Source organism: Cyprinodon tularosa, unplaced genomic scaffold (assembly GCF_016077235.1).
Source record: "Cyprinodon tularosa strain WSP-4 unplaced genomic scaffold, ASM1607723v1 ctg813, whole genome shotgun sequence".
NCBI lineage: Eukaryota > Metazoa > Chordata > Actinopteri > Cyprinodontiformes > Cyprinodontidae > Cyprinodon > Cyprinodon tularosa.
The window spans coordinates 269,369-339,240 of record NW_024039578.1 but is presented as its reverse complement, the minus strand read 5'-3'; the positions used below and the strand labels follow the sequence as shown (position 1 = coordinate 339,240).

Here is a 69,872-nt window from a genome sequence, read left to right as displayed (position 1 = left end):
GGTATTAGAAGAGGTTTGTCGTGTTGCCATCGGGTAAGGGAACAGTCTTGTAGCATAGTTTGCAAATGTTGTCTGCTCCTTGTTGGACTTGTTAAATCCAAAATGTAACCAAATCACAGATGTGCCCCCTCTTTTTGGTAAAATTTCTTTATCTTGGGTTGCCTGCGTAGCTGTCTCTGTTTGTTGCGACCACAGGTTTAATACTTCAGCCTCCTGCGTCTCCAACTCTCATGAGTTAAGTAACGTAAAGCATGTCGCAAACCCGCGTGTGAGTCAAAAACCCGTAAAGAGGCGTCATGTTGCAAAAACCACAGGATGCCGCTTCTTTGTGGATTAAAAAAAAAAATCTTGTTTATCACTTATAAGCTGTGTGTAGGCTACATGGCTACACTAATACGATTGTAGTAGTCTACCATGGGAAATATTTGCATGAATACGAGATACAATTGTGTTAGAAACGATAGAAACGATAGAATAGAATTAGCACGATAGACACTTTTCTATCGTCCGTACGATATGTATCGTCTTATCGCCCAACCCTACTCACATGTATGAATATGCTTAAAGTTCAAACAGCTTTTATCTCTAAAAATATTATTTTTTCCGATACCTACAGTTGTGCTCTTTTTTGTCTACATACAGGGACTGGGAAAGAGTCCCAAGCCCCACACCAATAGAGAAATGACTGATTCAACTCCAAAAAGGTGAAGGGGAGAAGAATTATATAAGATGTTTTTGTCCATGAACATCAGTGTATCTGCTTGGACAAAACAAAGATGGGAGGCAGAGACGGGCAAAAGTATTTCTGATGATATATGGGAACAAGTGTGGAATTAAGCACATGGAGTTAGAAGCTCAAATAGATGGCGGGAATATAAATGAAAATTATCAGCAGATATTTCAGGACGTAGGAGCTAAGATGAATCCTAAAGTACCAGGTTTGCGTTGGAGAAACTGTTAATCTTACAACAAGTTTTGGTCATGCCCCAAATTGCCAAACTTTTGGGATGATGGACAAGAGGCTATAAACCAGATGTCTTCAGGAGGTTATCACCAAGGATGTAACGGTTGCAATACTTTATATTATTCCTTTTGAACTGCAAGGACCCAAAACAACTCCTGATTCCTAAGGGGCGGACCCGTTCCTCTGCTTCAATTTGCAGGTTTTCTAAGCCTAAACAGGTTTTGGGCTACTATATAAAGCTTCAAACTCAAAGCTAATTCTGCTATTTTGAACTGAAAAAGCTTCCTGGATGGGAAGTGAAACGTCTTTAAAACTTGGAAACAAAGTCTATTGGATTGTTTTTTAACATTTTTGGAATGACTATGACCTGGATGACTAGGAATCTTCACCAGCGTATCACCTGTGCAGCTTTAGCTCCTCCTCCTCAGTCAAGGCCAACCTTCAGACTGTCAGAGGTACGAACAGAGGCACGCTGCTGTGGATCTGCGGCTCGCGGCGGCTGCAGAAGGGGAACGGGGCACCGCCTATTCACTGACACCCTTAACTCACTTCTGCAACCGCACACATCAAATGTCGCTTGCGTCCGGTCATGAACCAGTTTTGCTGGTATGCTTCTGCACGGTCGGTCTGGAAGGACCGAATCCAGAAGAACGACCACAGCGACAGCCGCAAAGGCATACCACAGAGAAAGATTTGACGTCTGCAGAGGCTACGCGTCAGAAGCATAAATTAGCCTTTAGAAAGGGGTGCATTCCAGCTGATGGCCTGACAACTAGACGTGGCGTGTCGCCCAGAGTGTCCCTGATGCTGCAGTCCCAGAGAAGATGCAGGAATCTGATTCTGGTCTGATTCAGATCAGGCAGGAACAGTCCAGGGATCCAGGAGTTCTTCGCATGTTCAGAGGTTCCAACCCAAACTGGAAGCAGAGGGATCCAGGCTTCCAGTAATCCTCAAAGCGTGAAGGCAGGTTCGGATTCAGACCGGTCCAGAAGCGTGCCAAAACGGAGACGCACAGATGCAGACAGGCAGGCTCAGTGGTTGAGGGAAGCAGAGACAAGACGTGGTACCAGGATTCCAGCAGGACTTTAAACTGGTCTCCTCTTAGGAGCCAGGCTTATGCGAATAAAACCGACCCTCTCCATGTTCCCAGCCAAAACCCCCGAGAGACCAGGAAACGATCAATGATCTGGCCCAGATTGCTCATGATGAACCAAATATGAAGGAACAGACGCAGGTGAATGAGATGAGTGCTAATTAGAAAACAGGGCAGTTAGGCAGGTGAGTGAAATGAACTATTAAGGTGACGGTCAGGGCAGATGGTGACACAGACTGGATTCCCAGCTCTGTTCCAGTCCCACTTTGAATCAAATGTTTGTTTTTTCCCAAGTCGGATCCTGGACTTTTATTTCCACAGTTCACTGAGAGGTGCTAACTGGCTGAGCCCCACTACACGCTCTCTATCATACCTCTGATCATGCAGTGAAGTTACTGTAAATATACATAGAAATACTTTATTTAATAAAATAGTAAGCAAAAAGAAAATGTAAAATACAAAAATAAAAAAATTACAGCAGGAAGCAGTAACCTTCAAAAAAAGATTACGTGAAACCAGCTACTAATGAGGTATAAGGTGACTGCGCACCTTTAACCAGGTGGAGGTCATAGTGAACGACTGAGAAAGGACGGGAGCTATGAGAGCTACTAACAGAACCGCCTGTCTGACACCATGCAGCAGAACCCAGTGCCCCCCCAGCACTACGCCCAGCACTCCCAGTTTATTGTTGCTCTTCTTTCATCAGACTTCAAAGTGGACTTTAGTCTAAACCGGTTCCTTTGATGAAAAGCTTGTTAACTACATTTTCCCAGAATAAAAATACTACTTCCTGTTTCTGCTCATGTCCCGCCTCCAGCAGGTCTGCGTCAGTCACCTCCGCTGAAATGTTTGGGAACATTTTTAGACCCAAAACTGGATGTTAACTACTACTACAGTAGTACTCTGATACTACAGTAGTACTCTGATACTACAGCAGCACTCTGATGCTACAGCTGTACTCCCATACTACAGCAGAACTCTGATACTGCAGTAGTACTCAGATATTACAGTAGTACTCTGATAATGCAATAGAACTGATATTACAGTAGTACTCAGATATTACAGTAGTACTCAGATATTACAGTAGTACTCTGATAATGCAATAGAACTCTGATATTGCAGTAGTACTCTGATACTCCAGAGGAACTCTGATAGTACAGCAGTACTCTGATACTCCAGAAGTACTCTGATACTGCAGTAGTACTCAGATATTACAGTAGTACTCAGATATTACAGTAGTACTCTGATACTGCAGTAGTACTCTGATATTGCAGTAGTACTCTGATACTCCAGAGGTACTCTGATAGAACAGCAGTACTCTGATACTCCAGAAGTACTCTGATACTACAGCTGTACTCTGATACTACAGCAGTATTCTGATACTTCAGTAGTACTCTGATAGTTCAGCAGTACTCTGATACTACAGCAGTACTCTGATACTGCAGCAGTACTCTGATACTGCAGCAGTACTCTGATACTACAGCTGTATTCTGATACTTCAGTAGTACTCTGATACTGCAGCAGTACTCTGATACTGCAGCAGTACTCTGATACTGCAGCAGTACTCTGATACTACAGCTGTACTCTGATACTACAGCAGTACTCTGATACTACAGCTGTACTCTGATACTACAGCAGTATTCTGATACTTCAGTAGTACTCGGATACTGCAGCAGTACTCGGATACTGCAGCAGTACTCGGATACTGCAGCAGTACTCGGATACTGCAGCAGTACTCTGATACTGCAGCAGTACTCTGATACTACAGCAGTACTCTGATACTACAGCAGTACTCTGATACTGCAGCAGTACTCTGATACTACAGCTGTACTCCGATACTACAGCAGTACTCTGATACTGCAGCAGTACTCTGATACTACAGCTGTACTCTGATACTACAGCTGTACTCTGATACTACAGCTGTACTCTGATACTACAGCAGTACTCTGATACTACAGCAGTACTCTGATACTTCAGTAGTACTCTGATACTTCAGTAGTACTCTGATACTACAGCAGTACTCTGATAGTTGAGCAGTACTCTGATACTTCAGTAGTACTCTGATAGTTCAGTAGTACTCTGATACTTCAGTAGTACTCTGATACTTCAGTAGTACTCTGATACTTCAGCAGTACTCTGATAGTTCAGTAGTACTCTGATACTTCAGCAGTACTCTGATAGTTCAGCAGTACTCTGATACTACAGCAGTACTCTGATACTACAGCAGTACTCTTTAGCTGCAGCCTTTAGCTCCTGCTAAAACCACTTCGACTCTTTCTGCCTTCTTACCGAAACAAATGCTGCCTAATCTGGGTTTCTTTCCAACTCCAGAACCGGACCGGTTCCGGTGAACCGGGCTCAGTCCAGAACCTTCCTCCCTTCAGTCCAAACACCGGTACGGAACCAAAACAAGAGGCCAACCAGCAGCTAGGCTAACAGCTCCTACCTTCCCACTGATGGGGCTTCAGGCGGCGGGCAGACACAACCAGCCGGTGGAAGGACCGTCAGAGGCGGTTCGGAGAACTCATGAATCCGGTCCGGACCAGAGAGGACGAGCAAAACGAAGTCTAGTGAAGTTTTATCAAAAGCGGCTTGTTGTGGAGCCACAGCTGCTGCTGTGCTCCGCCATCTTGTTTCTGTGTGTGTGTGTGACTGGGTGGTTTTCGGTCCCTGTGAGGACCAGCTGTGATTAAACGAACCTGCTTCTGGATCCTAATGAAACCCGAACTGTGCTGCTGATTGGCAATGTGGCTCTGAACCTTTAAAGGCTCAGATTATAATCTAGATTAGTTTCCCTTCATGTCTGCAAGTTTTTATTCAGCTCAGACTGAAGAAACGCCGCTGGAACCAGTTCATTTAATGGGAGAAAATGAGCTGATTTCAGAATAAAACTGGTGCCAAAAGATCATTTTTTTCAATGAAATTCCACTGATTTGTTGTTAATAGTAAAAAAAAAAAAAAAAAAAATATATATATATATATATATATATATATATATATATATATATATATATATATATATATATATATATATATAAAGAAACAGAGCAGTTGATTTTGAACATAACTTTATTCAGAAAGTAACACACCACAACAAAATACATGTGAAAAATCTAAGCTGTGATAATTACCATTATTATAGAAGGGAAAAAATAATTAGATTATATGCATTTTGAAAATGAGGGAAATGAAAGATTTAGTCAGGCAGGAGGAATAAATATTAGATGACCAACCTTGATTAGATTTAGACAACTTTTATTGTAATTTTGTACAAACAGACTGTATACAAATCGAAATGTCGTTTAGTACCAGCTTTCAAGACAGTAAATGAACATTTGCATTCCATAAAGTGCAGCAGTGATAAAATGTAAGCAGTGTGGGAGGGAAAAAAATAGAAAAACACATCGATATGGAAGTTTTAGAGCATTTATATGAAGGAATGAATGAATGAATGATTATGAATGAATTATTACTTAACTACGGTTTAAAAACAAAAAATAAAATAATATTTTTTACAAAATAATTCATCAAAGCAACCAAAAAAGGAATACGCTGAAGCCCCAAGGTTTATTTTTGCCTGTACCATCATAACAATAATTCACCAGAAAACATTGGTACTAATACATAATTACAAAACAATAATAATGAAAATCAAACTCAGTCAAATTTTGTTGTTATCTTTTATACGTTTAGATTTCAAAGTCTTCTTAAAACTTATGTAGAGTTACACATCTTTATTTCATCATTAAGTGCATTCCATAATTCTGCACCCAAAACTGACACACATCTGTATTTAACATTAGTTCTGGCTTTTCAAGTTTCAAACATTAGTTAAGTTATAAATCCCCTGCCTTAGCTTAAACATTTTTTGAATACAAACAGAGATGGTCTTATTTACCAATCCTAACATCATTTCCAATGTTTTTAAATATACAATGTCTGGAAATTTTAATGTTTGTGATCTTATAAACAGCTGACTTGTATAATAACGGTCTCCATTTATTATTCTAATAGCTCTTTTCTGCAGTGTAATCAATGGATCTAAATTTGTTTTATATACATTTCCCCAAAATTCAGCACAGAATGTCATATAAGGCATCACAAGTGAGAAGTACAGCAAATGAAAACAGTTCTTATTCAGTAAATCTCTAGTTTTGTAGAGAATAGATATAGACTTAGATCATTTCTGTTTTACACATTTTATGTGAGGCTTCCAACAAACTTTATCATCTATTACTACTCCCCAAAAAAATGTTTCACTCTTTTAATTTCAACGTTGTTTAAACTCAGTTTTTTTTTTGTGTTGTTTTTTTGTTTTTTCAACATTCAGCAGTCTGATGGCGGTGGGGAAGAAGCTGCTGCAGAATCTGCTAGACCTGCATTGATGATGTCACGGGCTCGGGACACGCAGCGCTGGGATGAAATGTCTTTAATGGAGGGAAGAAGAGCCCCCATGATCCTCTCTGCTGTTCTCACCTTCTTCCAGTCTGAGGAGCTGCAGCCTCCACACCACACAGTGAGACAGCTGCTCAGAACGCTCTCTATGGTGCTTCTGGAGAAGATGGGGGCGGCAGGTGGGCTCTCCTCATCCTCCGCAGGAAGTCCAAGCGCTTCTGGGCCCTTTGGACCAGTGAGGTGGTGTTTCCAGTCCAGGTGAGGGTGTCTGTGATGAATGTGGTGCTGCTGACCACCTCTACAGCTGAGCTGATGATGAGCAGTGGAGCGTGGTTAGGCCGGTTCTTCCTGAAGTTCACCATGATCTCCTTCTATTTCTATTAATATTTGAAAGTAGAATAGATTAATTATGCTAAATCCAGTTTTATTAATCAGTTATTACACTTTTATTGTTCTGTTTTTCTTTATAGCATCACGGAACAGGAACTTATTTATTAAATATTAAATTTGTTCTTTTACTTTCAGTGGGATTGGAAACAATTGGTTCTGATTTTCTTCACAAATCTTATTATAAATTTTTATTTTTTAAGGTTTATTAACAGAATCTTCATGTCAGATTCTTTCTGCTCAATGTATAAAGTTTTTTCCCTATAAAGCTTTTAGGGATGTTTCAAAATATTATAATGCCTTTTGTTAATAGAATCATAAAAGCAGGAATTACTTTTGTAGTTCATTTTTATGCAAATTTTTAATAAAAACATCAAAGATTAAAACATTTCTGTCTTTTTTCCTAAGGTTTAGTTCCGACCAAATAAATTTTTCCAACTAGTTTTTGTAAAAGAAAGATCTGTTTTTTCTTTTAGAAAAATGTTTAAGGTCATTTAAAGGAATTCATGCATCTGTTGGATTTATTAAAACATTTCTAGTCAATTTGACCCAATTGCTTCATAACCTACCCTCCTAACATAAAAAACAATAATGTTTATGAAACTTAAGATAATTAATGGATTTTACAAATTATTTTATTTCCTCGAAAAAAAATCTTCATGACCATTGATTTCTTTGGTTTCTATAATTAATATATAGTTTATTTGCCTTTTCTCCAGATGTTTTCTACGGAAGAGAATTAGGGCCACTGAAAAAAAAAAAAAAAAGTAAACTGATTTTTAAATTTTATTTCAGTTTAACATGGGAAAAAAGTCAGAATTCTGAGATTAAAGTGAGAATTCTCACTTTAATCTCAGAATTCTGACTGAATTCTGACAATAAAAAGTCAGAATTCTGAGAAAAAAAATCAGAATTCTGAGAAAAAAGTCAGAATTCTGACTTTTTTCCCATACTATACTGAAATAAAATTTAAAAAATCAGTTAACTTTTTTTTTTTTTTTCTCCAGTGGCCCTAATCCACAGAATTTACAACTGCATTTGAAGCCAAACGTTTTAGCAAAGCTCGGCTGGCAGGGTACAGTTTACTGGAATGCAGTGAGTCTGTCTTTTTGTAACTTTAAAGATAATAAAATAAAAAAAGATGGGAATTTATCATCCATTTTCTCCTGCTTCATCCCTCAGGATCTGCTTTGGGCTGGATCCTGTCTGCAGCAGTCAGGGGGCCCGTGTGTTTAAAACCATGCTAGTTTATGTTTTTATGCCAAACAAACACTAATTATATAAATAAATATTAATTAAGTTGTAGTTGTGTAAATTCTTTTTATTATTATTATTATTATTTTTATTATTTTTTAAACGATTTGTGACAAACAGGATGTCGGGACTTTTATTGCGAAGGGTCAACAGGAAATAGGCGGAGCTGCTCCTCTGTTGGATTTTAAAGATGGCGGCGGGCGGTTTGCGGTTTTTCGCGTCGCTGCCTCATTGTATCAGCTCGGTTCGGACGCCATGAACGGCTCGGTACCGGATGCCTCGCGTGAACCGGACGCTCGTGTTTGGGCTGCTGCTCGTGAGCAGCTGCGCGTTCCTGCTCTTCCAGCTCTATTACTACCGGAACTACGTCAGCAAGGTGAGAGGCGGGGCTTCCCGCTCAAGTAAACTGTTGTGGATGAGAGAAGAAAGGGATGCAGTAGTGATGCCGGTGAGATGAAGCATCATTGAACCGTTTGGCTAAATTGCTTCAAAGATCCCCACAGTTCATGAAGCCTCATGTGAATCTGTCACCACCTACTGGTGGAGTGCAGAACTACAGTTAGTAATATAATCAGATGTTTTGCTTTTGTTTTTCTTGTTTTTCCCCCCATATAAGCTCTTTTGAAATTGTTAATGATTGGTGTGTATAATAAAATCTTTTTTTTCATGTGTAAAATGTCTTAGAAGAGAATTTTAGTGAAATAAGCTCAAGCAGGCAGTGAAAGTGTTTGTGCAAATTGGGCAACGATGAACAAAATGAAAGGTGTTAGTCATTTTATTCAAACATAATAGTTTTTCCAGAGTTTTTGCTTTTAATCGGGTTGGAAATTATGTGTTCAACCAATTTTTTGGTCAAACCAACCAATCTAACTTTGGCAGTGTTGTCACCCAATATTTATACTAGAGCAAGCTAACACAGATTAGTCACATTAGCCAAAAAAACAAGCAGTTCTGGTGCTGCTTGTTTTAGCGTTTTATTGTCATTGGACTGTAATAAGTGGGCTGCATTGCGACTCGACGCGTTAAGGGTATTTTGTACAGAGTGGGTTTCAAACTCACAACCTCTGGATTCTAAGCTCTAATCCCTAACCACTAGGCCACCTCTCCCCATTCCGTATACCAAGGTCTAAAGCTGTGTCTGTGTTGCAGCACACTGGTCTTCTCCTGAACCCTGCAGGTCATGTGACCTCCAGCCAAGCCCAATGGGTGAGTTAGAACCGGTTCTGACCCGGTCCCATCTCTCTGTCTGAGCCTGACCCGGACCTTCTCTCTGCAGCAGACCCTGAAGAAGTTCCTGGGGTTGGCGCAGTACTTCCGGCTGCCGCTGTTCCTCGCCGACACCGCCGCGCTGGCTCTGCTCTCCCAGGACGCTCTGCGGCAGCGCGACCGCATGACGCGGGAGCCGCACTGCAGCTTCCTGTGCACCGGCCGGCCAATCGCATCCTTTGCTCTGCAGGCCAACCAATGGAAGCACAGCGTGAGTGTGACGTGTTGACGGGAGCCGAGGAAAAAAGCTTCCTGTTTAAGTTTTGTTTCTGTGCGTCAGGCCGGCTTCCTATTGGCTGCTGAACAGAAAGGCTTCGAGCTGCTGGAGGTGCGAGGACACGACCCCCGACTGGGCAGTCTGGACACCCTGTCAGGAGAGGAGATCCCCCTGCACTTCCTGTTCCGCCTCCACGGTTACATCATCCATGTGGGTGGAGCCACGTCTGTCTGTCACTAGTTAGAGTTCTGTTGAAGGGCGTGTTTACGGTGCTTTGGGTTTGCTGTAGTACCTGTTCTTGTCTCCAGGTGGTGCTCCTGTACGAGCGCAGCGGGAACTACCTGTGGCACGGCGCCCTGCGTCTAAAGGCCAACATGGACCGCAGCTTCGCTCCCTTCAAGCTGCTGGACTACGGACGCCACGCCGGCGCCTACGATCGGTGAGGTCATCAGTTCCTTTGGTTTCCTTTGAAGAGCAGCTGAACCAGCCGAGGCGTTAAAGGAAAAGTCCGATCATCAGGGAATTATCTACGCATCAATACCCTGGGGTATATGATCACGTGACTGTGCTTTGTCGCCCCCTGCAGGCCGGAGCTCATCCTCACAGTCATTGACGGCCTTGACGTTCGTATCCCTCGCAACATTTCCCGTTTCCTGACGCAGCAGGAACAGGCGCGGTTCCTGGAGTGCCGTTACCATGACGCCCGCAGCTTCCTGCAGGTTTGTTTGTTTTGTTTTATTTTGCAGCATGGTGTTCGGTCACGTGACCTCTCTCCCTCTTCGCTGTGTTTGAATGCAGCTTTACCCTGATGACTCCTCAGCGGCCGCCATCGAGTTCCGCAGGAAAGCGAAGACGTTGCTGACTTTAGCAGCTCGGACCCTGGGCCAGCTGGACGTCCCGTTCTGGATCAGCAGTGGAACCTGTCTGGGTAACGCTGGTTCTGCATGAGACCTCTTCTCTAAATGAAGGAAACGAAAAGTTTCCCTCAATAGCCCTGTGTCTCCCCCTGCAGGATGGTTCCGGCAGTGCAGCATCATCTCCTACAGCCGGGACGTGGACATCGGGATCTTCATCGCAGACTTCAGGCCCAACATGGTGGCGGCCTTCAGAGACGCGGGGCTGTCGCTCAAACACAAGTTTGGAAAGGTCGTAGCTTTGGACCCGGCGTTTCATTTTAAGCTTGTCGGCCTTTATTTTGAAGGTCTTTTGTTTTGAAGGGCAGGTGGAGGACAGCCTGGAGCTGTCCTTTCTGGGTGAGGACGTCAAGCTGGACATTTTCTTCTTCTACAGAGAAGGAGACGTGGTGTGGAATGGAGGAACGCAGGCGAAGAGCGGCAGGAAGTTCAAGTAAACCTTTTCCTTCCTGTTTACATCTGCCTTTAGTGATGGGATGTTTAATCGAGTTATTTAAAGTCGGGAATACATTGAACGATTTCTTTCAATCATTAAACGCAGCAAAACCCAAACTGTACAACGAAACCGCAGGGTTTAAAAGTTCGCAGCTCACGATGTTTGTGCGACCCGACGCTCTGATGCGATCTACTCACTAGAGTGAAACGCACTTCCTTTCGCAATTTCTACAATTTTGACCTGAAAGCCCTAAAAAGAAAAGGCGACGACGTATTTGGACGAAGACATGGCTGAGCAAACATGGCTGCTACGGTCTGTTATGTTAGAGAAAGAACCTTAAAGGAATAGTACACCCAAAACATGATTAGCCTTCATTTTCTACTCACCCCCATGCTGAACAACACTCTGGAGTACTTTTTTGATATCTCAAATGCATCTGGAGATCTGGGAGGCTTCTTGCTGTCTGCTGACATTCAAATAATGGAGGTCTATGGCGCCCGAGGCAGAAAGGTCCATAAAAGTCCACAAAAAACGTGTCAATATTCCTCCATACTGCTCGTCCAATGTATTCCAAGTGTCCTGAGTGGGTAGCGTCCAGAATTTACTGGAAACGAAGTCATTTAGAATGTTTTTAGAGCATAAACAGTAGTGTATAGGATTTCCTAAAAGCGCGTTCACGAGTCTACGGAAACCGCGGGAGACCAAACCAGATGAAAGTGCGCATTCAGCTCGACAAAGAACTCATGCTCTTCCTCAACACTGAAGTCTTCAGACATTTTTCTTTCGTTGTTTCTTTCTTTGCACAGGTAAACAGCACATTTCTTCTTCTACGCTTGCATTATCGGCAGAGCAGACGCTGAATGCGCACTTTCATCTGGTTTGGTCTGCCGGTTTCCGTAGCTTCATGAACGCGCCGGCGCGCGCTTTCAGGAAATCCTATACACTACTGTTTATGCTCTAAAAACATTCTAAATGACTTCGTTTCGAGTAAATTCTGGACGCTACCCACTCAGGAAACTTGGAATACATTGGACGAGCAGTATGGAGGAATATTGACACGTTTTTGTGGACTTTTATGGACCTTTCTGCCTCGGGCGCCATAGACCTCCATTATTTGAATGTCAGCAGACAGCAAGAAGCCTCCCAGATCTCCAGATGCATTTGAGATATCAAAAAAGTACTCCAGAGTGTTGTTCAGCATGGGGGTGAGTAGAAAATGAAGGCTAATCATGTTTTGGGTGTACTATTCCTTTAATTTCACTCATTGCACCCTCGCCATGCTTCTGGGTTTTCCTCTGACAGGAAGAAGAAGAAAGAGGCAATCCTTATTTGCTCACTGAGCGATTTGCCCATAACCACCTTATGACGGCAGATTGAATTTCAAACTTGTTTGATTTTCTTGCGACTTTACGATTCCTGATAGGGAGGTGGTCGTTAGAGGCTGATCGCTACTCGTTACCCTCTGTATGCTACGCCACGCTAACCTGACTCGGCCAGATTTGCTCCGCATATCCATCTGGAAAAATTCTGTTGAAGTAATTTAGGGAAGGGGAGAAAATGCTGGTTAGCTGATTGGCCTATGTTGGTGATAGACGGGCCAAATAAACCAATCAGATCAACGAAGCATATGACGTACTAACAGAGCGACGACGAAGAGGAGCCAATTGATAGATCAAACTCTTGCCGAAACCAGTCGGGAGAAGAGCAAAAACATCTTTTCCTCTGAGAAAAGCCTCCAGAGCAGTGTTTTGCTCTTCTTTCAGTGAAGAAATACTCTGTAATTCCCATAAAACTTGCTGGATAGCCACGCTAACGCTAGTTTCATCGGCTGAAGCCGCCATGTTCTTTAGACTGAACTGTCGCGCTTCTCGTTGCGTCACACCTCAACCCGCCTCAAAGCCAACGCTGATTGGACGTTCGTTTGGTGAACGGCTCCAAATTTTCTTTAACGGAGAGTCTCCAGACTGATTAGCGAGTGAAACCTTGAAAGCTCGCGACATCAGGATGGTCTCACGAGGCTAGCACTACGCACCATCAGGCTGAAAGTCGGCACGATCGAAAAAATTTTTGCACGACTGGAAAATGGGACCGAAAAGGGGAAAAAATCGTACAGTGTACGCTCGACTTAGAGGGTCTATAATTAGTATCGGAGCTTTGAAAGGATGGTGCAAACGTACATATATGCTGGTCAGAGCTTTCTTTCTGAAACGGGTATGATGACTTTATTCTCATCATATTACGACTTTCTTCACCTAGTATTACAATTTTATTCTTATTATTTTGAAACTTATTATGTAACAACATTATTCTCCTAATATTACGATTGTATTCTCATAATTTTATGCTCATTTTATGCTCATAATGTTGCGACTTGTCAGCAACATGGTTTATTTGTAATGGGCTCTACCTAGCTAGAGAGCGCTAAGAACCACGACATTTATGACATTTATTCTGTTAGATCAGAAGCTAAGTCGTATTCAGTGTTCAGAGCTGTAGAATGTTTAGGATTAATCTGGATGCAGCCACCAGGTGGCGCCGTTTGAAGTCTGTACTGACTGTAGAACCAAACATTTTCAATAAGACAGACTGTATTTTCTTCAGGGAGACGCAGCTGTCGGCTCTAACAAGTATCCTTCTGTGACAATCTGGACACAGGGTTTCCATGGTTACTTGGTTACTAAATGTTGTTTTCAAAATAAATTTAAAAATGCTCTAATTTTTACAGCTGAATTTATAGTTTTTTCCTGATTTCTTATTCTGATTCTATAGACAACGGTCATTTTAACTTAAAGCCCAAAATACGTACAATTCCTTAATTATGAATGTATATTGCCCTAATAAGAAATATAGTTTTAATTAAATATAACTGAATAGAAATTTAACTTCATGCAGCTCTTTTAATATATTTAAACCCCTTGCCCTGTTTTTTATTTCATGCTTTTCTGGGCCCCCATGAAAACACGCTGGCCCCCTCCTGGCCCCCTGGTACATTTGGTCTAGAACCGCCACTGATGACGTGTTATTAATTAGCACTATAGAAATAAACTGAATAGAATTGAAATTTATAATATTGAATTTTACTCTATTGCACCTTTTGTTTAATCCGAGATTTAAACGTTAGTTTAGAGGCTATTAGGATGGCTAGGTATATGAATTCTGACACAACTTTTATTTTTTCGCATAAATAACTGTCAGATTCACCACCTGTGAGTGAAAATGGGGCCGAGCACGTAGGAGGGCCATCACCAGAATGATTGACAGTTAGGAGGACCAATTATTTAGATGGTCAAAGAACATCCTCCACTGTCGCTTTAATGTGGGAAATTCTCTGCTTTCTGTCATCATGTGTTTCTCTCTGCGGTTGTTTGATTCCAAAGTTTTAAATAAAGTTTATTTTTCTTCAGGTACGTCTTCCCTTCCTTCTCGCTGTGCTGGGCGGAGCTTCTAGAGGTCAAAGTTCGCGTTCCTTGTGAAACGTTGGATTACGTGATGGCAAACTACGGCGCCTCCTGGAACGTTCCGGTGAAGAGCTGGGATTGGAAGTCGTCACCTAGCAACGTGATGGAAAACGGGGTGTGGCCTATTGCAGAGTGGGCGGGTCTCATCCAGGTGTACTGAGAGGAGACGGAGCGGACATTTTTTTTGTTTTGTTTTTTTACATCATGTATGTTTAACACTGGATTTGAAAATAAAGTTTTACTATAAAAAGAGGAATGGTGGAAACTTTATTCTGGTGATCATCAGTTTGACTAACTGAGAGATTAAGATCAGGAAGTCATGGTATTTCATGGAGAAGCAGGCTAACCCCTAAGCTCCGCCCCTTAACTAACCGCACACTCACCGCTGTGAAGGCGTCTGGATTGAAGGTGGAGGGGTAGAAACAAGAATGAGACAGCCTCTTCCCTTCAACGGGAAAGGAAAGCAGTCGTTGCTATGGCGACACAGTGACGTCCCATCTGTAGCTCTGTGGAGCAGGATGACATAAAATAAAATCAAACATTTGCTCCTTTCTTAATACGACTGTTTACAGTCCAATCGTTCCAAAGACGATCTTCCCTTTTGGAATTAATACTTTTTTTTATTTTCAACTTATGATTTTCTATCAGCGTGACGATGATCTTACAAACAGCAGAACTGACTTTTGGTGGAACGTGTTTCCTCTGTTATTTGGTCGCCGTTACACCCGCTGCCAAATTCCGGCGAGCTTGCACTGATATTAGCCACTTCGCTCTGAAAACCGATCCGTGCCGAGCTCGGTTCCTTACGACCGTTTACACACCACGCTAGCATGGTTCCTCGCCTCCTAGTGGCGATCTCCGGTACTACCGCTCTATAGAGTTAAACAATTGGCGGCACCTGTAACATTCAGGAAGATTGCATAGAGTCAGGCCAAGAAGGAACCCTTTGGTAAATTTGCTTAACAGTCGGGTTTTGGGAAGTGGACACGACAAACGATCGTCTGATCAGAGTTTAAAGACGCAGGAAACAATAACAGCAGAATCATCACTGTAAATCATGCGTCATGGTAGGGAAGCTGGGATTTTTATGAATGTCTGAAGTTTCAAGATTACGGAGGCTGACTGTACGGAGATGACGCAGTCCTCTCATGCGCTCTTTGTTATCTTAGAACCGAGCCAGAACTGAACCGCTCCGAGCCCTACTGATGGACTAGTATCAGTTTATCGCGGTTCGGTTGTGCATGCAGTTTACACACAATGGTTATCTCGGTCACCGTGCTCAGGCCGATCTCGGCACGGTTTCAAAAGGATAGTATAAATGGGGCAATGGCGTAAATATCTGTAAGCAGAGACAGCTGTTGCTTATGGGCCCACGACCTCTTAGGGGCGCTGTCACTGACACCTGGTTGGCGCCCTACGCAATTGTAGACCAGGACGTATCTTTGCAGACGTAATGCGGGGCTCAATGTTAACCATCGCCCAATTTCCCGGGGCAAGTAGTTTTTACAGCACATGTATGGAGGCCTTAGTCCTGGACACAGGTTCAAATCTGACCTGTGGTCTGTCTCTCCCCCTTTCCTTTCAGCCTATCCATAAAAACGGGCCACTAGTGCCAACAAACTAACCTTTTTCAGATTCATTTTTTCGTTATTTGAAGATTAAAAAAAAAAAAAAAAATATATATATATATATATATATATATATATATATTTTTTTTTTTCCGTCCACAACACTTTTTCCAGTCTTCCTCTGTCCAATGTCTGTGTTCTTTTGTCCATCTTAATCTTTTTCTTTTATTGGCCAGTCTCAGATATGGCTTTTTCTTTGCCACTCTGCCCTGAAGCCCAGAATCCTGCAGCCGCCTCTTCACTGTAGATGTTGACACTGGTGTTTTGCAGGTACTATTTAATGAAGATGCCAGTTGGGGACCTGTGAGGTGTCTGTTTCTCAAACTAGAGACTCTTATGTACTTATCTTCTTGCTCAGTTGTGCAACGCGGCCTCCCACTTCTTTTTCTACTCTGGTCAGAGCCTGTTTGTGCTGTCCTCTGAAGGGAGTAGTACACACAGCTGTAGGAAATCTTCAATTTCTTAGCAATTTCTCGCATGGAATAGCCTTCATTTCTAACAAAAATAGACTGTCGAGTTTCAGATGAAAGTTCTCTTTTTCTGGCCATTTTAGCGTTTAATTGACCCCACAAATGTGACGCTCCAGAAACTCAATCTGCTCAAAGGAAGGTCAGTTTTGTAGCTTCTGTAACGAGCTAAACTGTTTTCAGATGTGTGAACATGATTGCACAAGGGTTTTCTAATCATCAATTAGCCTTCTGAGCCAATGAGCAAACACATTGTACCATTAGAACGCTGGAGTGATAGTTGCTGGAAATGGGCCTCTATACACCTATGTAGATATTGCACCAAAAACCAGACATTTGCAGCTAGAATAGTCATTTACCACGTTAGCGATGCATAGAGTGTATTTCTTTAAAGTTAAGACTAGTTTAAAGTTATCTTTATTGAAAAGTACAGCTTTTCCTTCAAAAATAACGACATTTCAATGTGACCCCAAACTTTAATGGTAGTGTATTATTATTTTTTTTTAACAAACTTTATGGCCCCTATTTAGCTCCATACATTATCTTTGTTTTCAGATGTTGGGAATTGAATCAGTTTCTTTTCTACGGAGCCCCTCTGATGACATGGTCAAAAAAATTTTTTTATTGTGGCCACGAAGTAGTATTTCACGGCCACGCAATAAGTATAACGTGCGCACGAAATACTACTTCGTGGCCACGCAATAAGTTTAACATGCGCACGAAATACTTATTAATAATATCAATAAATCCGCCCCTGTTTTCAGGCTTATATTAACAGTAATGACTTATCTTGGACAGGCTGCTATGTAAACGGGCCTTTAGTCCTTCGTTTAGCTATGCTGCGGTTGTTTACACTACGCCTTTTCCACCTAAAATAGCGTCTTAGCAACAAATGTCACGTGACTGGCGGAGACCGACTGGGTAAGCAAATCGAGCGCGCCTTATACCTTAGAGAAGGCGCGCTCGATATGCTTACCCAGTTGTCCAGGAATGATATTAATATTATTAATAAGTATTTCGTGCGCACGTTATACTTATTGCGTGGCCACGAAATACTACTTCGTGGCCAAAATGAAACATTTTTTTGACCATGTCATCAGAGGGGTTCCGTACTTTTCAGAACCGATCCCACATCTCCAGACTAAGCAGCTCTAGAATCCGTTAAGAACATCAGATTTCTCAGAACCAAGTTTTTTTGTTACAGAACCAAACACACAATCTGAACCAGAACTTTTTATTCTTCTGTACAACATCTGTTCTCCTGACTGACAGTAGATCAGCCTCTCAGAACCAGAACTCACTGAGCAGGATCTGTTCTCCAGAATGAGGTCCAAGCAGACCGTGGATCCACAGCCAGTCCTGCAGAACTTTGGCTGCTAGATGTTATTCTGTGACAGAACCCTGTTCATAAATCCTTCTCGCCTCCACCAGCCAGACCCCATCCTCTGACGTCACTCCGCTCCGTCACGTGGTTTCTCCTTGTGGATGACCAGACCTTTGCTGATCAGGTCCGGGATCTCTACGGCCAGCCAGGGCGCGAGCCCGAGCGCCATGAGGTGCGCGATCCCGAAGCGCGGCACGTTGCGCGCCCACAGCGGAGCGAAGTGTTCGGTGAGGCAGATCTTCCCGCCCCGAAACATCTTGGCCGTTTTCCCGTCCAGCTCTGGGATCGCTAGTTCCGGCGCCGTTTCCGGGTACGTCACCGGGATGTCGAACTCTACGGCAAACTCGTAGCGGAGCAGCTCGTGCACGAACCAGCAGGTACCGGTCCAACGCGTGCCGTCCGGAGTGGACTCCAGGCGGAACCAGTCATTATCAGCGGCCTTGTTCTGCTCCACGAACCGGATCAGAGCCTGGTACTCCTCCTTCAGCCGCTGCGGCCACAGCGCGCGTTCCCGAGGACCCGCGTGCGTCTTGAGAAGCGGGATCTGTGACACGGCTCGACGCGTGGCATCGTCCGCCATGCTTCCACGGTTCGGTTCGGTTCTGGGTGGTCTGTCTCTACCAGCTCCGCTCCACTCTGACGTGGACTTGCGGCTCGAGGAAACCCGGAAGCTGTTTTAACACACACAGCTGTTTCCGGGCTTTTCAAAACAAAAGTCCCAGAGAAACAGAAACAGAACCAGAGTTCTAGATCTGAAGCATTTAACTTTAATAAACCAGTTCTTTATTAGGGTTAGAATTAACTTGGTGATAATTAACAATCTGAAGCCTTTCTATTCTATTCAGTTTATTTCTATAGCGCCAATTCACAACACGTCATCAAAAGGCACTTTACAGTTTACCAGACCATCCAGTCAGATTGATTGGAAGTTTTCTAAGGAAAACCAGTTCATTGCATCACTCTTCAGCAATCCTTCACACCAAGCATGCTTGTAGCGACAGTGGAGAGGAAAAACTTAACAGGAACCAATCAAAATTCTATGGGACTGATAACTGCTTACATTTATTGGGACGATAACATCCGAATCGGCTGCAAATATAGTATTTACTGTGCAGCATAAATATGGGTCAGTTAGAACAGAAGTGTAGTGATGACATCACCACACGCTCTGTTTGTCTGGAGCTGCATTTCACCTCCAGTTATTAATAGTCTCTAGATGATAAATTCTGCTTTTTTTCATTTATAGGGGGGATAGTAAATAAGACAATCAGATAAATCAAATGAACATTTTGCCAAATAAAACAAAAAACTCACCATTAGAGCCAGCGGTCCTTCAGAGAGAGGGCTGCTGCAGACGGGCTAATGTTAGCCCTGGCTGCCGTTACTTTAAATTTTTTATTACGCATAAAAATTGGTAAATGTTCCATAGTGTGCCTTTAAATGTATAATATTCTCACCTCAAATTATCTTAAAGCGTTCTTATTCAAGCTCTGTTAGCGCTCCATTGAAAGCTGCTGCAGTGCATGCTGTGTAAAGAGGGAGGGGCGAGAATAACATCCAGGGACTTTGTTCTCGGTCTGCTGTTCTTGTGAATTGGAACTAGGGCTGAGGCTGATGACGTTTCATGAGGAAATGAGAAAACACAAGTACACAGATTGGGAAACGGCCCATGTCTCTGAAAGGGTTGAACAGACAATTGCTCTGTTCGAAAACCTAGGACGCATCCTTAGAAGACCGGATTCGAAGGCCGATTACGTCGTAGCGCGGCGCCGAGGTCTGGTCGGATTCCAAGAGTCCTCGTTATGCGGCCTTAAAATGCGTCCTTCTTTTTGCCCAATTTGAAGGACGGGTCCGATGTATCCTCGGTATTCTTGGTTTACCCAGGATTCATTGCGAGACCAAGCAAGCCGTGATCAGAGGAAAGGTTACTTGGCGCCGAACAGTGGTGAAAATTGGAAGTTCAGTTTAATATAATACAACTCTGAATAGTTCCGTCTGAAATGAATGAAAATAGTTGTTTTAATGGTTACTGAGTCAGATATGTGGCGGTAATGTTTGGTTTATCTAAAGGTTTTAATCTGTTACTGTGTAAATGGGTTTGGCTGGAATTTAAGGACAGATTCTAATATATCTGCAGGGTGGGAACTATAAATCTGATAGGATTTTTATCTTTTTATTGCTATTTTGCACAATATGCTTAACTTCCTATTTTTTGTTGTTGAATATTAGAGATTTTGCAGATATATTTTTTATAAATATATTGTTTAGATTTACTTATATCTTTCTACCCCTTTTATAGAATAGAATAGAAAATCCCTTTATTTTCCCACAATGGGAAAATTTACAGCAGCAGAAAGATTATTGAAAATGGTCACACAAATGTGGACCTTAGAAAAATTTATAAGAATAACATAATAGGGAAGAGTTAAAATATAAACAAAAAAATACTGTAAAGTGTTTTAACAATATAAAACTGGAGAATAAATAACCAATATGCAGCTATGGACATTTTTACAGTAATGTATATTTGAAAATAGCAGCAACATCAGAGATGTGCAGAATGACAGCAGCAGGTTATTTAACTGACTAAGGTTTCTATCATTACATTTGATTTGATTTGTTCCTGCTCCCGCTGGTTGGAACATTTATTCCACTCTGGATTCTTGTGAGTGTAGTCTTTGTTCACTTCACAATAAAAAAGAAATAAACAGTTTTGAAAACCTCGGTATTCATTCTTTTCCTGCTTTGTGTGTCAACGTTCACGGTTGCTAAGCAACAGAGCATACGGCGGTAAAACCCGCCAAAGGGTAGACCTGGTCGAATTTACAGCCTAAACTCTTCCGGTCTCCTTATTTTCAAGGACTTCGAAGGATCCAGTCTAGGTAGACCGCGTCCTTGGAGGACCCGTCGTAGGTTTTCGAACAGAGCCAATGTCTTCTTTTCCCCTGTAAAGGAGTTTAGGTTGTGATGATATAAAACCTGGAACTCAACGCTATTTCTGATATTTTTTTATTGAAAAAGTTTCCTGGATGGAAGAGAAACGTCTTCAAACTTGGAAACAAAAGCAACTTTTTTTGGTATGACAGATTTCCCCATGTGTGAGGATGGATACACAGTGACAACCAATCAGAAAGCATGAATACATTCAACAGGAAGTGACAAAGAGAAAAAACGTTTAATGTGAAGGAGTCAACAGGAAACAACATCCAACCATTCACAATAAAAATCAGCCTTTTTTTTCTGTCTAAGGGCCACAACCCTCATGTTGGCGACTACCAGCCTACAGCGACGACAGAGGGATTCTGGGAAATTAAGTCACAAGATAAAAAAGTATTTACATAGAATCTCAGATTAGAAGTTAAGAAACAATGAAACTTTATTTTGGAGGTAAACACTGAAGATGTCATCCTGGAGGTTGTTTTGCTTGGATGTTTATACATTATTTCAAAATGAACAGGAAACCAGTCAGTTGACTGTCAAAATAAGAGCGCCGACCACCATGTGATCACCTGCGGTACCGGCCCCTCTCCTTGTCCCTTTCTCTCTCCCTGTCTCGGTCCCTCCCTCGCTCTCGCTCCCTGTCCCGCCGCGGCCCCCCGCGGTCGCGTTCCCGCTGCCGCTCGCGCTCACGTCTGCTGCTCACCACCGCCTGAGTCCGCCGCAGGAAGTCGTCCACCCGCATGTCGTAGTCGTGCTGCGGGATAGGAGACAGGAAACGTTTCACCGATAACGTTCAGACAGCTGCAGCCGGACCCATTCAGTCTAACAGAACCAGAGCAGAACCTACCGGACTCGATGCAAAGGCGCGATGCTGCGGCAAACGCTGCTTGTCTCTGAAGCGAGGAGGTGGAGCCTCATGCGGGGGCAGGGATGGGTGATGGTGGTGAAAGGCCTGGTGAGGGGGAGGCGGGGGGTGGCTGTGGTGGTAGTAGGGGGGGTGGTGAGGGGGCTGCTGCTCCACGCTGGGGTACGCCGCCTGTCGACACAAACATGATCAATGGATGTTTCAGCACAGCTGGTTCTACTGGTACCACAAGAACCGCTTCTGGATGCTGACATCATCAAAATAAGATTCAATGGTTGGTTCTTTAAATCACTTGTAAAAATAAAAATAAAGATGATATATGCTGCTGTTCCAAAGAATTAAAGGGAAAGTCCGCTAATATTCAGAATTCAAACTTTTGTAAAAAATAAAATAAAATACTGTTCAATAAATGATCAGTGTTTTTAATTCAGAGTAATTTTCATCTGAATGTGCTTTACTGGAGGCATCCATGTTTGTCAAAGAACACTACTGCTACCTACTGGTTAGTGACGTCACGTGCGGTATCGGCTGTTGATCAAGTCCCAGTGCTGTATCTGGTGTTTGTCACAACGCGCTATTATCCAAGTCATCTTGAAAACATTCTTCTTCCAAATGTTGGCTACATATTACGGGTTTTTTCTCTGGCCAGAAGTTCGATGGCAAATCCTCCCTCTTCAAGTTGGCGATCCAACGACCAACCCGTCCGTGGAGGATCAGGAATCAGAAAGGTGGAATAACTCTTTTTTTCACTTTTACCCGATGTATTCCAGCATCCAGCTGCCATGCACGTGGGCATTGTCAGTTTCACTATAGCTCTGGTGAATTTCAATGGTGAAGTCCTCTGGAAATCTTCAATAATTGTTGTTGATTGCAGATGTGTCTAGTAGTTCCCATTGATTTAGCTTGGAAAGCGGGGAGAATGGCGCTAGGCTTACTGCACCGTGACGTCACTGCTGGAAGATGGCAGGAGGGAGGGGCTACTATATTTGGGCAAAAATGGCCGCTCCCAGACTTCGTAATCGTGACAAAAAATGAGGTCAAAGCATATAAAACGTCCACTTTGGTTCATCCAAAGCTGCGTCTGGATGACGTTCTGATTCGGTGGTATTTCCTGTTTAGATCTACCAGGCAAAGAGCTCCAATGCTGGGCAGTGGGCAGCGACAGACCAGGGTCTGTGCTGGAGGAAAGGGAGGATGACCAACAGTCCTCCTAGGACTATATTAAAACAGCTTTTTTTTTTTTTTAAGCCACCTAAAAACCTCTTCAGAGCATTCCTTATCTCTACCTTGTAAACATTATTTTCTCTAAATTCCATTTTAATTAAGAAAAGCTTCAACTCGGCTGCATTTTAACCTTTGTAACAAGTACAACCAATCCTTGATAGGTGATGCAATTTTACAGAAAAATTCTGTTATTTCAACTTCATTGATCACAAACAGCTGCTTGAAGCTGACACCCCACCCACGTGAAAAACATCAGCAAATAGATTGAATGGTTGGTGCTACGTTAGTGCAGATTTGTGCCGTTAAAATTATCCTTTGTGCTACTTTCATTTTAGAGATATTAATGATTATTTTTTTAGGTCATCCAGAGGTCACCATCCCCCCCATCAAGCTCCAATTTTATCCAAACTGGTCTACTTTTTTAGTGCTATGTTAGGGGGGATGGTGACCTCTGGATGACCTAAAAAATAATCTTTAATATCTCTAAAATGAAAGTAGCACAAACGATAATTTTAACGGCACAAATCGGCACAAACGAAGCACTAAAAAAGTAGACCAGTTTGGATAAAATCGGAGCTTAATGGGGGGATGGTGACGTCATCAGCCAAAAATTAAAATGATTATATCTTAAAAAGTAAAGCAGCACAAATGCAGCACTAACCATTCAGTCTATTTGCTGATGTTTTTCACGTGGGTGGGGTGTCAGCTTCACGCAGCTATCACAAACTCCTCAGCACCATGTAGTAGCAGGAGGTGAGAGAGGAGCAGAAGATTTCACTGCTGGCCACTTCCCTGCTTCCATAGAGATACTATAGAAGTCCAACTCTTGGTCTGAATGGACCATTATGATGATACTCAGTTATATCTGTCTATAAATCCAGATGAAGCTAACCCATTACATAGATTACTACATAAAAACCTGGATGACTCTTAACTTTCTGTTCCTGAATGCAAACAGTTGTAGTCTTTGGACCAGAGTCTTTGAAAAAGAAGCTGATTAGTCAGTCACTTCATTTGGATTAAACTGATTTCAGATAATGAAGTAAAAAACCTGTCATTTAAATCCCAGATCAAAGAGGTTTCTAGAATTTCCTTCTTTCATCTGTGGAACATTGCTAAAATGAGAAATCTCCTGTCCAGGGGTGATGCTGAGAAACTAGTCCATGCATTTGTTACTTCAAGGCTGGACTATTGTAATTCTTTACTATCAGGAAGTCCACAAACTGTAGTTAAAAGCCTTCAGCTGATCCAAAATGCTGCAGCCAGAGTTCTGATGAAAATGAAAAAGAGAGATCATATCTCAGACACCCTGTCTACTTTTAAGGCTAGGCTTAAAACTTTCCTTTTTGATAAAGCTTCTAGTTAGAGTGGCTCAGGTTATCCTGAGCTATCTCTATAGTTATGCTGCTATAGGCTTAGACTGCTGGAGGACATAGGGACCCCTTTTTCATCATTCTCTCTTTTCTCCCATTCTACAGTCTTTACAGTATTTTCGGTGACTAGTCCCGTTTCTCTCCGGGCTTAGTTTTAACTGTGATTAATGGGATATTCTCTCCATCATCCCTTTGATATTATATCTGGCACAAAGCTGATCTACCAAACCATTTTCCCCATAGAGCCACCTGTGGTAGTTTATTGTTACCCTTTTTGCTAACAAAGTGTTTATAAATCAGGGCTTAAATGTTTGTTTTCTATGTCTGCTTCTGTCTCCTTGAACCCCAGTGGGCCTCAGCAGATGGCCGCTCACACTGAGCCTGGTTCTGCTGGAGGTTTCTTCCTGTTATAAAGGAGATCTTCCTCTCCCCTGTCGCTACCACATTAACCTCCTTAGCTTAGTTTAGACTCTGATTGGTCCAATTTAAAACAGTAAAACTGAAGATTTATAGCAGGTTGGACCAGCATCAGAATATGAGCCGTCTGTATGTTGATGAGCTGCTAACAGCGGATTATTTCAGCTGAATGCAAAATCCTTTAATCAGGTGGGTTAAATTAATCGCACTGTTCTGTTCAGGTCCGTTTTTCCGGAATTAAAGAAAGGAGGATTCAGCCCTAACAGGACCAAACTGGCACTAGTTTCATCCCCAGAAAAAACCAGAACCTCTTAAGACAAAAAGCGTTTGGACTTGAAATGATCCTATCTAGAACCGTACCAGAGTCTGCCAGGGAGCTGGAGGCCCGACGTTGTGGTGGTAGTCCCTCATGTAGTCGTAGGACTGAAAACAGAACGCAGGTTAACATCAGTAATGGGAGAAAACGCCGACGTAACGCCAACGTTAACTTGTAGCCGGACTCACCCCGTTCAGGAACACGTCACGCCTCACGCCAGAAAATCTCCTGCAGGGGTTCAAAACAGATAATCAACTTGGGTCAAACTTTGTGGTTTAAAACAGTGGTTTAAAAAAGTGGCCCCGCCCACTGCCAGGGGAGGGAGACCTCTCACCTGTCCACCGGCTGGCTCCGTAGGTCCGGAATGAACCCTGATAATGAATTAAAAGTTAAACAGTAGTTATGATCGTCAGCGAGATCAGTGACAGGTCCTGGAAGCAGCTACCAGGCTAGGCTAACCAGGCCAACTATGTTTGGATGAAGCACCTGCTCGCTGCCCGAAGTCCGGCAGACCGTCGGCGCGCGGCCTCTTCCTGCCGTGCAGGTCGTACTCTTCAGGTCGACGCCTAAGTAAACAGGTTAGATTTCAGACAAACACACACGGACAGAGACGCAAACACAACGTAAAGGCAGACACCAAAAATCCCTGAGCGTCGTCTGCAGGCGCCTGAACGGAGGAGCAGGAGCAGAGTGACCCAGAGTGAAGCATGCTGGGTAAGAAAGGCAGCCGTCTCCATGGTGATGAACCCCGGTAGGTTACTGGAGCGAGTCATTCCTGGATCCCATCAACATGGCGACTGCAGGCCTACACTGTGGTGCTGAACCCGTCACCGTGGCGACGGCACCCCGAAGCATCCACTGAGCTGCGGTGACTGTGATCCTGCTCCACCAGGCACCTGCTCACATTACCATCCTCACACTGGCTGCTACTGGTCCCACTGGTCCTCCTGCAGGCCCTCTGATCCAGATTCTGGTTCTGACCCAGTTGCTTCACACTTTCTCTCTTTCACACACACAGCAATAAGGAAAACAAAGAAGAAGAAGCCTCTGGAAGGACAACATACCGCTGCTCGTGCCGTTATGAGGGAGGGGCAACACTTTCTAACAAACAGTTTCTCTCCTCATCAAGTCCATTTTAAGGCTTTAAAAGACCCTCTTATTTTGAAAGGGTGAGGGGGATGATGGTGATGATGATGGTGCAGTCCTGTTAACCAACACTGAAAGCCCCGCCCCCTGTGAGCCAAGCCCCGCCCCTCCCTCCATACCAACAGTCCTGAAAACAGAAACAAGGTTTCTGTCGGGCGTCCATCGGCTGCAACAGTGTCCTTTCATGTGGGGGGGGCGGGGTGCTCCTTCTGTTAGTCCAACTTTTTTATTCCAGTCCTTCATTTCTGTAATTTAGCTCACAGAAAGCAGGAAGCCCCGCCCCCTGGCCACACCCACCTGCTCAAAAACCAGAAACAGTTCTACCTCCCTCATCCCCCCACATCAGTCCAGCCATCGTCCTTTCTGCTTTTATTCTGAAAGGGTCAGCCACAGTCCGACTACCCGCCAAACTTTCCTCTTTTTTTTTTTTTTTAAGCTCCTGAAGGATCAATTTCCTGCAAAGACAAAGATCTTAAACAGAAATTTTGCAACAACAGAGAAACTTAATTTCCTTCCTGAGCCGTCTGGATTTTAGAAAGCGAGGTGTGATGGTGGATCACAGCTGGCTCTACGTTAAGCTTCAGGCGTTGATGAAATCAGAATCAAATTTAACTTCAGATTAAATTAATCTGTTGGACCTGAGGAATTCTACTTCCTGCCTGACTCAAAAACTTGGACCAGATGCAGAATGGCCGACGCTCCGGCGGGGAGACTCCAGAAACAACAACAACCAGCGATCGGCTTCAGGAAGCTAGCCGCCGCCGCGGGCTGCGGCCGTCTCCGTGGTCCGGCAGCAGGTGGCGCCGTGGTTGCAGCAGAAGAACAGGAAGCGGGGGGGAAGGAGCTTGATGATTGGCTAACCTTCCCGGTTCACGCTGCGGAGGTCGGCCTCTCGGCCGTAGCTCTGACGGGGTCCGACGCTTGTGATGGACGCGACGAGCCACGTGGTGAACGTCCACGCTCTCGTCCAACGGGAACAAAGCGCAGAGCTGAGCGCCGACCTTCGGCTGGATCTCCTGAGAGGGACGGATAAAGCAGGACTGTTAAAAGGACGACCTCCCTTTGAGGTCGGATCGCAACCAGAACCGGAAGGTGCAGACCTGTCCGTCTCGTCCGATTTTAACGGGCTTGTGGTCGTTCCAGGGGTTGGACAGGTGGGCCGTCTTTATGAATGGAAGCTCCCTCCTGCAGACACAAACAAAGCTCGTTAAAACCTTCTAAAGAAATTCACTTTTTAAATACTTTTAACCCTGTCTACTTTTAAGGCTAGGCTTAAAACGTTTCTTTTTGATAAAGCTTCTAGTTAGAGTGGCTCAGGTTATCCTGATCTATCTCTATAGTTCTGCTGCTATAGGCTTAGACTGCTGGAGGACATAGGGACCCCTTTTTCATCATTCTGCTTCATTCTATCTCTATTCTCCCACTCTGCAGAATCTGTTAGTTCAATCTCTAACGTTCTGCTCTCTCTGCTTTTTCTCATAGTAGCTTCATCTGGTCTGTTCCTGTTTGGCTGTGACTCCATCCTGGAGAGAAATATCAGCTGTGCTGCTGCCATCAACACCTTTGTTTCTAGATGTTGGAGCTTGGCCTGTTTTCCAGTGTAGTCCTGTTTCTCTGACTGTGACTAACTGGATGTGCTCTCTTCATCCTCTGACATGGGAGCTGGCTCGGAGCTCGTCTGCCTGGCTGTGTGTTTCCTGGACGGGGCCGCCTGTGGAGCTGGTTGACAGTTGCCTTTTGTATCTATGCTTCTTTTTCTATGTCTGCTTCTGTCTCCTTGAACCCCAGTCTGCCTCAGCAGATGGCCGCTCACACTGAGCCTGGTTCTGCTGAATGTTTCCTTCTGTTAAAGGGGAGGTTTTCCCCTCCACTGTCGCTACAAGCATGCTTAGTGTGAGGGATTGCTGAAGAGTCAATGAGTCGATGCAATCAGCTGGTTTTCCTTAGATAAATTGATTTTTTTTTTTTGTCTGTATGATCAGATGAACTGTAAAGTGCCTTGAGATGACGCGTGCTTTGAACTGGTGCTATAGAAATAAACTGAATTGAACGGAACCATCCGGTTCTGGCCCAACAAGACCAGAACTTTAATAGTTCAGTACCAGCGGTTACCTGCAGAGCCAATCGATCTTGAAGACTCCACCCAGCATTTTAGCGTTCATCCCGGCAGGAAGGACCCAGTGGATCGGAGAACCGCCGTGATGAGACTCTGACGAAAGGCGAGCAAAACCTAAAGGGAGAATGGAACCGATGAAAGCGACGAAGAGGAAGGAGAACGGAGCTACGCGTAGAACGGGGAGGTACCTTGAAACTTTCCGCTCTCTCTGACGGAGAAGATGAGGATGACACTCCGGGCCGAATGGAAGGCAGCATTCAGCTTCTTCTCATTGACCGGCAGCGTGGACCAGACACCCTGCGGATCGGTCACAGTCATCAGAACCACAGGGAACAGAACAAGACAACAAGAGATGCATATTGTAAGAAAACTGGAAACACAGGAACTAAAAGTATCATTAGAACCAAAAAACACCCGGAGGGGATGAACGACCCGAAGAACCGAGGAGGAAGGACAGAACCAACCTTTGCTTTGGCCAGAGAAACGTTCTCATGGTTGTTGCTCTTAATGAGGAAGAACCGAGCATCTCTGAGAATGTATCGCAGCTGAGTGATGGGATCTGTAAAGACAGGAAGGCGGGTCAGAACCGACCCGATACGGACCCCGATAAAAACACCCTGAGGAGCGATCAAAGCGTTCTTACTCTCCATTCCTTTGCGAACGGCTCGAACAGACGAGGACAACTTCTCCCTCTTCTTCTCTGATCCTGTCAGGATAAAGGAGGACATCAGAGCGAAGTTCAGCCGCGCTGGGAAATGAGAAGCTCCCGTCACCGTGGTTACCTGATCCTTCGGAGGCGGAGCCCGACCGCGCCGACTCGCCATCGGAGAAACTGACGGAAGAGGAGCGAGAGTCGCCCGCCTCGCTCCGGGTGTCGTAGTCGTTCCCGTCCCCGCCGTGACGCTCGTCATACTCTTCTTCCTCCTCCTCGTCGTCCTCCTCTTCCTCCTCCTTTTCACCTTCCTCCTCCTCGTCTTCCTCCTCTTCCTCTTCCATGCCCTCCTCCCCCTCTTCCTCCTGATTATCTTCATCCTCCTCCTCCTCCACATGTGAACCGGCCGGGGAGGAGCTTCCCGACGCCGGCTCTGAGCTGTACTCTGCCTCTTCCTCCTCCTCTGATTGGTCCTCGCCATGAGGGGAGGGGCTTGCATGCCTGCTGTCACGCCGCAGCTTCTAAACACGAATAAAAAGTGATTATCTGAGCGCTGATTAGCAGCAAGCGAAGCCATCATCTGGCATCAGCTTACCTGACTCAGACTCTCCAGGCCCCTCTGGGGCTCCCTGCGCCGTCCCTCCTCAGGGGCACGGCCCCGGGGCCCCTCTCGGGCTCCTCGCCGACTCTTTCGATCCTCGTAGTAGCTGTGGTGATAGGTGGTGGCATGGCGACTGCGAGGACTAGACACCTTCTTGGAGGACAACGATGAGCTTACGCCCCTCTTAGTGGAAGCTGAAGACCTGGAGGAGGTGCGACCTAAAGAGGGGCGGAGCCTCTTCATATCCTGGCTGTTGGAGCACTCGCTCTTCCTCTTTGTTCCTGACAGACCAGAGTGAGGGTTAAATACTGCAGTGATAAGAAAAACCTTCAGTACGAGCCGTCTGACAGCGGCTCCTCGACTCAGAGGTGAAATCAGAATCAGAAATACTTTAATAATCCCAGAGAAAAGGCAATTACTTAATGGATTAAACTGAAATGGTTTAATCTTAAATTTTAAGCTTGGATCTGATGGATTAGAACAGAAATTTGTCCATTTGGATTCGCCATGTCAGAACCAGCGATGGACAAAATATCGATAATCAGTCAAATCTTACTCAACTAAAAGTAAAAGTTACACAGTCAAAAATCCCACGTTAAAGCATTGAAGTATTCACCTTTGAAATAATTTAAGAATTCAAAAGTACATGGATTTAAAAGTACCTGAATATTCATATATATTAGTATATTTCTGTATAATATTTAGAGTTCTATAAGAACCTTGTAAGTTCCGGAAACCACCACTGATGCATTGAAACAAAGCTATAAATTCTAAACTTAAGCATAAAACATGACAGCTATTTTGATTATTTATTCTTTAAAAACAAATAAAAAAAGAAAACAAGAGTGTCTTAAAGCTACAGTATGTAATTTTCAGCGACATCTAACGGTCAGACTGCAGACTGCAGCAACATGAACATCTCCCCCCCACCGCTTCTCCCCCCCAACAGTACGGCGAGCGTTACGGTACAAAATGTCTTCCACGACGTCCTTCTCAAGTGATGAGGTTTGTTTACATAGATAATTTTACAGATAGTATTTCATTAGTCTGTGTAGGGTATAGATTTCATGTAGACTTGAACAACTTGCCGTAGTTACTTTCGAGCGTAATGGGCGATCTCGCAATCGCTAGTTTGTTGGCTCTGCGCTGCCGTAGCACAAAGATGTCTGCCTCCATGGCTGCGAGACCCGCTCCTATGTAATTATAAATAACGAATTCTAAGGCAACGCAAATATTAAGGTTAAGAGGCTGAGCTCGTAGATGATGATAAATAACATAGTTATGTATATTACATTTCTGACTGTATAGCCCTGTAATTATTACACACTGTAGCTTTAATCCTCAGAACACTTTCATCACACTAATTAAAAATCAGCGGGGTCTGAATAAAGAAAATGATCAACCAGAAAAGATCCGAATACATTTTTATTTAGAATCTGTTACATTAAAGAGAATTTAACGCTGAAATAAAATTTGAAGTAGAGAACAACAATCATTCAGTTTGGTATATAGACAATTTCCGGAGTCACATATTTTATTTATTTATTCTATGTCTTAATGTTGGCAGTGGGCTTTAGGCTGCCCTGCAAGGCTTTAAACCTGGGTTTAACCGGAGACTAAGCCATTCTCAAGCACATATCAAGGTGCTCATTCTGAGCCTGGATCCAGATTTATTGTTGATTCTGTTCATGGTGGAGAATCCTGCTTCACAGCAGCAGGTTGAGCCAAACATCCTCTAAATGTGCAGGGTCATCTTTGAGCACGCCATTTCACTTTTCTTTCACCAGTTCACCGCAGTTCTTCCAGCAGTCCACACTTTCTCTGCTCTCTTTTTCTCATGGTCTTCTCCTTCTTTCCCATCGCCCGGCTTGCCACAGGTTTGCCTGCTGTGTCTAAAAGTAGCAGCAGCAGCAACCCAGACTGACAGCTCATTGGCTCATTTGGATCACGTGCAGCCTGGAGCCGGACGCTCCCCAGGGCTTTACCGTATTAACTGGAGAAGCTGCGCAAATGAAATTAGACAGTTGTCGGAAAATGTGGTAATTTACAAATGTTTAAAATCAGGTTGGGTCCAGATTAGCCAGCAGGTGGGTCCGGATCCGGACCATACTCCACTAATGCGTGACCTCTGGAATTTATTAAACTATTAAATCTATTAACACAAAGAAATTAAGATATAAATACACATGTTAAGCTAAAAGAAAGAAAGAGCTAAGTTAAAACTGAAGCAAAACTTATTGTTCATATGCATCAGGGCAGATTCACAGGACCTAGTGTAGCAAACAACATGTGCAGATGGAAGGCTGAGGATGACCTTGCTCGAACACACACACAGAAAGAGCTGATTTCATAGAAGCAGAAAAACAGGAAGCAACTCCATCCATGGAGATAGGAATGTAGGGAGTATGATCACTCTGTGGGACTGTCTGTGTGAAACTGTAAGATTCTCCTTGATGAAGATAATAAAAAGAGCGTGTGTTGGAGAGGAGGTCAGAGTTGCTCTTCGCAGACGCTGATGCTGCTCTCCCTTTGCTAAGGCCAATCCAAGTTTCATTGTCCCGCCGCTTTATTTAACTCCATCTAAGTTAACCTGCACTCAATCAACGGACCCAGGGAAGCCAAGATGGCTTTCAACAGAAACTAAAACTGTGATTTGAGACTCATGCTACTGAACAACTTGGCCACATGGCAACAACTAACACCTTAATAAAATTATAAAATACTAATAATATCTGCTGTTTCTCACATTTGTGGAACGTGATTAAAGGTTTAGAGGATGATCTTTTATTTCCAGGGGGATCATTACAATCAGTGGTCCTCCTAACTGTCAATCATTCTGGTGATACGTTTACATCAGTTCTGACACGCAACAGGCAGCTAATATTAAAGGAGAAGTTCGGTTTTTTACACTTTTAGCCCATTTTCTGTAGTGTCCAGGATGAAATCGAATGATCGACACCAAAAGTTTGACAATTGCTCCTGTCTCTGCTTTTTGGCTCATGCAGAATCCCCCCCTGGCTGCTTTAGAATGGCTTGCATAGAGCATGTCCGATAATGTCCTTAAAACAACCTTAAACGTTCTTTTTTTAAAATATGCTACTCACTGTGTCGTCAGCGCTGTTCAGTGACGTTCCAAAAAAAGTTTCGTGAAGAAAAAACGTTCCTGTAGTGTTTTATTTAGCATTTTGTAAATCCCATTGAGTTCTGTAGGAATAGTCAATATTCCGCTGCCACCGGAAACGGAAATGGGGCCTGTTTACACAGTTGTAGTCTTTTCGCTTCACTCTGTGTACTCCGACGTCGAGAATCAAGAATCCACCTTTCGTATTCCATTTTCAGAGTTTTTTAAAGTGTTTAACAGAGACGTTAGCACCTCGACGTCGGAGTACACAGAGTGAAGCGAAAAGACTACAACTGTGTAAACAGGCCCCATTTCCGTTTCCGGTGGCAGGGGAATATTGACTATTCCTACAGAACTCAATGGGATTTACAAAATGCTAAATAAAACACTACAGGAACGTTTTTTCTTCACGAAACTTTTTTTGGAATGTCATTGAACAGCGCTGACGACCCGGTGAGTAGCATATTTAAAAAAAAGAAGGTTTAAGGTTGTTTTAAGGACATTATCGGACATGCTCTATGGAAGCCATTCTAAAGCAGCCAGGGGGGATTCTAAATGAGCCAAAAAGCAGAGACAGGACCAATTGTCAAACTTTTGGTGTCGATCATTCGATTTCATCCTGGACACTACAGAAAATGGGCTTAAAGTGTAAAAAACCGAACTTCTCCTTTAAGGTGTAATAAACTAACACATCATCAATGATAATTATCCTAACAGTTGGTAAGCGCTGCCTTCTGTAACTCAAAGCAATTTCTCTTGTCTGAGTAAGACCAGAGAAATTAACTTAAAATGTCAAAAACCCTCTGGCAAATATGTTCGGTTTTAAACATCTCCTTCCAGCCGCCACCAACAGTAGCAGAAATCTGCAAAGAGGCTCTCGGGCCTGAGGCAGCTGCTGCTGGGGATTCCCAGTGACAGCGCAGCGCCGGTATGTGGGGGTCTGAGCGGCTCCCACAGAGAAATAATCTTTGAAGGCAGGATGGTAATCTGGATGAACTGACTGCACAGACCATGTTTTCAGGAGGACTTTCTCACTTCAACATAGATTCTAACTACTTTCTACCCGCTGATCACAGCTAATATAGCCGCCATTGTTCCAGGAAAAGAAAGGATAGGGTAGCTCCGCCCACCGCGCATCAGACCCACTTTTCGACCAAGCAGCTAGAGCAGCAAAGATGCTTCAGCCGCGGGTCAGAACTGAACTTCTACAAGCATCAAAAATGAAGCAGCACGTGCGTTTTTGCTGCGTCTGAAGGTATCATGAGGCAGAACCGAGCTTCAGGTGATTAGACCAGAACAGAGCTTTGATCTTTAGAGATTTATAACATCATACATCTAAAAGGCCATTCTAGTCCAGATTCTGGAACTGAGTCCAGACCTGTTGTACAACGTTTGGTACCTTTCTTGTCACTGATCTCTCGCTCAGTCTCTGGGTTGTACAGCTCGTCATCCTGATCCGGAGCTTCGGTCAGTAGATCCTCCAGAACGTTGAGTTCTCCATCTGAAACCAGAACATAATTGCTTTCTGACAAACTGCAGCACTAAGGAATCTTATGCTAGTTATTACGGCCTACTTCACGCGTTAATGAGGCATTATTTGCTGTTTGGGTTCAGTATTTAACCCAACCTGATGAGAAATGAGATAAAGGCAGACAGCCACAACCTGTTCTAATGAGTCAGGACTCCTCCTAGCTTTCCATCCAAATACAAACTAACTGCTAACTGTTTCTAAGCCAAAACAAGGCTTTGTTTTGGTCCTGGAACTCAACGCTATATCTGACATTTTGAATTAAAAAAGCTCCCTGAATGGAAAGAGAAACATCTTCAAACTTGGAAAAAAAAGTCCAGTGGATTGTTTTTTTATTATTATTACGTTTTTGGAACATTTATTAGAAAAAAGAGAAGTAATTCTGTTAAAGCAATGCATGCTGGGATAGTCTGTTTATCAACTATCCTATTATTGTATATACAGGATTGTTTTTTTCTATTATAGAGCGGGATTTCTTTGAGCCTGAGGGAAGGGTTGTTCCTGCTTTCTAGAAATAAGTGACGCAAATAAAGAGCTACGACGAAGTTGATAAAAACATTAACGAGCTGTCATAAATCTATTGTCTGGACTTGATCGTTTAATTCAGTCTAGAAGGGAAGACGGAAAATCAGCATATTTGATAGGTGGACACGGTTTCATCAACGGGGTGGAGATCCCTCCAACTTTTGGTCCAGAGGAGTTTAGCTTTCCTGTTTGATTCACTTTATTGTTCCAAGAATGTATATTTTGATGCAATATAATATTTAGTTCCTTAACAAGGTGCTGGTCCACAAGATTTTTTTAACATTTGCCTTCGTTGACCGAGCATTTTTTACTTATTCATTAAACTCGTAGGGAAGCAGCTGTTCCAACCCTTGCATTTCCTAATTCTCCCGATTGGTGTTCAACTTTACACGGGCGAATAAAGTGAATGTGATCGGTCGATTATCAACGGGGTGGGATTGTTGTGACGGAAGGTTCGCAAGCAAGTTTGGTTGTGGCCGGTTTGTGGGAAGCATCTTGCTAATCAGTTAGCAACTTAGTGCTAGTAGGTTCCCAATGGGAAGTTCCATTGGGACCAAGTAGCACTAAATTGGTGACTTAGAAACAACGCTGTCAAGGAACGCTATGGACAGCGGAAACATGCAAGAGGAGGAGAGTTTAGTGTCGGAGGTCGTGGATGAGTCTCCTCGGTCATCCATTTTTTATTTAGAGGAGGAAAGCGGGGACGAAGATGTTGTGGAAGAGGACGCCAGGGCGGCAGAAGCTTGGTTTGGTGTAGAAGGCTTCCAGCCGTACATGTTTGAGCCCTTGCCTCGCAACGCTGCCAGTTCTGTTAGCTCTACGCCTGCTGAAGACACAGACGTCCATCCCCGTGAACAATGGGACGCAACTCAATGGGAAAGGAAAGGATTCTGGTTTCAACCGTTGCGTATATTAGCTGCGACACATGAATCAAGATGCTATGACCGAAAACATTTGACAGATAACCGTTGATATATGATTGGCCGAATTTAGGTGTTCAGGCTGACGTAGAACTAACTGGCCTGCAGAAGATAATGAAAAAAACTAACAGATTTTTTTAGACAGGATTTTTTTTCAAAATAGAAAACTTCTAAATTTTGGGACAATATGGTCTGATAAACAGTACATTTTTAAACCAGAATGATTTGACATTTAGATATTAGTTCCCTACAACTTTAAAGGTTAAATCTTTCCAGGGGGATTCATAATATGTTAAAAAGGAAAGCTTTGTTTCCATCTGTAAATTCTGATTTATATTTCTTTCAGGAGTCTCATTCAACTGTTACTGATGTGAAGTTTTGGAAATCCCAGATGGGGGAACTTTTCTCATGGTTCCGAGCATTCTGCAAGAGTTATGACATGAAAACAGATGTAAACAGGGAGAAAAGTCCGTCTATATTAGCTGCCATTTTTATTTTCAAATTGCGATGCTTGGTTCCGTTTTAACTTTATGCGCAGTCTCCAGCAGATACACTAAAAAACAAAATCAAAACGACCCCAATTTAAAGTATTCTCCGTCTAAAAAACAACTGATTGAGATTATTAATTAATTTTATCACAGTTAATCAAGGATCTCAGCTAATCTTAATAATTTTAAACAGGAAAGATAATTATTCATTTGTAAACAGTCGACTATGGATCAAACGAGTTGGTCAATAATCTGGAACAAAGACGTGGCCGCGTTAGCATTAGCTGCTAGCCGTTTCCTTAGTGGCTAGCAGCTTTAGCTTCGCGAGTGTTAAACATCAGATTATTAACAGAAATATATCAGATATACATGTCCAATATCTCTTGGATATTTTGTAGGTTTCTGTTTTTTTTTTTTTTTTCCAAGCAGGTTTTGTCAACAAATACGTCATTGTTGTTGCAATGCTAAGAGCTAGCGGCCCACCTTTGTCCTCGCGCCGGTCGGCCGCCATGACGGGGACTGTGACGTCCTGCTCTCTCCGGCGCTGGAAACTGAGGGACCGCCTGACTTTACCGGGATTAAACAAGACAACCCAGCGGGATGACCAGTGAAACCACCGGAGGGACCGAATGGCGGCCTGTGTCTGTAGCTGGAGCTTCCTTTTTTTTTTTTTTTTTTTTTTTTTTTGCTTCTTCTTCTGGGGTGTAAAATATCCACACGGCGAACTGGCGCCACCTACCGGTAAAGATGGAGAATCGGGTCAGAAACGCAACAAGTAAATATGATGAAATCTTTCATTTGTAGATAGAACCAAACCCATTTCCAGGTCACCACTTTTGGCTGAATTAATCTTTTAATTTTCATATTTTCCTCAAAAATAGAGGACCAGTTCTTTCCTTTGATCTTTCTCTTTCTGAAGTATTAACATCAAATCCAGTCTAGAGCTTTGCAGTTATATGGGCAGGATTGAGGGAAAGTCTGAAATAAAACTCGATCAGGCTATCTCTGTCCATCACGTTTTATTCCTTTGAAAAGGTGCGCTGTGTGTAGAAAGATTATGTTTTAATATTTTGTGCACACGTTATAAATATTGTCTAGCCACAAATTAGTATTTCTTTGAAAAAAAAAATTGTGGGAACAAATGAACAAATTTATGTTTTTTGGGAACAAATTTTCATTTTGTGTGAACAAATTAGTATTTATTATATATACGTTATATATATCTTCTAGCGACAAAAATTATAAAAAATTAACATTTTGTGTGGACAAATTAGTATTTATTGGGAACAAATGAATATTTTGTGGGAACAAATTATCATTTTGCACGAACAAATTCGTATTTATTTGGGAAAAAATTATGTTTTGTGGGAACAAATTAATATTTTGTTGGAACAAATTATCATTTTGTGTGAACAAATTAGTATTTATTGGGAACAAATGAATATTTTGTGGGAACAAACTTTCATTTTGTGCGAACAAATTAGAATTTATTTGGAACAAATTAAAATTTCATGGGAACAAATGAATATTTTGTGCTAACAAACTAGTATCTATTAGGAACAAATTAACATTTTGTGTGGACAAATTAGTATTTATTGGGAACAAATGAATATTTTGTGGGAACAAATTATCATTTTGCACGAACAAATTCGTATTTATTTGGGAAAAAATTATGTTTTGTGGGAACAAATTAATATTTTGTTGGAACAAATTATCATTTTGTGTGAACAAATTAGTATTTATTGGGAACAAATGAATATTTTGTGGGAACAAACTTTCATTTTGTGCGAACAAATTAGAATTTATTTGGAACAAATTAAAATTTCATGGGAACAAATGAATATTTTGTGCTAACAAACTAGTATCTATTAGGAACAAAGTAATATTTTGTTGGAACAAATGATCATTTTGCACGAACAAATTCGTATTTATTTGGAAAAAAATTATGTTTGGTGGGAACAAATTAACATTTTGTGTGAACAAATTAATATTTATTGGGAACAAATGAATATTTTGTTGGAACAAATTATCATTTTGTGTGAACAAATTAGTATTTATTGGGAACAAATGAATATTTTGTGGGAACAAATTTTCATTTTGTGCGAACAAATTAGGATTTATTTGGAACAACTTAATATTTTATGGGAACAAATGAATATCTTGTTGGAACAAATTATCATTTTGCACGAACAAATTCGTATTTATTTGGAAAAAAATTATGTTTTGTGGGAAGAAATTAACATTTTGTGTGAACAAATTAGTATTTATTGGGAACAAATTAATATTTTGTGGGAACAAATTTTCATTTTGTGCGAACAAATTAGGATTTATTTGGAACAAATTATCATTTTGTGCTCGCTGTATCTCTTTTTCTCTCATGTCATTTCTGGGGCTCCGTAGCTTTCAGAGCTTTTTGTTGCGACAAACACCAGATACAGCACTGGGACTTGATCAACAGCCGATACCGCACCGTGACGTCACTAACCAGTAGGTGGCAGTAGTGTTCTTTGACAAACATGGATGCCTCCAGTAAAGCACATTCACATGAAAATTACTCTGAATTAAAAACACTGATCATTTATTGAACAGGATGGAATCATTTCAGATTTAAAGAACTTTCTGAAGTTTAGATTCTGAATATTTCAGGACTTTTCCTTTAAAAACCAGAACCGGCGTTCTGTCAGACCAGCATACCCATAGTCAGTATCTCCTCAGTTTTGTATGTAGGGCTTGTTTCCCTTTAGTCATGTACAATTTAATTACTTACTTTTTTGTGTTTTTTGAAGCGAATGGCAATCTGACCTTAAACTGCTTTTTTTGTACATGTCAACGCATGTTGAGGTAGTTTAAAGTCTATTTTTTGTACAAAACAAAAGAGATGAACACAAATCTGACATCTTGCATGTTGCCTATAGGTATGCTGGTCTGATGGGGTATGCTCATCTGGCAGAACACCGGATTAGGAGGCTACTTGTTTTCATAAAGTTTCAGTCTGGAAACTATTTTTCTTTCCTATCTGATCATGAATCTGAGCTGATAGATGGATTCATCCTTCTGTCATCTTTAAAACCTTTTCCCTAGAGTCATTCAGCCTCTTTTCCTCTTTCCGTTCAGGGAAAAGGTCTTATTTTAGTTCTGAAACTTCTTCATTTTGTCTCTAAGAGTCACAGGCTCAAACACCCAACCAGGGAAGGGAGGATGGCTAAGCTGCGTTATACGGTTTAGGATCTCAAGGGGCCCCTAAGTGGCCCTTCACTGGGGAAGCTGCTTGGTTTACTGGTTTCTCTAGAATTGGAACTGGGAGTTTCCTGTGAGTCCTTCCCTGGAGCAGGTGTTGCTCCTGCCATCATCTTATTACACCTCCTGCTCCTCCCCTCCTCCAGCTGCTCCTCTAAAGGAAACAAAACATCAGAGTTCCTGTTTTTCTCAGGCTCCCTATGTGAAGCGGATCATGAAGCTCTTCCTTCTGCTCTCTGCCGTTCCTGTGGTTTGGTGCTTCAGCTCAGGTTTGGTCTCAGACAGCTGCGTGGACATGAGTCCCCACCATGCTGGGTCGCCTCAGACCACAGCATCCCCGTTCACCGTCAGCGTCAAGCAGAGCGGCTTCAGACCAGGAGAGGACGTTACAGGTGAGTCACTGATTGGTTCCTCAACCAGGAAAAATTAAACTCTTCATATCTGAGGTTTTCTAGCAGACAGAAACAGAAGAACCAACTGGAATGTATTTCTTAGATTTAATCATTTTTCATTGGAGTTGCCACAAACCGATAAGGCGCTGAACTAGTTTCAGGTAAGTTTACTATAATCACATTAATCTGAAGAATAAATGAGCAAAACACTCATATTCATAGATAAAGAACAGCAGCATTCAATTCAATTTAGTTTATTTCTATAGCGCCAAATTCACATCATGTCATCTCAGGTCACTTTCCAGTTCACCAGATCATCCAGTCAGATTGATTCAAAGTTTTCTATCTAAGGAAAACCAGCTGATTGCATCGACTCATTGACTCTTCAGCAATCCCTCACACTAAGCATGCTTGTAGCGACAGTGGAGAGGAAAAACTCCCTTTGAACAGGAAGAAACCTCCAGCAGAACCAGGCTCAGTGTGAGCGGCCATCTGCTGAGGCCCACTGGGGTTCAAGGAGACAGAAGCAGACATAGAAAAAGAAGCATAGATACAAAAGTCAACTGTCAACCAGCTCCACAGGCGGCCCCGTCCAGGAAACACACAGCCAGGCAGACGAGCTCCGAGCCAGCTCCCGTGTCAGAGGATGAAGAGAGCACATCCAGTTAGTCACAGTCAGAGAAACAGGACTACACTGGAAAACAGGCCAAGCTCCAACATCTAGAAACAAAGGTGTTTATGGCAGCAGCACAGCAGATATTTCTCTCCAGGATGGAGTCACTTTGTTTTTCTGTTATGAATAGAGAAGATAATTTCAGGGATTGACAGATTTTCTGTCCTTCAGTTTCTCTTCAGGCTCCAGCTTCCCGTCCATTTATGGGTTTCCTGTTGGCAGCCAGAGAGCCGGGGGGGCAGTCTGGTGTGGGCTCATTCGTAGTGGACTCAGACTCGGCCCGACTCCTCACCTGCTTCCAGAGACCTGTAAGTTGAAAACGTCCTGAACCAGTTCACAAAAACCAGCGGAACCGGTCCTAAACAGACATAAAAGCTGACGATACTAGAACACCGAGGTTCAGAACAAGCATTTGGACCGATCCTTTACTGGATTCAGACTTAATCCGATTAGTTTATATTTACTGGCCTGGTTGATCATCACTGAGACGTTCTTATATCCACAAAGGGCTGAATTAAGGGAACCTGAACCTTTTTATAGACATGAAGGTTCTCAGGGGGATATTTCTACTGAACAGAAAACAAAACGGGTGAAAACCTGCAACATGACACCAGACTGTCACATTTTACTGTAGGTTAACACAAAAATACAAAGAACCAACATAAAGAGGCACTGGTCTGCTGAAGGCGGCGGTAGATTCAGTTTCTGGGACTCTGGTTTCCTTAAATCGAAGGGTTGTTCTCCTCAGGTCTTATTTCACCTGTTTAATAATCTAACAGAGCGTTGGTCTCTATCAGCATCTCTGCAGCCTTCCAGTGTTTGCTTAAGAGTCCGATTGAAGCTGTTTCTGGCTTCAGGACTCTGAATGCTGTCTTCATCCATTCATTGGCAGTGTTGGGCACGTTACTTTGAAAAAGTAATTAGTTATAGTTACTAGTTACCTCTCCCAAAAAGTAACTGAGTTACTAACTGAGTTACTCCACAATAAAAGTAACTAGTTACTAGTTCAAGTACCTATTGCGTTACTTTTGCGTTTCTGGCCCCCGTAACCCTCACCACCCGGCCCCCACCTTCTCGCCGTGTGTTTCCAAAGCCAGCTGAATAGAGCGGACGACAAAGACAAGAACCTGCAGAGAGTTTAGCATTTATTGCAACTCAACGTAAATGACATCAGGGGGGAACGCCATGTGAAGTTTTTAACAGGGCATTCAGATCTGGTGAGTTTATGAAATTAATAACTGGGGATGTCTAATTCTGAAATCCTGTGTGTTTAGGTTGTTATAGATACTGCAACATCTATCTATCTATCTATCTATCTATCTATCTATCTATCTATCTATCTATCTATCTATCTATCTATCTATCTATCTATCTATCTATCTATCATCTATCTATCTAGATCTATACTCTGCGTGTGACATAAAATATGGATCTCCATCCCTGCCACAAAGGCCATCAAATAATGTTTAAAATAAAAAATACAGTAGGTTGAAAAGGCAGCGTATCCATCCATCCATCCATCCATCCATCCATCCATCCATCCATCCATCCATCCATCCATCCATCCATCCATCCATCCATCCATCCATCCATCCATCCATCCATCCATCCTGTTTCTCCCTTTCACCATCTAGGCTATCATTTGATCGTTCACGCTCTCCATAGTTCTCCTGTGGTGCGAGCACAGGGCGCCTGTTGCGCGCCTTTGGCTAGCATGCGCGTTTCCTGTCGCTTGCGCAGTGTATCGTGCCGCCTGCGCTGTGCGGAGATGCAGGGGAAACCGTATCTGATGGGGAAACGCAGCTCGACGTAACACCGGTATTTCCATCTGGAAAACGCTGTTTTGCTGCAGGAGTCCTCCTCACTCTCCATCTCTCTGTGTGTGCTGTACGTTAACACCCGCCAGCAGAAACACCCACCTACCCAACTGACAGACGGAATCTCACTATACATCAGCCATTCTCATCCTCCCCTCTCTCATGACCAGGCGAGTCCTTTAATAAAAAAAGGTTAATTGTGCGACCTGAGTAACGTGCAGTAACGGGGTGTCTGCAATGGTAACTGCGTTATAGTTACAGTCAAAGTAATCATTTTGATTACTCGTTACTAAAACAAGGTAACGGCGTTAGTAACGCCATTACTTTCAACGCCGTTACTCCCATCACTGTTCATTGGTGATGGTGGATCTTTCTTTGGGCTGATGGTTCTAGCCCCCCCCTCCATCCGTCTCAGTCGTTCACCTGCTTTGCCTGCTGTTTAGGGTCAGGTGGCTCTACCAGTCTGCCCCAGGGCAGCCAGGGCTGCAGTGCAGCTCACCACCATCGGCGTGTGAACAAATGGGTGAATATTTGTGTGCTATAGGAGGGACCTCAGGCTTTTGCTCCTGAGTGATCATCAGACAAATATACCTGAAAATAGCCACTCTGTTTGGGTCCAGACGGAGCATCCAGCTGTATGAATGGATGGATACTGCAATAAATGTTTTTTTTTTTTCAAATTCTATTTCCGATTTAAAAACCACAATTCACAAATCTGACTGTTAATACCTGTCCCTATAACAAAAATGAAAAAGTAATTCAATCCTTTTTTGCTTTGCCATTTTATATCCTCTTAGCATTTGTATTTTTTAATTTATCCTTGTTTTTCAGAATTTCCGTGACCCTTGAAAACACAATGAAAACCAGGTTAAATCAAACCACCTTGCATGTAACCAGCTCTTTTTTTTCCAACGTAATTATTCTCATTACATTGTCACAATTACAGAGCATCAAAATTTACTCCCTGCCTTTAACCGATACCCTTGGGGAGATGCATGTGGCCATTGTTCAACCCAGAATCCGAAATCAAAAACTTCCACACAATATACAGGAAATGTTTGGTGACAGAGAGGGGGGTTATGATCTAAGAGGTGAAGGATACTTTAAAAAACAACACTTTAGAACAACCAGGAAGAGTTTTTGTTTATCTGTGTGTGGAGTAAATGTCTGGAATGGATTGAATGACGAGTTTAAAAAAATTATAAATGCAAACCAATCTTAAAAACTGATTAAAACCGAGCTCATTTCAAAATATGCTATATAAGATGACTGTTTAATAGTCTATAATGACATAAATAGTACTTAAAATAATTGTACATGGCTAAACATCATGTGGAATGGAAACAAGTGTTTTTTTTTTTTGGTTTTTTGATGTTTTCACAGTTAATTGATGATAAATTGACAAGTAGGAAAGGGGCAGGACATTATAAGATGGATCTTCTACCTGCTCCGTTTCGAACAGAAAATATAAAATTTGCATGTCACATGGGCAAAATAATTTGTTTTATATTTTCATCCTTAAGTTTGTTTCATTCAAATTTTTTTTCTTTCTTGATTGTTTTTACTGTCTGTTCGAAATAAATAAATAAAGAATCGCTGGATTCCAGGCGCGATGCCCTAACCACTAGGCCACGCCGGATCAAAACACGACGGCTACCATGTAGGAGGTGCTGCAGATAGTTGCACCAAAGTTGCTCATGGTGCAACTGTAAAGTGTGAATGGTTGTCACGCTTTGTGAACTATTAGGTGTTTAGTTAATAGACAAATAATGGATAAAAGTAGGCAACATTTGGAGCAGCATAATAAATAATTTTTTCTCAAAATTCACTGAGATCAAAATGTGAATATGCAGAATCTGATTTTCCACTCAGGAGTTACACGGGGAGAGGGTGGAGCAGCAAACTACTACCTCCTATATGGTAGCTGTCAGGTTTTCACCCAAGTAACTGCTGCTTTCATCACAGGAGCAACTAGTTTAACTCAGCTGGATTAAATTTTGGATTTCAAAATGCAGTATTTTAATGCTGCTAATGGAAAAGCGAAAGATTTTACCTGAATAAATTCAGTTAACAAAAAAAATAATCTTAGTGGTACGTCAATTATGAAATAATAAGAACAGACAGAGAGAGATCAAAGCTGTTCTGATTAAACAAAAGGTGCACTAACTTTTCTTTACCTCTGTCACAGCAGAAGATGTCATAAACAACACAAACAGGACATGATGAGATAAACACAGATATCGGTTTGAAGCTGGAGTCGTAGGAAAAGGAAAACAAAAGTTCTCCTATCAGGGCCTGCAGAGGCAGCGTGACCTGGAACAAAGGACAGACAGCTGATTTAGCTCACGCAAAATAACACATGATGATAGCCAGAGGCGGCAAAGCTCTTTAAAAACTGTTACTGGATCCTGATTTATATTTAACAGGTCGGCCAATCTGAGTTTAATCTAACAAACAGGACAGAAAATGTTAAAACTAACAATGTTCAATTAGAACAGCTTGTATTTCTTTATTCTGGTCCTCTGTAGTTTGCTGGGGTTTTTTCTTCATTGTTTATAACAGAGGTTCTAAATTCTTGTCCTCAATTATCATGACTCTGCATGTTTTGGGCGTCTCCTTGGTGCCACACGGCTGAGTTTAATGAATCTGCCATCTGCAGCACTCACTGGCTGCTGAGGAGTCGTCTAAAACATGCAGGGCAGTGATAACAGGATTAGAACAGCCTGGATCTGGTTGGACAGCAAACCTGGAACCTGAGTGAAGTTGGCCCCACACCTTCTTCTAATCAGACAATATTAGTGTCAAACGTTTGTGCAGCAAACATTTTGGTTTGTGCCGCTATCATTTTAAAGATATAAAGAAATATTTCTAGAGGTCATCAACCCCACCTTCTTTAAATCAGATGAAATGGGTGACAATTAACTCAGCTCCGTTTGTGCAGCAGAAATTTTTGTTTGTGCTGCTTTGGCTTTGAAGATATTAATGAAAATGTTAAGGTCAAAAGGTCAACCAGCCCCCCCACCTTCTTTAAATTAGACAAAATTGGTGTCAAACGTTTGTGCAGCAAAAATTTTCATCTGTGCCGCTACCATTTTAAAGATATAAAGAAATGTTTCTTCAAATGAGGCAAAGTGGGTGTCAATGAACTCGGCTCCGTTTGTGCAGCTAAAGCAGACGTTAACTGACCTTTAATGGCTTCTACAAAATATTATTAATATTATTGAATTTATTGCATGTTTTGCCATACAAAAATATTTACATTTTAACATTTATTTTAAATATAACATTTTTAAAATAAATATATAAAAATTTTTAAAATGCATATTTTAAAATTTTACTTTTTTTGTACTGCTATCATTTTAATGATATTAATGATTGTTTGTAGAAGCCATCAAAGGTCAGTGAACATTTGTTAATTCTGAAACTCTGAATTTCATATAAATTATAAGTTGCTAACCTATGATTATATCATTTTAAACTGTAAAAAAATGAAAAATGAAAATTTTTGCTGCACAAAACAGCACAAACTGAGCTGAGTTAATTGTCACCCATTTCGTCTGATTTGAAGAAGGTGGGGGGGCTGGTTGACCTTTGATGACCTCTAGAAACATCTCTTTATATCTTTTAAATGATAGCGGCACAAACAAAAAGTGTGGCTGCACAAATCAGCACAAACGTAGCACAAAGGTTTGACACTAATTTTGTCTGATTTGAAGAAGGTGGGGGGGCCAACTTCACTCAGGTAAACCTGGAGGATAATAATTATTCTTAGTTCTTTATTTTGAGGTAACCCACTTCGTTAAATGTTCTCCATGAGATCCGTTCTAGTGTTCGACATCCCACACTGAACTCAGAGCTGCAGAACCTAACAGACCAAAACTGGTTGTGTTTCTCCGCAGAAAGCAGCGGTGTCCCACACATCCGACTCCACCAAGACCAACATCCAGGTGAAATGGAAACCCGACTCAGTAGGAAGCATTGAGGCGGTCCAGTTCCAGTAAGGAGGAGACGGGTTCTACTGTGTTCTGGTCCAGGAATGTCTGACTCACTGCTGCTTGTCTCTTCCTGTCCCTGCAGCGCTTCCTTTGTGGAGAGTTACAAGACTTTCTGGGTCGATGTAAAAAGCCCAGTTCTGAGTCTAATAAATGATAACAGCACCAGTACCCCAGGCTATAATGTAAGTAACCATCTTGCATCTTGTGAATAGAAGCTCTGAATTCCTGTCTCTGTCTTTGATTATCGGAACTTGGTCCAATACCTAGAAGATCCTGTTCCTGAATCCAGCGGCTCTGAAACTGCTGGTGATTTTAGATCTGTCAGTTTAATCACAAGTGAGTTTTTAAAGCAGACTGAGCATCTTTAAGATACTATCAAGTTGTTTACCTGATGGGATCACAGAACTGTCTGACCAATCAACCAACCAGGTTCTTTTCTTCTTTCCTTCCTCTTTATCTAGCGTATCTCCAGGCTCTTTACATGGGCCTTCTGTGCCATCCTGCAAAAATCCAAACTTTGCAGAATTTTCTGCAGTGGGCTCAGTAACTGGATCCATGCTATGCTGTTTAGACGTTGACTTTAATGACTTTAATCAAATCAAATAAAATTTCTTTGTATAGCCCTTTACAATAGCCAAATGGTTCCCAAAGTGCTTTACAACAAAGCCATAAAACAATACATAACACATATAAAACATACAAGATACAATTAAAAGTGCTGTATTGGCGCAGTGCTGAAGGACATCAAAAGCCTTCCAGAGGGGCATAGATAGGAGCACACAGAAAGACGACATCTAAGAGACAGTATTATTCTAGTCAGAATTAAAAGCTAATTACAAAAAAGTGGGTTTTAAGCTTTTTTTTTTAAAAGGCTGAGGTCAGTAGTGGTGCGGATGTCAGGGGGTAGTTTGTTCCACAGTCTGGGAGCAGCGACAGCAAAATGAACGATCGCCCCACTGTTTGAGTCTTGACCTAGGGACCTCTAGCAGAAGCTGACCCGAGGAGCGTAAAGCTCTGCCACAATGGCGGAAAGTTAAAATCTCAGACAAGTAAGTAACTGCAGTTTTCCAGTCTTGAACTAATTAAAGCATGGATTGCCTTCTCAAGATCCTGCCGACTGAGAAAAGACTTGACTTTGGCCAAAAGACGGAGCTGGAAAAAGCTCGAGCTGACAACGGAGCTAATCTGTTTGTCAAATTTGAGCCCATTATCAGTTGTTATCAAACTTTAAGATCCTTTTGGCCAGTGTTGTGTAAACTATTGAAATCTTGGAGTCAAGTAAAAGTATAAGTACCGCTCCAAAATATGACTTTTGTAAAAGTCCAAGTCACTGACTGAAATGTTACTTGAGTAAAAGTCTTAAAGTATCTGAAATGGCTTGTACTTAAGTATAAGAATTACTGTAAAAATATATGTACTCAAGTAATGTAGTGAAAAGTATAAGTAAAAAGTAGTGCAGTTTGAATTACATTTTTTAACATTTTGGTAAACTTCGAAGGTTAAATTCACTTAAAATAATATAAACAACCAAGTGTAGGATACATTTAGAGTGGCTTTGCGAAAAAGGTGTATCCTGGTGTTGATGAACGAGCCCAGGCAAGACCCGACTTTGTAGTCAGTAGGCGGGGTCAAAACACGTTTCCCTCGCTCGTTTTTTTATTTTACTTAGTAACTAAACCATTGAAAATGTATTGGAGTAAAAGTATGCAATTAAGTTTGTATTGTATAAATATATAATATTGTGTAAAGTATAAAGTGCTTCAAAATATACTTAAGTACAGTAGTGAAGTATTTTTACTTTGTTACTATAGAACACTGCTTTTAGCGCCCACATTGCAGCTTCCCCATAGTCAGTGTTAACTTGGCATTACATATAAAGGGCTGGTTATACTCCTGCAGCAGTGTGTCGCAGTTAGCTTGTTGCAGGTATGATGCAGATATTTTTGATTTATGCCCAAATTTGAAGCGTGGTCTGCGCTATGTTATTCCACGCCACAACGCAAGAGGGACAATCCTGAACTAGCTAGGGGTGGGTGGCGCATTTCTGTACCATTATGGAGGTCATTCAACAACAATGGCGACTGGACCAACGCGCACTTTGACTGAGATGCAGCCAATCAATCTAAAAATAGAAGAAATAATTGGTACTGGAGCTGGAAGAGAGTCGTTTTCCAAAATGGCGGTCATACAAACAAAACAAGCCGGTAAGGTTCCAAACAGGAAACACGCATAGTGTAGAAGGGATTTAGAATCGACCAATCAGAGGCCTCCTCTCTGCGGTCACCTACAATTTTGGGGAGGTGAACAAGAGTTTCTGCAGAAGGGGCGGGGCATATCTGCGTTAGCTCTGACACACACGCAGACGACCTGATTTCTGAGCATAATCCAGGCTTTAATCTGCTGTAAGGAGTTTGGGGAAACCTTGGACTTAGCCTTAATATTTGAACAAGCACACATTACAGGTCCCTCCTTCTTACTGTGTGACGTGCTACAGCCCTCTTTCATAAGCTGCTCCTCCACAGCGGAGCCCGCCATGAACAACCAGGGAGGCTAGTAAGCTGAGCTACTGATGATGGGGGACTAGTAGCCATGACTCGTAATAAATAAGCTGTGTGATATAGCTCTGAGCGGGAGAGGTGTAATTCTGTCACTACACGATCTGTCCTGGAACTTCGATCCGTAGCATCCAATCATTTGCACATGTGAAAACACAAACACGTCGGGATCATCAAAGAAAAAAATTAATTACAATGCTAAGAGTATTCATTGCTATGCTTTTATATAAAGAGGTATTGAAGTACACTGTGTAAAATATCAATGACTTTGCTGAGAGAATGAATGTTTATATATAGTGATGAAACATTAACAGTGGCGACAGTGGCGTTGGATGTAGGAGTTTGCCCTGAAATCGAAGGGTTGACGGTTCAAGCCCCGACTCCAACTTTCATTGTCATTGTGTCCTTGGACAAGACACTTCACCTGCATCGTCTTCTGATGGTGGTCAGAGGGCCCGGTGCCGCCAGCCCCGCTTCTGTCAGTGAGCCCCAGGGCAGCTTTGGCTACCATGTAGCTTGCCACCATAAGTGTGTGCGTGAATGGGTGAATGAATTGCAAAGTCTGCTGACTTGAATAAAGGTGCTATATAAGTACAGGACATTTACCATTTACCATAAATAAAGTCTTAGGAAAAGGAAAACAAAAGTTCTCCTATCAGGGCCTGCAAAGGCAGCATGACCTGGAACAAAGGACAGACAGCTGATTTAGCTCACACAAAATAACACATGATGATAGCCAGAGGTGGCAAAGCTCTTTAAAAGCTGTTACTGATTTGATTTGATCTGAGTTTTAACTAACAAACAGGACAGAAAATCTTAAAACTAACAATGTTAATTAGAACTGCTTGTATTTCTTTATTCTGTTCCTCTGTAGTTTGCCGGGGTTTTTCTTCATTGTCTATAACAGAGGTTCCAAAGTACCAGCTCCAGTACCAATGACTTTGCTGAGGGAATTAATGTTTAATAATAAATAAAGTTTTATCAGTTTTTTTTTAAGTCATTCTTTAGGACACGCACTATTGACTCTACAAGAACAGTAGCCTCAGTAGGCCTGGCTCCAGCGTAACAAATAAATGCGTCATCTGCATAAAATGCTAATTCGCCTCAGACACATTCTGTCCCAATTCGTTTATAGAAATTAGGAACAGAAGGGAACCCGTTTTAGATCCCTGTGGTACTCCCTTGTGGACGTCTTTCGGATCAAATACCACCACAGTTATCGCATTGTGTCCTATTTTAGAGATAAATTCTGAACCAGGCAGCAGCTTGTTCTCTGTCAAAGTTTAATGAATTTATCTGTTTGTGTGTAGACCATCTCCAGCGCGGGCTGTGGTGACTCGAAGGTGTGCTTCAGTCGACCTGCAGGCTGCGATCCAGCCACCGGTTCTCTGTGTTACTTCATGTCAGCTCAGGTGCTTCCTGGGGGATCCGCTGTCCGCTATGAGATGACAGGAACTGCTGATGGATATGTGGCCTTTGGGTTCTCAGACGATCAAATGATGGTAGGATCAACTCTGCTTAAAGCTTTCAGTCTTTATCATGAGCAGCAAAAGGATTTTTTTCTTCCATGCCGACTTTAATTCTTGTATCAGCCGATGTGTGCACTTGTTCACATGTGCTATAGAAATAGCGCCAATTCAAAACACATTTCATCTCAAGGCACTTTACAGTTCACCAGTCAAATTGATTCAAAGTTTTCTAACTAAGGAAAACGACTTGATTGCATCGAGTCATTGACTCTTCAGGATTCCCTCACACTAAGCATGCTTGTAGCAACAGTGGAGAGGAAAAACTCCCTTTGAACAGGAAGAAACATCCAGCAGAACCAGGCTTAATGTGTGCGACTATCATGTTCTTTTTAAGGGATCTGACCCACATGCAGGAAACCACTCAGACAACCAGAGTTAAACTTTCACAGGTTTAATGAAAACACACGATGCATTGGATCCAGGGTAACTCGGAGAGCTTGTGAACCGGAACTGGAAGTGAAAAGGGAAGTTCAGAGTTAAGTTCAGGTTCTGTGGGAAACTTGAACGCCGACTTGCAAAAACATAGAATGAAACGGGACTCACGTTTCCCAAAAGGTGTTCTTCCCAGAATCAAGTCGGTGTGGGTTATTCCAGAACTTGGTTGACTCGTTGGAGGGCGAACAGGTTTTACTTTGGTTAGGTTGGTTCCTTGAGGAGCAATGGAGCGGACTGCCACTTAGATTTCCAGGAGAACTTGAATGGTACGTGTGCAGATTTATCCCCTGCTCAGTGTGAAGCTCAAACAATCCTTCCAGGGGGAGAAGGCCAAACATCCAGTTTGCATCCCCTGCTCAATGTAAAGCTCAAACAATCCTTCCAGGGGGAGAAGGCCAAACATCCAGTTTGCAGGATGACTTCCTGCCGAGAGGCAAAGACAAAAAACAAGGTTAGAACTCAGAGAGACAAAGACTCAGTTAGACTCAGCTAAACTCAGCTTGGCTAGAGTACCTAAAACCGGCAAACACTCTGGCGTCGAGGTAGTGGCAGTCAGCAGCTTAAGAGTCCTCAGATAATGAGCCAACCAGGTGCAGGTGTGTGGAAGGGCCAACGAGAACAGGGCGCCACCTGGTGGTGGAGGGAGAAAACAAACAAAAACACAACCCACACAGAACTGGATTTCTAACAGTGACCATCTTTTCCATTTACTGATGGAAAAGTAAGAAAAGTTTTTTGGTAAGAAGGCCTCAAGCACTCTGTAACTAAGCAGCTGATTTATTTGTTTGGAAATTATACTATCAGACTGACTTTATGTGCATGTTGTGGTATTTTAAAGACTGAAATACTTTAAGAATACAAATAAGAAGCGTCATCGTGCAAAAGAAAAAAAAAATCCTTACAGTGAGTGATGTCTAAATGTTACAACAGGTTAAAACACCTTTAACTCAGTTCAATGCAGTTTATTTACATAGCACCAGTTCACAACGTGTGTCATCTCCTGATGGTTTACAGAGACAATACAGTCAGGTTGGTTAAAGGTTTCTGTAAAGGAAAACCAGTTTATTTTATCCAGTAGTTGACTTGCACGACATGTTGCTCCTGAATGAGCTTGCCCCAATGATTTTGTTTTGCATTTCGTCGATGACTCTCCAGCAGTCCCACACCCCGAGCACGCATGTAGTCATAAACAATATTTACCGTTTACAGTGAAAGCTATGAAAATAAATTTCTCCCTTTCTCCCCCCTTTCTCAGGGAAATGATGACATCTATATCTGTGGCATCGACAGGAAGGGGTTGACGGGGGTCCAGCATGCCTTTTCTACAGGACGAACAGCTCCACAAGTTCAGCCTCTGGTAATTTTGTCTTTCTCATTTCTATCTGCTCTATAGACATAAAGGGCATGGCCTATGGGGTGCCACCAGAATCATAAATAAGAATTAACTTCCATATACATATAAATTTAAAGTCTTCCACATACTGTACTGAAAACCTTGTAGAAACATCAATGAAAAGCTCTCACATAAACCAGTGGAAGCATTTATTACCTCCTATATAACCTCTTATACAAAGTAGTGAGAACTGTTCTTATAAACTCTCCTGTAGTGACTATACATATAAAATGAAAATGATTAAGATTTTTCTCACAGGGTAACGTGTCGGACGTAACAGCTTCAAGTCAAAATGGGGTTCTAAGCTGTTCCTTCACTTCCAGGAATCCGATCTCTACTCAGAGGAGCTCAGGATATAGCAGCTTGTTTTACCTGCTCTTTGCCTATGGAAGCAGCCACAATGGTAAGGAGATCCTGGGAGTAAATGCCAGGGATTGGGAAGAGTATCCAAATTGCTACTGTGAAGCATAATCATTTAGAGCTCCATGTTTGCTGCAGCCTGCAAGACTTTATCAGGAACATCTGTTGGTGTAGATATCTGTGCAACGGGAGTCCTGCTCCCTGGGAACTGGGATGACTTGTTAGCTCTAAGAAACCTTTTGGTACTGACTGGGTTTGCTGGGTGTGTCTTGAAGGAATAATCCAGATGCATCAGGATACTTTCAGCAGCAAGCAAAGGCTCCAGATTTCCTCCCCTGCTGTTGTCCAGAGTGACAGAAACATCTACATCATCCAAACGCACGGTGAGTCCCAGCTGAGTGACTTTGCTGCCAAAAAAATTTGATCTTCTGCCTCTGAAGCACATGAGTTTGTTGGTAACAACCAAAACAACTCCAAGACCCAACAGATCCAAGACTAACTCTTAAAGGTTCAACTTAAAACGGTCAAAAGGTCACCTTAACAGGTCAGATGGATACCTTAATAGGTCACAGATCTGTGCTAACAGATCCCAGACTCATCCTAACGCTAAGTTCACACCTGAAGCGCTTTGAAAAGCAAAAAGCTTTTGCTGCCTCATTGTTTATGCTTTTCCACATCAAGGTCAGACGTCCAGTAAAGTGTGTTCAATGCCAGAGAGCTGCTTTGCTATATTTACATGGTCTGGACAGTCAGTTCATCCAGATTACCATCCTGCCTTCAAAGATTATTTCTCTGCGGGAGCCGCTCAGACCCCCACATACCGGCGCTGCGCTGTCACTGGGAATCCCCAGCAGCAGCTGCCTCAGGCCCGCTCGCCTCTTGGGGGTTTTTATCACCTGTTGGCACCAGGATAATAAAAGCGAAGATATTTTGCAATCAGATTTCAACATCCATCCATTTTCTCCCGCTTCATCTGGGGCTGGTTCCCAGAGGCAGCAATTTATGCAGAGATAACTAGATTTCCTGATCCACACACACTTCCTAAAGCTGCTCTGGCGGGAACCTCCTTTTGACGTGGAGGAGCAACGTTTCTACTCCGAGCTCCTCCCGGGTAACAGCTCCTCACCCGATCTCGAAGGGCGCACCCACTCACCCTGCAAAAGAAACTAATTTTGGCCGCTTATATTTGCGATCTTGTCATTTCGGTCATTACCCAGATCTCATGAACAAAGGTGAGGGTGGGAACGTAGATCGATCGGTAAATGGGAAGCTTTGCCCTCCGACTCAGCTCCCTCTTCACCACAACAGTCCGATACAGCATCGAGCAGGAAAAGTTTCATTTTTCCAACTCTAGCAGCTGCTGCTTCTGCACGCCTCAAATGCTCAGACACTCGTGAAGCTCTGCTCCTGCTGCTCTAGATGCATCCAGGACCTTTTGTCGCACAGCAACCATTGACTATGCATGTAAATCAGCTGTTTCCGCTGCTCAAAGCGTTTGCTGTGTGAACGTAGCATAAGTGGTCCAAGACTCAGCTAACAGATCCAAGGGTCAGTGTTGTTTCCAGCAAGCTGCTGCATCCCCGTTCTCATCCGTCTGCTCTATAGACATAAATGGTGTTCTGTCAGATGAGCATACCCAGTCAGACCAGCATACCCATTGTCGGTAGCCGTTTATCCCTTCAGTTTATCCCCGTTTTGCAGAGATGGGAAGTAACGAAGTACAAATACTTCGTTACTGTACTCAAGTAGATTTTTCTGATATTTTTACTTTACTACTTATTTTTATGGCGACTTTTTACTTCTACTCCTTACATTTTTACACAAATATCTGTACTTTCTACTCCTTACATTTTAAAAAATTGTCTCGTTACTTTAGTTTTGAATAATTTCAATGGTGTTACCGTTATTATTTTTCACGTCATCAATACCAAATTCATTCTAATTGGATGGGAATCTACGTTGCATTTGACGCACCACTACAAGATGAATCGACAGATTCGGCGGTATTCATTGGCGGCAAATCATTGCAGCTTGGTGGCGGTGGCGTTAGCATAGTAGCATGGACGACGAGATGATTGCAAATGAACACAACGGAGATCTAGTCCTATTGGCAGACATCCATTTAAAATGTAGGCAACGGCATGAAAAAAGTGGTTTCTACTTCTACTTTTATACTTTAAGTAAATTTACAAGCCTGTACTTTGTTACTTTTACTTGAGTAAAGAAGTTTAATCAGTACTTCCACTTTTACCAGAGTATTTTTTAACACAAGTATCTGTACTTTTACTCAAGTACGGCAAGTGAGTACTTTTGCCATCTCTGCCGTTTTGTCAAGAACCGGACAGATGGACCCAGGGGAGAGAGCCAGTAGAAAAATTCAAACTGTTTATTAACAGAAAAATCAAACAGACAGAACAGAAAAAAACAAATTAATTACTTATTTTTTATTTTACAACATTTTTTCTTTGTACATGACCAAAGGGATACACGCCCTTTGAGGTAGTTTAAAGTCTATTTTTCGTACAAAATCAAAGAGATAAGGGTCTGAATATTTGCTCCATTTCTGACTCCATACATAAAGTCAGCGCTTACTTGAGTGTCTCTCATGTTGGAATTAAGAATTGTTGACAGACCTGCTCCACTGTTCAACTGTCAAACTGTTCTCCAGGCGCCCTGATGCTGATCGCCTGGATGACCACAGGTCCACTGGGAATGATGATAGCACGATTCCTGAAAGGTGCGGGCGAAGGAGTGAAGCTGTTTGGCAAAGATCTATGGTTTGTGGTGAGTGAAACTCAGCATCAGTCAGTTCAGAAGGATTTCAGCTCATTTCTGTGGGATGCAGTGATGTTGGCTTTAAACGTCATCAGATGTTTCTGGATGCATGCCTTGTTTTTAAAGTTTTAAATGGACTTGCTCCTCCTCCTCTAACAGATTTTATAAGCAAAAAAAACATTACTAGAATAAACACTAGAGCTTTAACCAGAGGAGACTGTAATGATCAGCGGCGTAGGACCAAATCTGGCCAAATGGTTGCATCCATCAGAGGAGCATTTATGGAACACACTGCCAGCTCATGTTAGGGGCTGTGAAACCTACAGACGTTTTAAATTCTCCTTGAAACATTGGTTGAAAACTAACCGGACATGTGATCACAGGTAAATTGATCTGTTTCTATGGGCCAGTTAACCTCATTTTATTGTGATTTTATGTTATTGGCATCTTACCTGTTTGTGTCCACTCTGTTCTCTCCTGTAGCGTCTTGTTTAATGTTCACTGTTTTTACCTGCCTTAGGACAGCGGATGCAAATTAGCTGTTGTGCTAATTCTGGAATATTTACATTGATGCTTTATGCTGACATGTTGATGAATGTGCATTGTCCTAATTAAAAAAAATAAATAAAAAATAAATATGGAGTTATAGGAGAACCAGTCATACATTGCCGGAGCAGTGAGCTCTGCATGATGCCTGCTGTTTATCACGTTTGTTCCTGCAGGCCCATGTTTCGGTGATGAGCGTCACGGTGGCAGCTACCATCACTGCTTTCGTCCTTGCCTTCGTATTCGTGAATGGCTGGGCTGAGGTGAGTCTGATCCAGCAGCAAAGCTCCATGCACAGATGGCACTATGAGGCATCCTATGAGTTCAACCTGCTTTTCTTTTTGTTTGGTGTCCAAATATTTAAACTAGTTGTATTTTACAGTCAGTGAAGTGCTATTGGAGAAAAACTGGGTCTCAATTTCTATTCTGGGCAATTAGAAACTTTTTTTAGTCTCTGTTACCAAGGCAACCAGACCCAAACTGCATTGTGCTGATTAATTGTAGTTTATCTTGATTAACATTTCACAAAAACAAATGAATCCCCCCCAAAATTTATATTTTTATCCAATACAACTGAATTGGAACAAAGCTGCAGAATCTGAGCAATGTGATGATGAAAGATTCTCTCACAGAACCTACACCAAGCAGCAAAACCCAAACCGAGCAGAACCTAAACTAAGCTGCAGACCTAAACCAATGCACTTTATAAAGGAAATGGTTGTGTTGCTTCTGCAGCTGTTTTGTTCCAGATTAAAGGTGTGTTTGTGCTTTGCAGGGAGCTCATTCTGTGTTGGGTTGCCTGGTCCTGATTTTAGCTCTGATTCAGCCCACCCTGGCCCTGATGCGTTGTGGACCACAGCACCGCTGGTACCCACCTTCTTTTTTGTCTTGTTAGGGTTTCTGTTTAATATAGGTCAATAAACAGAACAGACATTATCTTCTCTTATGGTTTTATAGACATCATTTCTGACTTTATGTTAGAAATAAATGTTAGAACAGCTTTTAGTAAATGCAGATGCTGATTGGACCTCCTGACCACCTCTGCTCCCTGCTGCAGGTCTTGTATGCAGCTTTAGTGGATCTTCCTTCTCTGATTCAGCCTTGAACAGAACGCTGAGCCTAAAGGAACCAGAAAAGATCCAGAACTAATGTTAGATTATCTTCCTACCTGGAACTGATTTTATCTTATGGTTTTTAGGAGGTTTCTATTCAACTGGGGACATTCTTTCATTGCAGCATCTGTTCACCTTCTGTCAGGTGAGTGTTTGAGTTTTTTTGCAGCTTAAACCCAGATCTTAGGCCCAAACCATCAACCCAGACGTTAAAAGTGGTGCGAACTCCCACAGTGGCGGCCATATTCACGGGTATTCAGATGATGGATGGAACCACGGACCGCTGGCTGGTAAAAGTGATGGGGGGGTTCGCCGGCTGGGAGGCTTTGTTCTACGGCCTGTTGGAGCTGAATCGAAGCTGGAAGCTGAGAACAGGTAAACATCTTCCTCATCACCTTCATCCTTGTGACCCACAAAGAAGATGCACCAGAACACAGAATAGTCAACAATACTTTAAACAAATTCATCAAAGCATTTCTTTAAAACATTGTTGTTAAAACACGGCTTCAGGCCTACTACTCGGTCCCTGGAAAGAAAAAGGCTCATAGGAAATAAGGGCAATTAAAATTATTCAAAAAAAATAAATGAACAAACAAAACATGCAATGCAAAATGAAACAAATTAGTAGATTAAAATAAAAGCAAGCATTTTAAACAGTGGAACAATTTCCTCTGCCTTTCAATGGGGCCAGAGAAGTCATGCCCGCTCGCTCCGCCTGTCCAAACAGCAACAGGTTTCGTTGAAAGCAAACAAACAAACACCATCTAAACAAGACAGCGTCCAAAGCGCTGCAGCTGCAAGAAAACCCTAAACCAGAAAACCCATTTGAAAACCTGTATATTCAGGTAAAGTAAATTAAAATAGCTTCTCAGGAGTGGAAACACAGCCTAAGCAGGGAGAAAACGGACCAGCAGGTGAGGACTAGATAGAAGCTGCACGCTGCAACAACCTCCAGCTGCAGCCACTAACACTGGCAGAGCAATGCTGCGAAACACACGGCGGGTATAACACCAAAGCCCAACCACAATCCCAGCTACTGATGGAACAAATGGCACTTAGGATTTCAAATGAGTGGATCAAGCACACCAGCCACTTAGGCAGCCGACATGAGGGGGAAATAAAGACACGTGTACCTGGCAGAGGCCTGCTTAGCTATAGAGCCCCGCCCACCAATCAACAGCTTGCTTCTTGCTACACCTGGTGCACAGAGTGGGGAGGGTGGAAAAACATCCCACCACGCTTACCATGAATCCTCCTTCCCACATATAAAGCCTTAAATGGCCAAGCTCCATCTGATATCAGAGAACTGATTGTTCCTTATGTTCCTAACAGAGCACTTCGCTCTCAATCTGCAGGTTTACTAGTGGTTCTTAGAATTTCTAAAAGTAGAATGGGAGGCAGATCTTTTAGTTATCAGGCTCCTCTCCTGTGGAACCAACTACCAGTTTTAGTCCGTGAGGCAGACACCCTGTCTACTTTTAAGGCTAGGCTTAAAACTTTCCTTTTTGATAAAGCTTCTAGTTAGAGTGGCTCAGGTTATCCTGATCTATCTCTATAGTTATGCTGCTATAGGCTTAGACTGCTGGAGGACATAGGGACCCCTTTTTCATCATTCTGCTTCATTCTATCTCTATTCTCCCACTCTGCAGAATCTGTTAGTTCAATCTCTAACGTTCTGCTCTCTCTGCTTTTTCTCATAGTAGCTTCATCTGGTCTGTTCCTGTTTGGCTGTGACTCCATCCTGGAGAGAAATATCAGCTGTGCTGCTGCCATCAACACCTTTGTTTCTAGATGTTGGAGCTTGGCCTGTTTTTCAGTGTAGTCCTGTTTCTCTGACTGTGACTAACTGGATGTGCTCTCTTCATCCTCTGACATGGGAGCTGGCTCGGAGCTCGTCTGCCTGGCTGTGTGTTTCCTGGACGGACCCACCTTTTATAGCTGCATTTTGTATCTATGCTTCTTTTTCTATGTCTGCTTCTGTCTCCTTGAACCCCAGTGGGCCTCAGCAGATGGCCACTCAAACACTGAGCCTGGTTCTGCTGGAGGTTTCTTCCTGTTCAAAGGGAGTTTTTCCTCTCCACTGTCGCTCCAAGCATGCTTAGTGTGAGGGATTGCTGAAAAGTCAATGAGTCGATGCAATCAGCTGGTTTTCCTTAGATAGAAAACTTTAAATCAATCTGACTGGATGATCTGGTGAACTGGAAAGTACATTGAGATGACATGATGTGAATTGGTGCTTTAGAAATAAACTGAATTGAATTGAAACTAAATTGTGACTCATGTTTCTGATTACAGATGGCGGCTCTCCTCCGGGGTCAAATATGGTAAAAGACAAAACACCAAATATCAAATAAAGATCAAATCTTAACATTTCCCGAACTTACTGGGATTTTCTTTTTCACAGGTGGGTGTTCTGCTGCTGATGCTCTACGTCCTTGGAAACATTTCTTTTCTAGTGGCTCTATTAACTGGAATTGGAAAAATGTCATTTTCATAAACAGCTGAATCTATTTTCTTTTCTTTAATATTTACCTCAAAGATTTAGATTTTCTTATGATTTAAGGAAACTTAATTGGCCTGCTCTGTGTCAGGTTTAATAATAAATAGTTAAATATGATGTATATCAGCAGTGCGTCATCAAATCCTTCAACATGAAGAAGGAACAGCTCCTCCACCCTCCATTGACAGGACCTTTGGTTTTCTCCTTATGTTTTCTGTTCAACGATTTTGTAAACATCTCACTTGAAACTTAATTTAATTAGATGCACACTTTTATTTAAATACAGGCAAACGTCTTTATTCAAAGGACAGTTTGCAACCTAAGGTGTGATGCAGATCATTAAGAAAAAAAGAATTCAGTCCAGGTTTTAACAAGAACCTCATGGAATGTATTTAATATGTTCCATGGCAGAATACCGTATGTTTTTAAAGTTTAATTTGATTAATAGTTTTTTTTTTTAATAAAAGTATCCTAATATATCAAATCAATGAATTTTAAATAAAAAGAAGTAACTAAGTTGGAGCTTTTAAAGTTAGAACACAGCTTCAGTTTATTATCCAGCTAGAAAGCAGGAATCAGGCTGGAAATCTGGGTGTAGTGATGCACTCAGACCTGAACCTTCAGAGGCTCATAGACACAGGAACAAAGTGGGCCTTCTATCACCTGAAGAACATCTCCAGGATTAAAGGACGAATGTTGAAAAACTACTTCCCGCTTTGTTCATCTTTAGTAGAATTGATCCCTGCAGCGGCGCCTCCACAGGTCTGCCTAGAAAGTGGATCAGACAGCTGCTGCTGATCCAGATGCTGCTGCCTGCGTCCTCACTAGAACTAAAAAAGATCAGACAGCTGCGGCCGATCCAGATGCTGCTGCCTGCGTCCTCACTAGAAGAAAGTAGAGAACATCAGCCCAGTTCTAAAGTCCTTCCTCTTGCTCCTTGTATCTCTGAAAATGGACTTTAAAATCCTTCTGTTGGTCTAGAAATCACTTAAAATCTGAGGACCAAAATACATTACAGACTAGTTGGCAGTGGATCGACAGGCAGACCTCTCAGGTCTCCTGGATCACATCTGCTCTGCGTAAGTAGAACTAGATATGGAGAAGCAGCTTTGTTATTTTGCTCCACAAATCTTGAATAAAATCCCAGAAAAATTGTAAAAATGCTGAAACCCAGAGTTGTTTTAAAAAAGTTAACATTTGATTAGTTTCCTTTGACTGTGCTGTCCTGGAAACAATCTCCTTTTTTAGATCCAATATGCTCCCTTTCCTCCCAAACTATTTTAAAATCAGTTTTTTTTTTTATAGTTTCTGAAGCTGTTCTTGTGTTTCCTCTTGTGAAATGCTCCTTGATTTTACTTGTTCAGCACCCGTTAAAGAGCTTTATGAATAAAGTTTTCTATTTCAAATAAAACATCATTCATTTCTGTTGTCTAACTTTGGTAGCTGTGGTCCCCTGGCTCCAGCTGCAGTTGCCATGCTGTTCTGGCTGAGGCATGGCGGTGAATAATGGGGTGAATGTCTGCGTTGGTTCTCAGGTCATCCTGAGGCCGGACAGGCCGAGCATCAGAGTGTTCTAACAAAGAACCACAGATGATACGAGTAGCAGCATCCGTTTGGTTTCACTTCAGGTTTAATAAAGTTGAGATCATCTGAATTAACTGCCAATAAACTAAAAAAAACAACAACAACAAATCTAAGAAAGATTCAACTTCTTTATTAGATTTAAAAAAAACAACAAAAAATCTTATTTCATTGGATGACATCACTGCTGACATCATTCGGACAGCCAGAGTTTGAAGGTTCGGTCGTAAGAGCAGGTGGCGATCAGCTTCCCATCAGGTGACATGTCCACGCCCATCACCTGAAAACAACCATCAATCCAGGGTTTCAGAGCGGCTAATCAGGGTTCAGCCCTCAGGCGGACCAATCAGAACGTAGAGCCATCCTACCTTCCCCTCATGTCCTGCCAGCGTCTTCAGCGGCATCCAGCCCGGGTGGCTCCAGACCTTCGCCGTGTTGTCGTAAGCTCCGGTCAACAGAAAGTGACCGTCTGTGGCTGCACAGGAAGTGAGGTCAGAGATAAAAGAATTGAGGTCACAGACACAGGAAGTGGGGGGTCATACTGAGGAGAAAGGTTCTGTTTTTGTTTACGTTGGAAGCGGACGGCTGACAGCAGGTTCTGGTGGGCGGGGACAGTGTACAGACACTTCCTGTTGCGCAGCTCCCAAACCTTACAGGTGTTGTCACCACTTCCTGTGGCCAGATGGTGGCTGCAAAATAAAAAAAACAACAAAAAAAACAAGGTCCGGTTTAGACTCAGGCTCTACAGAGAACTACGGTTCTGAGAATGACGAGAAAACCCACAAAGATCCCAGTTGAACTTAAACAATCAAGTCTTTTGGAAATTAAACCGTCAGCAGAGACATAGAGCCTCTCTGATTGGCTGGAATGTCCAAACCGCCCTCTGATTGGCTAGAATGTCCCTACACCCCTTTAAGTGGCTGATATGCCTCAACTTCCCTCTGATTGGCTGATATGCCATAACTTCCATCTGATTGGCTAATCTCTGCTAGCTGCTCTCTGATTGGCCGTTTTTGTGTTGGGCTGACCCGTTTGGACTGAAGTGAATGCTGTAAATCTCCTTTAGGTGTCCCTCGAGGAAAACCACGCAGCGTCCCGTCCTCAGGTCCCAAACCCTGCCGAACGCATCCAGCCCCCTGATTGGATGAGAAAAAGGCAGAACTATTGGCTAACAGAGATGCCGATTACCAGTGATCAATTACAGCTCAGAAAAACAATTACTGAACCGTTAAAGATCAGAAGGAGGAACCGCTCAGCAAAACCGACCCTGTGGCAGCCAATGAGCCGTCAGGATGGAAGCTGATGTCATGAACTCCTTTGCTGTGACCTTCCTGATGCAGGATCTCCTCCTGAACCTCCAGGTCCCACAGACGCCATGAGTTGTCGTAGCTGTTGGAAGAGAGTATTCAGCGTTACTACGGAGTACGCACAGTTACTACAGAGTATACAGACAGATCTAAGCCCTCAGCCCGATATCACCCAGGAACCACTCGGTTCTGGTCTCTCCTACCAGGTGGTTCCCAGGAATCTTCCGGAGGGATGCCAGGAAACCCGAGACACCCGATCACTGTGACCCTCGATGTCCGCAACTGGCTCGTCACTATGACAACCACAGAGACAAATTCTCATTAGTCCTCTCTGTGTTAAAAGCCAGGCCCAAATTAAGCCCCGCCCACCCACCTCTCCAGGTTCCACAGCTTCACCGTCCCATCAGCAGCACAGGAGGCCAAGTTGACGTCTGATTGGTCGAGAGATATTCCGGACTGCGGGCGAAAGACGATGGCTCCTACGTTGGTGTTGTGTCCTTTAACCAATCACAGCACAGAGAGGAAAGAGGATAGTTTGCTTTAGTGTTGAACCAACATTAGCGTCACACAGCTGTAAACAGAACCAGGAAGAGAGAAGCTCCGCCCACCTCTGAGGGTCCGGATCAGTGTGCAATCAGGGACGGACCACAGCTTACACAGGCCACTCCTGAAGGGGTTAGCACGCTAACATTAGCTTCATTCAGGAACAAGGATACCTGTGTGAGGAGGAGCGGGGTTCTTACCATGACGCCGTGGCCAGCATTTTGGAGTCCGGACTGAAGTGGCAGAAGCTGATTGGTCGATCATCTCCAATCTGACTGCAGAAGTTGTTCAGATTCTGAAAAGAAGAAGACTTTCAGAGGTTGTTCAGGTCCGCGTATAAGAGTAGACCTCACATCCATCACTTTCGCACTGACATGATGTGGTGGCGCCATCTTGGGGTGGTCAACAGCTCCACTCAGTGTAATGTGTTGAGCAGGAACAGAATCAATTTTAACCAACTTTAACTTTCTGAACTTTTTGAAGAGTTTCAGTCTGGCTTTAGAGCTCATCATAGCACTGAAACAGCTCTGGTGAAAGTCACTAATGATATTCTCATGGCCTCAGATAATGGACTTGTATCTGTGCTCGTCCTGTTGGATCCTAGTGCTGCATTCGATACAGTTGACCATAATATTCTTTTAGAAAGATTTGAATATTTTGTTGGAATTAAAGGAACAGCACTAGACTGGTTTAAATCTTATCTATCTGATCGAATTCAGTTTGTTCATGTTAATGATAGATCTTCAACACGCTCAAAGGTTACCTGTGGAGTACCACAGGGATCAGTGCTAGGACCAATTCTCTTTACTTTATACATGCTCCCAATTGGTAGAGTTATTAGACAGCATGGGATTAATTTCCACTGTTATGCTGATGATACCCAGCTATATCTGTCTATAAATCCAGATGAAGCTAACCCATTACATAGATTACAGGCATGTCTTGAAGACATAAAAACCTGGATGACTCTTGACTTTCTGCTTCTGAATGCAGACAAAACAGAAGTTATAGTCTTTGGACCAGAGTCTTTGAAAAATAAGCTGATTAGCCAGTCACTTCATTTGGATGGGATTAAACTGATTTCAGATAATAAAGTAAAAAATCTTGGTGTTGTTTGATCAGGACCTGTCATTTAAATCCCATATAAAAGAGGTTTCTAGAATTTCCTTCTTTCATCTAAGGAATATTGCAAAAATGAGAAATGAAGAAATTTCAGGAGATGAAATGCAGCTCCAGACTAGCTTTGAATGTGGTGATGTCATCAGTACGCTTCTGTTCCATTTGACCCAGATTTGTTCTGCGTGCTCCCGTTCTCCCCGAGTCCAGACTTTCCTGTGTTCGTTCAAGAACAGACTTGGAGAGGACATGAGTCCTTACTCACATTCTAGTGAATTGAGAAACATTCATGTCTGTCTCAGGGTAAGGACCTGTTTAAACCAGTTCAGACTGGTTCTAGTTGGACCGAACTGGATAAAGAACATCTTTTCTGTTCAAAGAGACTCCAGCTAAACACGAGTCCTTTAATTTAGCTGGTTTAAGAGTTCCTTTAACTAAATTTAGCTGGTTTTAACTAGATTTAACTGGAAAAAACACGTTTTGGTACCGTTTTTGTAAGAATCAGCCTTGAAAAGAATTAGATCCAACAGGGTGAAGGCCGCAGAAATATTATCTTTTTTCTCCGACAGCCCAAAATGCCCCTGAACATAAATCAGAGATAAAGACCAGGATAACTGTCCTTCCTCTATTCTGTTTGTTGTTTTCTCGTTGTGCCTCATTGGACCAGACTCCATGTTTCAGACCGTTTCCATGATTTGTTCTTTTCTGGATCCGGTCCACGTTGGATCGGATCTCTCTAGATTGGTCGTTCCGACTCACCCTCAGGGATTTGTGGAGCTCCTGTTGGCGGATCGTCTTTGTCGCCTCAGGAACCTCCTTCTGAGCGCGTGCGGCTTCGAGACGCTTCATCGCCCTGAGGGACCAATCACAGCAAAGTGTTGTACGTGTTAACCAATAAAGGTTACCTCATGCTGGGAGGCATTTTTAAAACACTGCTTAACGTCCATGAAGCAATATAGACAAATATCTTGATGGAAAACGTCCTGACTACAGTAGAACCATGATGACACACCGTGGTAGAGAGTATCTGGCCAACCACAGGCGAGCGTCCCTCAGGGAGGAGGGGCCTTCATGGTACCATGTCTGGTGGCACTGTGATTGGTTAGAGAGAGAACTGAGATTTATGACAGGTTTCTGAATACTACAAGTTCATGACCTTCATGCTTCCTGATACATAAAGAACCGCAGTACGCGGCCATCAGCGTTAATCCAGAGAACTACAGGATGTTATAATAGCTCTACAGATTATTAAGAGGCTAGCAGCAACATTTCTGACCTCATCATGGGACCTTTTGGCTCTTTCCTCGTCTTTCCTGGACTTCTTCAGAGCATCTGGACCGACCACGGACAAAACGCTTCGCAGCCTGAAAATAGTCGTTAAACGAGGCTTATGATTGGTCGACCGTCAACCAATCCCAGCACAGTAAGCACTTCAATGAACAGGGTGTAGAAAGGTCCGCCCCTCCCACCTCTCACGGCGATCAGCGGGGCCCTCTCCGAACAACGTGATCGGCTCCCCCAGCGCTCGGAGGCCTGCTTTAACCTCCGCGTCGTCGGTGGATACGGTGATCTGCCGGGCTCGCCGGCGCCGCTCAAACTCGGCGAGTGCTTCCTGCTGCCGCTCGCTGACCCGTTCCTCCATCTCCATGGTCTCTCCTGCAGGGAAACATGGAAGCTGAGTAAACCTCCCTGGAACTACAGCTTTACGACAGTAGCTACTGCCATCTTGTGGTCAAAACATTCCAGTTTGTAGACCTTACAGTAGTCGAGCCTGTCTGGTTCTATTTAACATTGGGTCTAATCTTACTTTGCAAACTGGAAAACTGATAAATCAGAGCAAACAAAGATCTACTGTTGTTTCCTCGAGGCTCTGTTGGCTCCGTTATGCTACGTTCACACTGCAGGCCTTCGTCGTAGGGAAGTCATATTTAAATGTCAAATCATTCTGGCTTAAACATGTATATAAATGTACTCTTTCTCAGACCATATTGTCCCAAAATTTAGAAACATTCAATTAAAAAAAACCATGTCTTAAAATCTGTGTTTCTTTTATCGTTATCTTCTTCAGGCCAGTTAGTTCTACGTCAGCCTGAACACCTAAATTCGGCCAATCATATATCAACGGTCATCTGTCAATCACATTTTTTCGTTCATAGCATCTTGATTCATGTGTCGCAGCTAATATACGCAACGGTTGAAACCAGAATCCTTTCCTTTCCCATTGAGTTGCGTCCCAGTGTTCACGGGGATGGACGTCTGTGTCTTCGGCAGGCGTAGAGCTAACAGAACTGGCAGCGTTGCGAGGCAAGGGCTCGAACATGTACGGCTGGAAGCCTTCTACACCAAACCAAGCTTCTGCCGCCCTGGCGTCCTCTTCCACAACATCTTCGTCCCCGCTTTCCTCCTCTAAATAAAAAATGGATGACGGAGGAGACTCATCCACGACCTCCGACACTAAACTCTCCTCCTCTTGCATGTTTCCGCTGTCCATAGCGTTCCTTGACAGCGTCGTTTCTAAGTCACCAATTTAGTGCTACTTGGTCCCAATGGAATTTCCCATTGGGAACCTGCTAGCACTAAGTTGCTAACTGGTTAGCAAGATGCTTCCAACGAACCGGCTGCAACCAAACTTGCTTGCAAACCTTCCGCCACAATAATCCCGCCCCCTTGATAATCGACCAAACACATTCACTTTATTCACTCGTGTAAAGTCGGGCACCACTCGGGAGAATTCGGAAATGCAACGATTGGAACAGCCGCTTCCCTACGACTTTAGTGCTTAATTCCGATTTTTTGTGAAATATGATTTTTTTGCGTTGCCGTTCATATTTCCAAATATATGCGACTTGCATGTGATCTCCTGTGTGAACTGCATTCATACAACGCAAGTGTCCCCCATGCGCAGTAGAGGACGCAATGACGTCACAAACTCTCTGTTTACGGAAGTAAACATGGATGGTAGTACTGGAGCGCATCTAGCGATCTTTCCCGACCTTAAAAACTCAATATTTTCTAGATGGTAAACATAAATACTACTCCTCACATCATCGTCCTCCATGGTTGTTGTTTTTTTTATTGCTGCTTCTTCATAGCAAGACGCAGAATAGTGACCTTTGTCGGCTACTAGTGGCGTTCAGGTTGGATGAATGCGACCTGGCCGTTCAGACACAGGTCGCATTTAAAAAGGTCGGATTCGCATCGGATTCAGGACCACATAGCCAAGTGGCCTGGGTCGCATTGGAAAAAAAATCGGATCGGTGTTGTTCAGATTGTTTTGAAAAGATCGGACACAGGTCGCATATGGGCCGTTTCTCAATTCACGAGAACGCGAGTACGTACTCGCGTTCTCGTCAAGTCCGTTCTTGGCGAGAACGTAGGAAGATCGGACTTGGCGAGAACGCGAGCACGCAAGCACGTATGTGTATTGGAACAGAAGCGTACTCGTGACGTCATCACATGCAACGTTGTTTAGCATTTCTTTAACAGTCAAAACTATTTATTCCCTACACAAAACATTTTGAAAACAATATTTTTAATTTCTAAAGCTTAAAAAACATTTAAAAAAATTACCGAACTGCAGAAAACCGCCATCAGAACGAGCGGTAGTTCACACATAACTAGACCGAGAGAGGTGCACTACAGACGGGGTAACATTAGCCCTGGCTGCGGTTACCCTCGGAGGTCTGCTGGTCACTCTGGTCCGCTCAACGTCAGACTTTTTTTAAAAATGTCGCACTAACTCTGTAAACAGACCACACAGGGAGGCTTAAATGTATAATGTTATCGCCTCAAACGATTTCAAAACGTACTTTTGAAGAACAACAGCAGCAGAAAAGGGAATGTTTAACTTAACACTGTGAGCGCTGTCTGGAATCAAGCTGCGGCCGCGGTGCATTCTGGGAAAGCGGTCAGTCTGAAGAACGCACAAGTCTGCTCTGATGCATGCTCGATAAAGAGGGCGGGGTGAGAACAACATCCAGGGATTTGGTGCGTTCTCGATCTGGCGTTCTCGAGAATTGGAATGGTACTCGGGCTGAGGCTGATGACGTGTCACGAGTACACGAGCACACGAGAACGCTCAAGAACGCATATTGAGAAACGCCCATGGTCAAAAAAAATCACTTCAGGCTGTGGTGTGAACGTAGCCTTAGCTCTGATTCCAGTGCATTACAACAAATCTAACTACGGTATATGCTGATGACACACTACTTAAAAAGATAAATAAGGGGATGAGGAGGACTTTACTCCAGTTTAATGTAGAAATAGCAGCTGTGATCTTATGTGGAACGTAGACAGTCAGGATGGTTAGGGTTAATAGTCAGTGACACCAAAACTACATAAATGAATAAAATCTCTGCCCAGATTTAATTCCACATCTCCTGTCCTAACCTCATCAGCCCTGATCGTTTCTGTCCGGTCATTTATCCAGCAGCGGGCGGCCCTGACCCACCTGATGAGATGTTGATGTTTCCCGCCTTGATGCCCGCCCTCAAGGCGTCACTTCCTGTAACCATATTGCTCGCCTTCTCCAGCGTGAGGCGTTCTCGCTCCTTCTCCTCCAGGCTGCCGTAGAAAACGCGACTCTTCTTCATGGCTGGAGCCATGTCCTCCTCGTCCGACATTTTTGCTCCTTTCTGCTATCAGCTGATCCGCTCTGCTGGAAGAGGAGAAGAAGAGACTGTTAGCAAACAAATGGTCACCGCAGCGATAGAACCGCTGTAGCTACCAGATGATTGGCTGAACGTCACCACATGACGTGAAACGTTGTGGTTGCCCAGACAACAATAATAACATCATGCTATCATGCGGGAGCACCTTTAGCGTTAGCGTGTCTAATGACTAACTGAAAAAAATCTGTTTCAGTTGAACAAATAACTGTTAGACCATGATATAAAGGGGGAGAGCTGGGTAGCTCCGTGGCTAGCTGTAGCTAACAGGTTAGCCTCTTTTAGCTCTGTCAGTTAGCCATATTAAGCTACACTACTTTTAAATTTGTGTCAACAACAACTGTTTGTTTTCTACAAGTAGAATAACTGTTTTATTTGTCTAAAATCTCTAGAAAATCATTTTGTAAGATGTTTCATTTGTCCTCTGCCCTCAGATTTTAATAAAAAGAATAAAAATAAGCTGAGAGTCTTAGAAAGCAGTACTTTCCTTCAAGGCTGACAATGATTGTTTTCTACTTTCGGCTACTTTAGATCGCCAATGAAAGGTAAAATAATAGCAAATATAGGTAACGATATGTTGTAGGGATGCACGATATTGGGATTTTGGTCGATATCTGATATGCCGATGTTTTAAAACTCATGTAGCCGATAACCGATATCGATACCGATGTTAAAGCTGGACAAAAATAAGTAGTCATTGAAAATAGCAGTTTTGTTATCCATTTCTGACACTTTGAAAAATAATATACTCAGATATATTTTCATATGCTGATATCAAATACAGGTGCTCGTCATAAAATTAAAATATCATGAAAAAGTAGATTGATTTCAGTAATTCCATTTAAAAAGTGAAACTTGTATATTATATTCATACATTACATACAAACTCATATATTTCAGATGTTTATTTTGTTTAATTTTGATGATTACAAATGACAACAAATGAAAATCTCAAATTCATCATATCAGAAAATTAGAATATTACTGAAGACCAATAAAAACAAAGGATTTATAGAAATGTTGGCCAACTGAAAAGTATGAACATGAAAAGTATGAGCATGTACAGCACTCAGTATTTAGTTGGGCCTCCTTTGGCCTGTATTACTGCAGCAATGCGGCGTGGCATGGAGTCGATCAGTCTGTGGCACTGCTCAGGTGTTATGATAGCCCAGGTTGCTCTAATAGTGGCTTTTAGCTCTTCTGAATTGTTGGGTCTGGTGTATTGCATCTTCTTCTTCACAATA

The 69,872-nt window shown here is 42.7% G+C and overlaps 6 protein-coding genes across 9 annotated transcripts in view; 2 read left to right on the top strand and 4 right to left on the bottom strand.

The window, feature by feature from the left end:
• Window positions 1-4,720, bottom strand: part of apc (APC regulator of WNT signaling pathway) — a 31,973-nt gene extending 27,253 nt beyond the window's left edge. The window contains 1 exon segment of the mRNA XM_038271986.1: window positions 4,504-4,720. The gene's annotated coding sequence lies outside the window, so the exon portion shown is untranslated.
• Window positions 4,721-8,239: 3,519 nt separating this feature from the next.
• fktn (fukutin) lies at window positions 8,240-14,635 on the top strand. 4 transcript variants are annotated; one of them, XM_038271970.1, is made up of 10 exons: window positions 8,240-8,469; window positions 9,190-9,299; window positions 9,373-9,570; window positions 9,640-9,786; window positions 9,885-10,015; window positions 10,163-10,295; window positions 10,375-10,504; window positions 10,589-10,722; window positions 10,799-10,923; window positions 14,331-14,635. In XM_038271970.1, the coding sequence occupies exons 1-10, from the start codon at window positions 8,349-8,351 to the stop codon at window positions 14,542-14,544; spliced, it is 1,443 nt and encodes a 480-aa protein (XP_038127898.1). In that variant the 5' UTR covers window positions 8,240-8,348; the 3' UTR covers window positions 14,545-14,635. The 4 variants fall into 4 exon arrangements, with proteins under 4 accessions (XP_038127898.1, XP_038127897.1, XP_038127900.1 ...); XM_038271969.1 differs by having other exon boundaries at window positions 9,370-9,570; XM_038271972.1 differs by having other exon boundaries at window positions 8,242-8,469; window positions 9,243-9,299.
• Window positions 14,636-17,697: 3,062 nt separating this feature from the next.
• ufc1 (ubiquitin-fold modifier conjugating enzyme 1) lies at window positions 17,698-18,548 on the bottom strand. The gene has a single exon (XM_038271987.1). The coding sequence runs from the start codon at window positions 18,441-18,443 to the stop codon at window positions 17,931-17,933; it is 513 nt and encodes a 170-aa protein (XP_038127915.1). The 5' UTR covers window positions 18,444-18,548; the 3' UTR covers window positions 17,698-17,930.
• A 2,471-nt stretch (window positions 18,549-21,019) lies between these two features.
• ythdc1 (YTH domain containing 1) lies at window positions 21,020-36,777 on the bottom strand. Its single transcript, XM_038271984.1, has 16 exons — window positions 36,579-36,777; window positions 34,034-34,135; window positions 29,508-29,794; window positions 29,043-29,433; window positions 28,904-28,966; window positions 28,725-28,819; window positions 28,449-28,557; window positions 28,257-28,374; window positions 27,245-27,329; window positions 27,006-27,160; window positions 25,485-25,564; window positions 25,333-25,369; window positions 25,187-25,226; window positions 25,043-25,105; window positions 21,651-21,839; window positions 21,020-21,557 (listed from the first exon to the last, which is right to left on the bottom strand). The coding sequence occupies exons 1-16, from the start codon at window positions 36,604-36,606 to the stop codon at window positions 21,369-21,371; spliced, it is 2,031 nt and encodes a 676-aa protein (XP_038127912.1). The 5' UTR covers window positions 36,607-36,777; the 3' UTR covers window positions 21,020-21,368.
• A 2,552-nt stretch (window positions 36,778-39,329) lies between these two features.
• On the top strand, window positions 39,330-59,268 carry LOC119774454 (putative ferric-chelate reductase 1). Its single transcript, XM_038271975.1, has 14 exons — window positions 39,330-39,724; window positions 40,569-40,705; window positions 46,114-46,211; window positions 46,292-46,391; window positions 50,075-50,266; window positions 51,984-52,085; window positions 52,380-52,524; window positions 52,757-52,864; window positions 55,150-55,265; window positions 55,979-56,065; window positions 56,578-56,669; window positions 57,001-57,059; window positions 57,149-57,289; window positions 59,210-59,268. The coding sequence occupies exons 1-14, from the start codon at window positions 39,547-39,549 to the stop codon at window positions 59,266-59,268; spliced, it is 1,614 nt and encodes a 537-aa protein (XP_038127903.1). The 5' UTR covers window positions 39,330-39,546.
• A 1,840-nt stretch (window positions 59,269-61,108) lies between these two features.
• Window positions 61,109-68,640, bottom strand: prpf4 (PRP4 pre-mRNA processing factor 4 homolog (yeast)). Its single transcript, XM_038271967.1, has 14 exons — window positions 68,412-68,640; window positions 65,431-65,617; window positions 65,238-65,325; window positions 64,974-65,053; window positions 64,721-64,814; window positions 63,046-63,140; window positions 62,911-62,969; window positions 62,676-62,799; window positions 62,506-62,595; window positions 62,262-62,384; window positions 62,024-62,131; window positions 61,566-61,684; window positions 61,364-61,470; window positions 61,109-61,275 (listed from the first exon to the last, which is right to left on the bottom strand). Exons 1-14 carry the CDS (start codon window positions 68,581-68,583, stop codon window positions 61,189-61,191), a joined length of 1,533 nt encoding a protein of 510 aa, XP_038127895.1. The 5' UTR covers window positions 68,584-68,640; the 3' UTR covers window positions 61,109-61,188.
• Window positions 68,641-69,872: the final 1,232 nt, after the last annotated feature.

Bases quoted from the DNA above. Each gene is read 5' to 3' on its own strand.
- ythdc1 (XM_038271984.1), bottom strand. From the start codon at position 36,606: ATGGCGGCCGACCGGCGCGAGGACAAAG. The intron at 29,434-29,507 runs GTAAGCTGATGC...ATTCGTGTTTAG, and splicing joins GCCTGGAGAGTCTGAGTCAG to AAGCTGCGGCGTGACAGCAG. The intron at 21,558-21,650 runs GTAGGTTCTGCT...CCTATCCCGCAG, and splicing joins GCGCCTTTGCATCGAGTCCG to CACGACTACGACATGCGGGT.
- fktn (XM_038271969.1), top strand. From the start codon at position 8,349: ATGAACGGCTCGGTACCGGATGCCTCGCGTGAACCGGACGCTCGTGTT. The intron at 10,296-10,374 runs GTTTGTTTGTTT...GTTTGAATGCAG, and splicing joins ACGCCCGCAGCTTCCTGCAG to CTTTACCCTGATGACTCCTC. The intron at 10,723-10,798 runs GTCGTAGCTTTG...TTTGAAGGGCAG, and splicing joins TCAAACACAAGTTTGGAAAG to GTGGAGGACAGCCTGGAGCT.
- ufc1 (XM_038271987.1), bottom strand. From the start codon at position 18,443: ATGGCGGACGATGCCACGCGTCGAGCCGTGTCACAGATCCCGCTTCTC.
- prpf4 (XM_038271967.1), bottom strand. From the start codon at position 68,583: ATGTCGGACGAGGAGGACATGGCTCCAGCCATGAAGAAGAGTCGCGTT. The intron at 63,141-64,720 runs GTGAGTCGGAAC...TCTTCTTTTCAG, and splicing joins AGCTCCACAAATCCCTGAGG to AATCTGAACAACTTCTGCAG. The intron at 62,800-62,910 runs GTGGGCGGAGCT...GATTGGTTAAAG, and splicing joins ACTGATCCGGACCCTCAGAG to GACACAACACCAACGTAGGA.
- LOC119774454 (XM_038271975.1), top strand. From the start codon at position 39,547: ATGAAGCTCTTCCTTCTGCTCTCTGCCGTTCCTGTGGTTTGGTGCTTC. The intron at 50,267-51,983 runs GTAGGATCAACT...CCCCTTTCTCAG, and splicing joins TCTCAGACGATCAAATGATG to GGAAATGATGACATCTATAT. The intron at 57,290-59,209 runs GTAAACATCTTC...TTCTGATTACAG, and splicing joins AAGCTGGAAGCTGAGAACAG to ATGGCGGCTCTCCTCCGGGG.